Source organism: Haliotis rubra, unplaced genomic scaffold, assembly GCF_003918875.1.
Source record: "Haliotis rubra isolate DU_JTF1 unplaced genomic scaffold, ASM391887v1 Scf590, whole genome shotgun sequence".
Classification (NCBI taxonomy): domain Eukaryota; kingdom Metazoa; phylum Mollusca; class Gastropoda; order Lepetellida; family Haliotidae; genus Haliotis; species Haliotis rubra.
In genome coordinates, this window is record NW_025767291.1 from 139,101 (window position 1) to 211,189 (window position 72,089).

At 41.1% G+C, this 72,089-nt stretch overlaps 1 protein-coding gene and 1 long non-coding RNA gene across 2 annotated transcripts; both read right to left on the minus strand.

Annotated features, from left to right (window-relative positions):
• Positions 1-11,123: 11,123 nt before the first annotated feature.
• Positions 11,124-12,028, minus strand: LOC124255059. Its single transcript, XR_006892615.1, has 2 exons — positions 11,323-12,028; positions 11,124-11,285 (listed from the first exon to the last, which is right to left on the minus strand). It is a non-coding gene; the product is annotated as an uncharacterized LOC124255059 (long non-coding RNA).
• A 2,566-nt stretch (positions 12,029-14,594) lies between these two features.
• LOC124255055 lies at positions 14,595-47,964 on the minus strand. The gene is given in 13 exon segments (XM_046688893.1): positions 14,595-14,808; positions 15,761-15,917; positions 16,393-17,278; positions 17,703-17,833; positions 26,726-27,022; positions 29,481-29,521; positions 29,523-29,662; positions 30,337-30,433; positions 32,754-32,935; positions 33,448-33,674; positions 33,791-33,962; positions 41,192-41,400; positions 46,873-47,964. Coding segments are annotated over 13 exon segments (3,195 nt in total). The 5' UTR covers positions 47,381-47,964; the 3' UTR covers positions 14,595-14,660.
• Between the last annotated feature and the right edge of the window lie 24,125 nt (positions 47,965-72,089).

Below are 72,089 nucleotides of genomic sequence, written 5' to 3' on the forward strand. Positions count from 1 at the left end.
TAACCCTTTGTGGGGAAGTGCCGATGTTAACAGTAAAGGGGGAATCCTTGAAGACTTCATGTTTAATAATAATTTATGTCTTTTCAATGATGGATCAGCCACATATTTACATCCTGGTTCTGGAACTTATTCTGCACTTGATCTGTCCCTCACGGACCCAAATATTTATAATGAATTTGACTGGTCGGTACACGATGACCTGTGTGGAAGTGACCATTTTCCCACAATCCTTTCTGCTATAAACCCAACCGATGATCCACCAATAACAAGGTGGAATTTTAATAAGGCCAACTGGCCATTATTTCAGACACTGTGTGCTGCCACATTACAGTCCGACCTTTTTGTTAATGTTACAGATCCGATTCAGTTGTTCTCTGATAAACTGAAAAACATTGCCGATGAAACTATTCCTAAGGCTTCTGATAAACCACACTTTTCGAAAACCATGGTTTACTGACAATTGTAAACAAGCTAGAAAGTGTAGGAAAAAGGCAGAGAAATACTTTCGCCGCCACCCTACAATTCACAATTTAAATAATTTTAAAATAAACAATGCCAAGGCTCGACGGACATTTAAACAAAGTAAACGTCAGTCATGGAAGAACTTTGTATCAAAGATTAATTCCCGTACACCAATGACGAAGGTATGGAACATGGTACAGAGAATCAAGGGCAAAGGTAGAAATTCAAGTGTTCATCATCTCAAAGATGGCCACGATCTTTTAACTGATAAAATTGACATTGCAAACAAGTTGGGTGAAACTTTAGCTAGACATTCTTCTTCATCCAACTACAATCCACAGTTTCAGAAATATAAAGATCATCAAGAAAAAATTAAAATTAACTTTCATTCTGATAATGGTGAAGATTATAATGAAGTATTTTCCCTACATGAGTTGAATACTGCCTTAACGCAAGCTCATGATACGGCAACAGGTGCTGATAATATCCACTATCAGCTCCTGAAACATTTACCTTATGCTTGTCTTGAAACACTTCTGAACATTTTTGATAATATTTGAATGATAGGGCATTTTCCTCCTTCGTGGCGTCATGCCATTGTTGTACCAATACCTAAGCCTGGCCGGGATCATACAGATCCATCAAACTACAGACCTATTTCATTAGGCACCCATGAAGGGCCACCTCCTCGTGGTGGGTGCTGGGTCACGCTAAGCGCCCTTCAACCCCCCGTTGTGGACCCGGGGGGATATTAGGTCCACCAACCCGTTTGCCGTGGGTTGCGCCCCTGTGTCGGTGGAGGACGGTAGCCTGGTGGTTGAGGGCAGTAGGAGCCTGGAACCGTGTTCCTATTGCCCAACACACCACTTCGGCCCTTACTTCACCTAGACGGGTGGTAGAACTGGCCCGGTTCTATCAATCGGCTGGTCACGCCATGCCCTGTGCATGGACTACATTCTTATGCACTTATTGTATATTATTGTGCATTTTTGTCTTTGAATTTTTTGAATTTCAAATTATATTCTATATCATATGTTTGCCTAGAGTCCTATGCCAGAAGGCGGTGGCTCATGGGCCAATCTGGTGATATGGACCGCTGATTACTGTGTTTGTACAGGAAAGTGCCATGGGCCGAACCAGCTTGACATTTCTCCTTTTATTAACAACAGCTTGTCATGTCCTTATTTCTGGAGTATGGCATTCCTGTAACCCTGGTGTCGTAGGTTGGCTTCCACTACAACACTGTCCTTGTTGACACTCGATGGCGGGTGGGGAGCAGGGATGCTGAAACTTATTCTTACAACATGGCTTCAACTGCGCACTCTGGTTCGTCGAAAAATAACAAACGCCGACATGTGGATTCTGTTTCCTCTGATGATGATGTCTCATCACAAGTTTCAACTTTTTGGCCAAGATTCCTAGTTATTTCATCTGCTGATGGCAATGCCCTAAAACTGAATCCCTTTGCAATATCTAAGGGAATCCAAAGTATCTGTGGGGAAGTGAAAACGTCACTCGTCTTCGTTCTGGATCAATCCTCGTAGAATGTGATCGGAAACAACAATCAGTTAATCTGATGGGTCTTCAGAATTTTGTTAACATACCAGTTGTTGTTTCTGCTCACAAGTCACTTAATTCTTGTAAAGGCATTGTGAGAGATCGTGCTCGCTGTCTGTCAGACATGACAGAAGAGGACATTGCAGCTGAACTGACATCTCAAGGTGTAACCTCTGTCAAGCGTTTTACCAGAAAAACAGAAGCTGGAAATATTGTGAACACTCACACTTATCTTTTCACCTTTTCCTTATCAAAAATCCCCACATCAATAAAAGCTGGTTACTTTAACATTGGAGTGGAGGTATATGTCCCGAACCCACTCCGATGTTACAAGTGTCAACGGTTTGGTCATGGAGCGAAATTTTGCACTGGTATGACAAGATGCTTCCGTTGTAGTGGAACTCATGAGGGTTCTGAATGCACGGATCAGATTAAATGTGCCAACTGTGATGGTCAGCACTTGTCCTCGTCCAAAACCTGTCCAGTATTTGAGCGCGAAACGAAAATATTGAAACTTAAATGTACCAACAACATCTCTTATACTGAAGCAAAAAAGTTACTTTCAGCTCAGTCTCCTCCTTCTGCAAAACCTATTCATCTGCTGTGACTTCCACTCGTCCAGCCCCACAAATGTCAACGGCGTAAACGCAAACTGACATCTCCTGGGTAAGTGACAATCAGATGAACTATGGCAATACACCAGTATTAACATCCGCCACACAAACAGAATTTCCATCCACAACTCAAACTAAATCCTTAGATACAGTGAATGTACAAGATATCAATCAGGATGACCCCCATTTATCAAGAAAATCAAAAAAGCAAATGAGGAAAAAAGCCAGGGCACTCCAGCACTTGGAGGAGCTTTCTCCCACAAAATCCCCCGTAGAGGTTCAAAATGTGTTTGACCCTCTGGAGATGGAGGTGAGTCCCTCACTCCCCCTTAACAGGAATAGGACTTCCTCCCGTTCTCGATCTCCAGTTGAAGCTCCATGACCGGATGCAATATAGTTCAGTGGAATTGCAGAGGACTGAAGAATAACTTCAATGAATTACCATTACTAATACAAGACCTTCAGCCGTCAGCATTCTGTCTCCAAGAAACATATCTTAAAAGTACTGATACCTTTAACTTAAGACAATACATCGCTTATCATTCTTTTTCCCCTCCAGGGGATAAAGCTACTGGAGGAGCTTCTATTTTGGTGCGGCAGGGTATTATACATAGCCCTGTCTCACTTAATACAAATCTTCAGACTGTCGCTGTTTGTTTAACTCTGCACATAGCACTGACACTGTGCAGCTTGTATGTACCACCGTCCTGTAATATTCGACAATCTGATCTTCAAAATCTCTATGATCAGCTTCCAAAGCCATGTGTTATCATGGGCGATCTGAATGGACACAATCCGCTTTGGGGAAGTGTCAACACAAATAGTAAAGGTATAATCATCGAGGAATTCATTTCCGATAATAATTTATGTATTTTTAATGACGATTCAGCCACCTATTTACATCCAGCTACGGGAACATATTCTTCCCTGGATTTATCACTTACTGATTCAACCTTATATGATGAATTTGAATGGATGGTACATGATGACCTATGTGGGAGTGATCACTTCCCAACCATTCTCAAAACCATCAACCCTGGTGATGATCCACCTGTATTCAGAAGGAACTTTGCCAGGGCTGATTGGTCATTGTATAAGACTCTGTGTGTTGAACACATTATGCATGATCTTTTTAGGAACAGTGAAGATCCTATACAGTCTTTTTCGGATACTTTAAATGACATTGCTGACAAAACAATTCCACAGTCCTCTGCAACTCCACACATACGTAAACCATGGTTTAATAATGAATGTAAACAGGCCAGAAAGTGCAGGAAGAAAGCGGAAAAATATTTTCGCAAACATCCTACAGTCCATAATTTAGACAAAGTTAAAATATCAAATGCCAAGGCTCGACGTGCCTTTAAACAAAATAAGCGTCAGTCTTGGAGGAATTATGTTTCCAAAATAAACTCACGTACACCTATGTCCAAGGTGTGGGCAAAGGTTCTAAATCTACTGTACACCATCTGAAGGATGGTGATAATCTCTTAACTAATAAAACTGACATAGCAAATAAAATTGGCGAAACTCTTGCCAAACATTCTTCATCATCAAATTATGTCCTTGAATTTCAAAAACACCAGTAACAACAGGAGAAGAAAAGAATAAATTTTAACTCAGAAAATGGTGAAGATTATAATGAATTATGTTCACTCCATGAGCTACATACTGCTCTTGAGCAAGCTCATGATACAGCTACAGGGGCTGATGATATCCACTATCAGCTCCTAAAGCATTTGCCCGAATCGTGTTTGGAAACACTGCTAAATATATTTGATATGATATGGACTACAGGGAATTTCCCAACTTCCTGGCGTGATGCCATTGTTGTCCCAATACCAAAACCTGGCAAGGATCATACAGATCCGTCTAATTACAGACCGATATCTCTAACTAGCTGTGTCTGTAAAACCATGGAACGTATGGTGAATAATAGATTAACTTGGTATCTTGAAACCAACAACCTTATAACCAATATTCAATGTGGTTTCAGGAAAAATCGAAGTACCATTGATCATTTGGTACGATTAGAATCCTTTGTTAAAACTGCAATCGTAAATAAACAACATGCCGTATCGATATTCTTTGATCTCGAGAAAGCATACGATACCACCTGGAAGCATGGCATTTTAAAGGATTTACATGATTTTGGTTTGAGAGGCCGTTTGCCTCTTTTTATATCACAGTTTTTAAAAGACAGGCAATTTCAAGTCCGAGTGGGTTCTACCCTGTCTGACCATTATAATCAGGATCAGGGTGTGCCGCAAGGCAGTATTTTGTCTGTCACATTGTTTAGCATTAAGATCAACAGTTTATCCAAGGTTTTAAACGATTCCATTGATGGATCACTTTTTGTGGATGATTTTAATATTTCTTGTCGCGGTAAGAATATGCATACCATTGAACGACAACTACAGTTGTGTTTAAACAAAATAAATAAATGGTGTCTTGAAAACGGCTTTAAATTTTCTAAATCAAAAACTAATTGCATACATTTCTGCCGTAAATATAAACCACATAAAGACCCGGAACTGTTTTTGAATGGCACTCCCATCAAGGTTGTAAAGGAGGCCAAGTTCTTAGGTCTCATTTTCGACTCCCATTTAACTTTTCTTCCGCATATCAAATCTCTCAAAACTAAATGCCTGAAGGCACTCGATTTATTGAAAGTCGTGTCTAATTCAAGGTGGGGAGGGGATCAAGCTATGCTCCTACACCTTTACAGATCACTTGTCCGCTCAAAGCTTGATTATGGCTCCATCGTATATGGTGGAGCCTGCGAAAGCAACCTCGGACTACTTGATTCTGTCCATCACCAGGGCCTAAGACTTTGTCTTGGGTCTTTTAGAACCTCTCCTGTTGACAGTCTTTATGTCGAGGCAGACGAACCTTCTCTTAACCAACGCCGTATAAAATTATCATTACAATATATTACAAAATTATATTCAAACGAGTCTAATCCTGCATTTCACTGTGTCTTTAATCCTCTTTATGAGGATTTGTATAACAAAAAATCTTCTCTTGTTCCGCCTCTTGGGCTCAGAATTAAGCCATTTATTGCTGCTGCCGGCATTGAGCTGGAAAATATAGCTCCTTCCCGTTTGCTTTCTTCTCCTCCATGGCAATTGGTTAGGCCACAAGTTGACCTAACATTAACAGCATTTAAAAAAGCAGAAACTAATGAATTACAATATAAACAAGAGTTTAATCAATTAAAACGTAAATATAGTACATACAAATCCTTATTTACAGATGGATCCAAGGATGGTGGCGCGGTGGCCTGTGCCACTGTCATTGGATCCAGAACATTATCTTCTCGTTTACCAGATAACGGCTCTATTTTTACAGCAGAAGCAAACGCAATACTAACAGCTCTTAAATATATTAAAATACACCCTAAATATCAACAATATATCATCTTTTCTGACTCACTTTCTTGCCTTCAGGCTATTAAAAATATTTCTTGTAAGCATCCACTTTTATTAGACATTATTGAATTGTATAATAAGCTTGCAACTGGCCAATGCGACATCGTCTTTTGTTGGTTACCCAGCCACGTTGGCATTTCTGGGAATACAATGGCCGATCTTGCTGCCAAGGCAGCACTCAACAAACCTGTGACACCACTTCTGATCCCATACTCTGATTACAAAGCTGCTATTAGATCTTACATCCGCAATCTGATGCAGAAGAAGTGGGACACCCAAGTAGGTATCAATAAATTACATGCAATAAAACCCTATATCGGTTACACTTACTTGGGTTGTCAGTCCAGATTTGAAGAGGTCATCATACGACGATGTCGTATTGGCCACACAAGATATACTCATGAATACCTATTAAAAGGTGAGGATCCTCCGTTCTGTATCCCTTGTGATGAAAGAATCACGGTCAAGCATGTCTTGCTTGACTGCATTGAATATTCCATCACAAGGGATAAGTATTTTAATGTCAAAACATTGAAGGATCTTTTTAATAATGTTAGTTCTCATTTAGTTATTGCCTTTTTAAAAGAATTAGATTTGTTAAGTGATTTGTAAATGGATATATATTTTATTATTGGTAGTTTGAATTAGTAACTGAGATTGTTAGTGGCTGTACCCTCAAAGGGGGTTGACGTAGTGTAAAATAATTGTCCTCCTGAGAGGGTACGTCAGTCCTAAAACTTTCAAAGTTAACTTTTTGCTTACCCGATTTTTAATCGTAGTATATTTGTTCATTTAAATTTTGGCTAAACTTGTCATACAATCGCCAGCTGCTGAAGGGATGGTGTAAATCCAACTAGGATCCATGCAGGTAGCGAAAGTAATGTAAGTCCCCATGGTTCCTAGTATGGTGATCTATCTTCAGTTGTTGGCGATCTATAGCCCATTTTTATGTTGTGTTGTCCCCTATAGTTAATATGTTTTAGATTCAATTACTAGTTTTACATATATATCTGTGATACTCTAGTTGCTTTACTGTCCTTCGATGACAGGTTTTATAATATATACATATTCCATTACAATGTAAAATGTTCTCGTCACGATATGGCTGAAATATTGCCGATGTGACGTTAAATATTAACTCACTCACTCACTCACTCACCTATTTCATTAACTAGCTGCGTTTGCAAGACCATGGAACGCATGGTCAATAATAGATTAATAATCTAATTACTAACATTCAATGTGGTTTTCGTAAAAATAGAAGCACTATTGACCATTTGGTTCGACTAGAATCCTTTGTTAAAAATTCCATTGTAAATAACCAGTATGCTGTGTCAATCTTTTTCGACCTAGAAAAAGCTTATGATACAACATGGAAACATGGTATTTTAAGAGATATACATGACTTTGGTTTGAGAGGCCGTTTGCCTCATTTTATATCACAGTTTTTAGCTGACAGGCAATTTCAAGTGCGTGTTGGATCAACCCTGTCTGACCATTATAAGCAGAAACAGGGGGTTCCACAAAGCAGTATTTTGTCCGTTACTTTGTTTAGCATAAAAATCAATAGTCTTTCAAAAGTATTAAATGACTCAATAGATGGGTCATTGTTTGTGGATGATTTTAACGTTTCATGTCGTGGTAAAAATATGCATACCATCGAGAGACAATTACAGATGTGTTTAAATAAAATTCATAAATGGTCACTTGAGAATGGCTTTAAATTTTCACAGATAAAGACCAAATGTATACATTTCTTTCGAAAATATAAGCCTCATAAAGATCCCGAACTGTACTTGGATGGCTCTCCAATTAACGTTGTAAAGGAAGCCAAGTTTTGGGGACTGATTTTTGACAAGCATTTGACCTTTTTACCACATATTAAGTCTTTGAAGACTAAATGCCTGAAGGCATTAGATCTATTAAAAGTCGTGTCCAATTCAAAGTTGGGAGGGGATCAAACTACTCTCCTTCATTTGTACAGATCACTCATCCGGTCAAAACTTGATTATGGCTCCATTGTATATGGTGGAGCCTGTAAAAGCAATTTGAAACTACTGGATTCTGTCCATCACCAAGGTCTCCGACTTTGTCTTGGATCTTTCCGAACTTCTCCTATTGATAGTATTTATGTTGAAGCTGACGAGCCTTCTCTCAAGCAACGCCGTATCAAATTGTCTTTGCAGTATATTACTAAACTATCTTCTAATCAGTCGAACCCTGCATATAACTGTGTCTTCCATCCTCTCTATGAGGATCTGTACAACAAAAAAGTCTTCTTTTGTTCCGCCTCTTGGGCACAGAATTAAACCATTCATTGCTGCTGCCGGCATTGAGCTGGAAAATATAGCTCCTTCCCGTTTGCTTTCTTATCCTCCTTGGCAATTGGTGAGGCCAGATATTGACTTAACATTAACCACATTTAAAAAATCCCGAAACTAATGATTTACAGTATAAACAAGAATTTAGTCAATTAAGAAATAAATATAATACATATAAATCCTTATTTACGGATGGATCCAAGGATGGTGGCGCGGTGGCTTGTGCCACTGTCACTGGGTCCCAAACAATATCTTCTCGGCTACTAAATAACAGTTCTATTTTCACAGCAGAAGCTAACGCCATATTAACAGCTCTTAAATATGTAAATAAACACCGTAAATATAAACAATATATCATCTTTTCAGATTCTCTTTCTTGCCTTCAGCGATTAAAAATCTTTCTTGCAATCATCCACTTTTATTAGAAATTCTTGAATTGTTTAATGAGCTTGCTACTGGCCAATGCGACATCGTCTTTTGTTGGTTACCCAGCCACGTTGGGCATTTCTGGGAACACAATGGCTGATATTGCTGCTAAGGCACCACTCAACAAATCTGTGACACCACTTCTTATTCCATACTCTGATTACAAAGCTAGCATTAGAACTTACATCCGTGATCTGATGCAAAAGAAGTGGGACACCCAAGCAGGTATTAATAAATTACATGCAATAAAACCAACTATCGGTTACACCTACTTGGGTTGTCAGTCCAGATTTGAAGAGGTCATCATACGACGATGTCGTATTGGCCACACAAGATATACGCATGAGTACCTATTAAAAGGTGAAGATCCTCCGTTTTGTATCCCTTGTGATGAACGAATCACGGTCAAGCATGTCTTGCTTGACTGTGTTGAGTATTCCATCACAAGGGATATCTAATTCAAATCACGAACGATGAAGGATCTTTTTAATAATATCAGTTCTCATTTAGTTATTGCGTTTTTAAAAGAATTAGATTTGTTGAATGAATTTGTAAATAGATAAATATTTTATAATTGGTAGTTTAATTGAGCAGCTGAGATTGTTAGTGGCTGTATCCTCACAGGGGGTTGAAGCACTGTAAAATTATTGTCCTCCTGTGGGGGTACGTAAGTCCCAAAACATTCAAACTAAATTTAAATATACCATTAGTTTTAATCGTAGAATATGTGTTATTTTAACTTATGGCTAATTTGTCAAAACTTGCTGACGGCTGAAGGGATGGTGTAAATCCAGCTAGGGTCCATGCAGGAAGCAAATGTACTGTAAGTCCCCATGGTCCCTAGTATGGTGATCTACCTTGTGTTGTTAGCGATATATAGCCCATTTTTATATTGTGTTGTCCCCCATAGTTAAAATGTTTTAGATTCAATTACTAGTTTTACATATATATCTGTGATAATCTAGTTATTTTACTGTCCTTCGTTGGCAGAAGTTTATAATTTCACTTAAATTGTTGATATATTTATAACTTGCTTTAGTCACGATATGGCTGAAATATTGCCGATGTGACTAAAAGTCGTAACTCACTCACACACTCACTATTAACTATATCAGAACACACTCGCATGGTAGCCTATATATGTTACAGGTTGTGATTTTAATCAGGATAATAATTGGTGCCGAAAATTGAGTTACAGTCCGGATATTTAATGAATAACATTTGCATACATATCTAAGCAATTATCAGGAAAGCGTTCGAAATTTGGTTCAATGAATACTATTTCTCAGAGCTTCCCTTGATTCCTGATTTGCACATGGCTTTTGATGTTATTTTACCTAGTGGTTAGTGTGTAAATCGGGAGTTCGAAATCTGGACCCATATATTTTTTCGACAAGGAGTTATTTCTATTTATTTCACATTTAGTAATTTTTCTTGTGGCTTATCCCAATTGCGTAGATCGATGTTTATGCTGTTGATCAATGGATTGTCTGGTCCAGATTCGACTATTTACAGACCGCCGCCATATAGCTGGAATATATCTGAGTGCGGCGTAAAACTATACTCACTCACTCACCCTATTGTCTCTCCATCTTTTGAGCCTCTTATGACTCCATCATTCTTTGGAAATTTTTTCACAACTTGTTAATGTCTATTCCGGTATCTGACCACTTCTGAAATAGACGACCCGTGAAGATCCGGGGTAAACCCCATGTGCTTGCCATAAAAGGCGACTATGCTTGTCGTAAGAGGCGACTAACGGGATCGGGTGGTCAGTTTCGCTGACTTGGTTGACACATGTCATCGGTTCCCAATTGCGCAGATCAATGCTCATGCTGTTGATCACTGGATTGTCAGGTCCAGACTCGATTATTTACAGACCGCCGCCATATAGCTGGTATATTGCTGAGTGCGGCGTAAAACTAAACTCACTCACTCACTCTGAAATAGACAAGTGGCAGTCCTGTCATTTTAAACGCCACAGATCGCAGTGGAAAGACACCAGCTATGGACTTCACTCATTGTACCCATGAGGAGAATCGAACCCTGGCGGATAAACGGTTTAACCACTGGACTACCGCACGGCCTCTGTCAGTGGATGGACAGACGCTCGGGTAATCAGATAACTTCACTGAGTGAGTGAGTGAATGAGTATGGTTTAACGCCGCTTTTAGCAATAACACGGTGGCGGGGGACACCAGAAATGGGCTTCACACATCGTACCTATGTGAAGAATCGAACCCGGGTCTTCTGGTCCACTGGGCTACCCCACCGCTCCACCATCACGGAGATCAATATGACAGGACACATAATACTTCACAAAAATATACACATTTTATTCCAAGTTCATTAGTGCGAGGATTATATGCGATCAAAAATAGGCATATTGAATATAATCAATACATATATTCATATCTTATTTATATTTGTTTACACACAGCTTACCAATTGCGTGCAGGAATATAGTTATATATCTGCTCAGGCTGAAATTCTTGAAAGCCGCCAGTACACAGACACTTATTGGACATAGACGTTGACACAGAAATATGTTATTCAGTTAAAGTTTAATTTTTCGATTTAACCTTCAGTAAATTTATACTCGAATGTCATCCCACATACATTCCACTGAGTGATACTCGATTTTTATTAGCGTTCGGTTTTATAAATACATTTAGAGGTCATAAATCAACGATAAATGACCGCAACATTGAAAATAATCTCCTTATTACACCTAATTCATAATCTCCTAATTACTTGTCGCATGAAACACTGAAGGAACGAATGATAAAAACATCGCCGAACAGTAATTCGCGTTCGAAAAAACATGTCTCATGCATTACACACTTGTATATCCCTTAGTGCCAATTATTAAATCTTTAAATGGTCACGTGTGAGACATTTTGGCCACATAAAGTTGTTCAAACTGTACAATGTAACAGTTACTGCATGTATACACATGTGATCCTGACATTCACATGTAGTTTGAGTGACACATACTTCTGAGCTATTTGTTCTTTTTACTCTTCAAAGACATTATAAGATCCTTAAAGTTTGGATGAATATGCTCAAATTAAGAATAACAATATTTTGGCAGAGGACAACTGCAGGATATAACTATCTGGTTGCTACAACAAAGTTTAACATTATCAACGATCCGTGAAGATCCGGGTTAGAATTGATCTTCAGCGATCCATGCTTGTCGTAAGAGGCGACTAACGCGATCGGGTGGTCAGACTCGCTGACTTGGATGACACATGTCATCTGATTCCAACTGAGTTGATCGATGTTCATGCTGTTAATCACTGGTTTGTCTGGTCCAGACTCGATTGTTTACAGGCCGCCGTAATATAGCTGGAATATTGCTGAGTGCAGCATTTGACAACAAACAAATTACATGATATACATACATTGACAAATCGCCTCCAAAAACAATGAACCTATAATCTGACAAATCTTACTGATAATTTAACAATCCACTATTCTGTTTATGTTTTACTGGAGACGACATAAGTGTATTTTGATGTACGGCGTTTTAGATATATATACCACAAGACACAACTACCAGTCTAGGACAACACAATCAGAGTGCATAGATCAAACAGCATTATTACGACGTCTTAAATCATCAGGTAATCATATTAATGTATTCAGCAAGTCCGCTGTTGATCCACACAACCTTGGCTATAAACGTTGTGGAGTATTGATCCCTAGACGACATATACTGGACAAAAATTGTTAGGGATATATGTACATTTTGAAATTATGAATGATATATTTATTCATTGACAAACTAATAAAATATCAATCATAAAAATACCAACATCTTTAACTTATTTTGTCCAGTATATTATGTACGAACAAGTCGTAATGAGCCCCAAACAATGGTTGCTCATAAAGATACCATGTGAAGTTCATTTCTGGCATTCCCCACTGAACAAGGATTACTTAAAACACTATATGCGCGATGTCAGATAACGGTTTGTTAAATATGGAGCTGGGATCCTATGTTTTCGTCAGCTGTTGTCTTTGGACGCACTTCCAATTGTCAACACAGTGAGTGAATTTGTTTACACCTCATTTAGCGATATCCAAACAAACATATCGGAAGCCAGAAATGGGCTTCACATATTGTACCCATATGGGGAATCCTTGCACGTAATTGCAGTAATCAACAGAAGAAACATTACACATCCACAACTTGGCCAGTTGATCAAGGGAATAACATATGATGAGTTGCTTTAGTGAATGTGAATTAACCTAACTCAAAACACAAGGAGCACTGTTATATTCCACGAGTTCATAGTTCATGACGTATATATACACGCGAATTCCAGCTCAGCCGCAAGCACTTGTTCTTTGTCCATGTGGATGACTGTGAGCTACAAATCAAAGGTTATCCACAAGAGTCTAAAACCACAAGCACTGTTTATTTGTCATTGGGGATGTCTGTGTAGAGACAGCTCAAACGTTATTCACAAGGGTCTTGCAACCACAAGCACTGTTTTTTTGTCATTGGGGATGTCTGTGTAGAGACAGCTCAAAGGGTAACCACCAGGGTCTCACGAACACAAGCACTGCATCTTTATCCGTGTGAATGCCCAAGCTGTATTCACAAAGGTCTGACGATAAGCACCGTTTCTTTGTCCATGTGAACGTCTGTGGAGATACATCTCCAAATTTATTCACAAAGGTCTGACGAACACAAGCACTGCTTTTTTGTCCATGTGAACGTATTTGGACGTCTGATATATTTAATTGTGTGTTCACACGGCTCTGACTCCAGAAGCACGTTCTAACTGCCAGTGAGAATACGCCTATACATCCATGTCCTGTTTTACAGTAACGGAAACCTAGGTTGCAGCTGAACAACACAGGTGTCATGCCATGGATCATAGCAGCCGAGGCCCTCATAATGTGGACATTCTTTTAATGCCAGTGGATCAGGTAGCTCATTCACAATATACGACTGGACGTGACAACCATAGTTTCACGTTTCATGGAGAGGCATGGTTAATCATCCAAAAGAAGATGGCTAGGTTCTTCAAGGCCATAGGAGTACATCCTCCTCAGTTCCGATAACCACACTGTAGTCACACAACTGAGAAAAACATGCACTCTATCTTTTCTTTGGGAATAGTTTGAATGTTAAACAACGCAGTGTAAGTGATGCAAATTCTGTTGTACGACCGTTCGCAAAGTCTCAAGAACACCAATATTAATGATTATTAATGATATACTGTAACACTGGTTCCATGCTACTCCGACATTTTCAGACCAGTGATGATCCGGGCTAGAATTGATCTTCGGCAACCCTTGCTTGCAGTAAAAGGCGAATAACGGGATCGGGTGGTCAGGCTTGCGGACTAAGTTGACACATGTCATCGTATCACAATTACTCACTGGATTTACTGCTACAGACTCGATTATTTACAGATAGCCGATATGTAGCTAGAATATTGCTGTTTGCAGCCTTAAACAGCAACAAAACCAAAACCCATTTTTTCAAGTAAATAATGCAGATTTTTGTGTATTCATCCATCGATCGGGATCTCTCCTGATAATGCACATTAATACATTACATGGAAAACAGGTTTTCACCCATTTCTCATCATCTGGTTTTCCTTGTCAGTAATGTTCGTTAGCAGCATCCCCTGACACCGTTAGCAGCATCCCCTGACACCGTTAGCAGCATCCCCTGACACCGTTAGCAGCATCCCCTGACACCGTTAGCAGCATCCCCTGACACCGTTAGCAGCATCCCCTGACACCGTTAGCAGCATCCCCTGACACCGTATGGTAGTATTGACATGTTTTCATCCGAGATAGTTACGTGGAAATTGCACGATACATCAGTTCCCCATCCAGTGGCTATCAGCGTATCTCCCCATATAGGACGGCCACGCCTGTTGGTCGTATGGAAGCATCTGAGAGCATCTCTTGTTCTTGTTCTGGGGCTCTGACATGGTTGTATTTTGACACGTGCATTTGATACGGACCCTGAAAACCAGAATTATGGTGAAGTTAAGAAACAATGGCAGGGGAGAGAGGCAAAATGGCAGATTGATCGACCTACTCAAGAATGTGATAAACAGATGCATGTATGATTATTATTGACTTGTTTCTATAACTGGAGTATAGTGGTGAGTGAGTGAGTCTCATTGGCCTTTCCGCTCTCGGAGTATATAGTGTGTTTTTATAATTTATTATTGCATTTTTATTAGCTGTATTTCAAATTTTGTGGCTTAGTGAGAGTGACTTAAAGTTTGACGCCGCTTTTAGCAATATTCCAGCAATATCACGGCGGGGGACACTATAAATGGCCTTCACACTTTGTACCCATGTGGAGAATTGAACTCGTGTCTTCGGCGTGACGCGCGACCGCTTTAACCACGAGGCCACGCCGCCGCCCCGTAGTATACTGAGGAACCTTGGATGTAAGCAGAATTATGGCGAAGTTGAGAAACAGTTGCAGGGGAGAGCTGCAAGCCACCGATCACTTCGAGTTAGCAAATATAACACTTCTCCCGGACGTGCACCAGCTCAAAGAGCTTGACCACTCTTCCAAAATGGAAGTACCTTAATTAAATAGATGAATGTATGACTGTTTCTGGCTAGTTTGAAGAAATGGAATATACTGGAGATGCTGGAATGTGAGCTGCCTTTGCCAATTTCCTTGGAGATCGCGCTAAGAATTTCATGTAAAACTCAAATTTCCGTCGTTTTGATGCTTGTCGTAAGAGGCGACTAACGGGATCGGGTACTAAGGCTTGCTGACTTGGTTGACCTATGTCATGGTATCTCAATCACGAAGATCGATGCCTACGATTGTGATCACAGTATTGTCTGGTCCAGACTCGATTATTTACAGACCGCTGTCATATAGCTGGAGTATTGCTGAGTGCGGCTTTAAACAGCAAGACAATACTTCTTCAGAGTTATCCTACCTTACCTATACACTGTCATCTGGCCCATGTGGATGTTCAGCGGGTTGTAATCGCCCTGGCTCTCGTACACACCGTCATCAGGCAGTTCATGACCGCTGTTTTTAATGCAGTCTTGGGTGATTACACGTTCATAGTTGTCGTGGTCCAAACCGTAGTACTCACCTAAAGAAGTTGACAGACACTGAATATATTAACAATTCTAGCTATAGGTTACCTCGTGTCTTCTCATATTTCATTCGATCGGTCCCTAGTATGGGGATCTACCTTCATTGCTGGGGATCTACAGCCTGTTTATATATCATATTATTCTGATAAAAATACAATTTTAAAGATATGTGCTAGTTCCAAATTCAGTTTCTGTGATATTCCTGTTCATTCTACTGTCCTTCGTCATAATTTAACTGTATGTATCATAAACTTAGAACTTGTTTTAGTCACGATATGGCTCAAATACCGCCGATGTGACTTTAAATGTTAACTCATTAACTTAGTCAAGCGATCGCTTCTTAATAAAGGCTTTTGTGTATTCTGTATTTGTGGACTATATTAATTGTGTTATCTTCATTTGACAGAACGTTGGATGAGTAGAAATTCTGAATGTAACTGACTTCAGATATATCAACAATACATAACTTACTTTTTGGATCAAAACGAATCTTCTCGTTTGCCATGTGGTTAGATATGCATTTCTGATCCTTGGGTAAAATTGCATGTGTCTTCGCTGGGTAAAACCAATAGGTAGCAAAAATATAATCCATGGTATGATTATAATCTGGATGATCAAGTGGTAAAGTTGACGGGGCAACAGTTCCCGTTGATATCAGCCTCTGAAGGCCATCTGCATCATGTGGACCAACATGGCGTCTCTTCCGCCTCCGGTTTTCTGAATGGTCGGGCGATTTCAATTTGTTACTATTTCGTTTCTTCCTTCTCATGTACTGTCCCCGATGTCTATCGTATCCCATCTCCCTCTTCTTAATTTCATTTAGGAGCTTTACATTTAAATCTTTTAATTTTTCAACATTCATGAAATCGTTGTCATTTATCTCAGCTTCTCGCTTCTTCCTCATAAAATGAAATTTTTCCTCTGGGTGAGATCTCTTCTGAGACAACTTATATTTAGGGTAATCCTGACGGTATCTATCAGTATCATCATAATCATCATCATCTCTCTGGTAATAACCCGGATACTGAGGGTCCGTGTTTAAGTCATACGGAAGCTGGTAGTAGTCCGTGTCATATTGGTTCCGTCGTGGAGAGTTGTCTCCCGTTGACATGTAGCCATTTCTAGAATTCCCGTCATCTCTGTTCCCGTTCCGAGTTGGACTTCCCAAACCAATCCTGTCTCTGGATCCGAGCACCTGTCCATTTCTGTTCAGTTCCTGTCTTGTCGGTATTTGAGCTCCTTTCTTTCGGCTGGATGTCTGTTCATTGCGGTAGTTTGCATCTGGGGAAATGAATTCTTTAGTCTGGACAGGAAGTGATGGCATCCTGTCGTCACTGGTAATGGTGTCATCTTCTGGCTGCAAGAGAATACACAGTATTTATATAGTGCACAGAGACAATCAACAGATTCCTGTAAGATTTCCATAAGGGTAAATAGCTGCGAAAAGATCACCTATCATCAGTGATGACTCCAGATGAACTAACAGGGCAAGTTGTCTGGATATACAACTTCTTTATTACAATGTAATCGACAATAAAATAGTCTTTGAATATATCTATTTTGATAGTAACAAATAGTGGCATTTAAAATACATTGAAACGGAGCCCCAGTGAAATGTTAGATTAAGAAGCTTATGAAATCTAGACTTGTTTCATTTAACATTGTAGGAGGGTTTGGCAGTTGGAAAAATAATGAGATTCACGGACCGTGAGATAGACTAACAGTATAACTTAGGTACCAAAACGCACAACAGAATTGAGCTTTGAGGCTAAAACACGAACCTTCCAAAGGCCCTTAGCCTTCAAGATATACTTGTCATAATGGCTGTTGAGGTTTGGATGAGACGCAATGAAGTCCAGAGCCTCTTTACTTGTGTTGATCCAGGCCGAGTGTTCCACACGCTGTCTCTCGCCTGAAATAACCACAAGTTCAGTGGAAATACGTCTTCTCTTCACCATTGACTGCCATTGGACATAACAAATAAAACAAATTTTCGCAGGAGTGAGAAAGTGACTTTGGGTTTATGCCGCTTTTAGCAATATTCCTGCAATATCATGGCGGGGGACACCAGAAATGGGCTTCCCACTTTGTACCAACTTCAGGAATCGAACCGGATAATCGGCTTGACAAGCGAACGCTTTAACACCTTGGCTACCCCACCGCCCCTTTTCGTGCAGGAGACCTTATACATGAACGTGTCAACGTGTCCTCTGTAAACGCCATCTTACTCTGAAAGTAGCTCAGGGTCGCTAAACCAAGGTCAGTGCACAAATCGGCTTTGTACCATGAAAGCTATTAGCTCGACAACGTCGCCTCACTGACGGCGTAAGATGCTTGATGAAGGTGTGTACAATGTGTAGAATGGGAACTTTGGTCTGTTCAACATTCCATTAGTATATATTTAGCTGTATACGTTTAGCTAATCCATATAAATAATGAGGGAATGAATTCATCGTGACTGTAACCTGACTATAGTCCGTTTGGTTCAAAAGCGGACCAATGAATTGCAATCTAACTCAAAAACTACTAAACATATAATCCTCAATGCAACGCTGATCATAATCAAAATATCAGACCAACTCTGTGATTTGTTTGCAGAATTTATGTCCTAAAATTAAAAAAGTTGTTTAACAAACTATCATTAAAATATTGACACAGTTCACTATTTGTTACGAGGGAGGAGTGCAGAGAAAGGGACAGCCAGGTGTTAGAGAAGCACGTGCACAAGTGCCGACAAAGTTATTGATTCATTAACCTGTGCTGTGCTGTCTCCATCCTTTCTCGCACATCCGGCAGTCCCTTTCTCTGCACTCCTCCCTCGTAACAAATAGTGAACTGTGTCGATATTTTAATGATAGTTTGTTAAACAACTTTTTTATTTTTAGGACATAAATTCTGCAAACACCTCTCAGAGTTGGTCTGACGTTTTCATTATGATCAGTGTTTCATTGAGTATTTCATGTTTATAAGTTTTCGAGTTAGATTGCAATTCATCGGTCCGCTTTTGAGCCAAACGGACTATAACTGTAAGTAAAAACCACAAATCCTCGTCTTTTCATTTGTTTGTTGTTTAACACGGCACTCAGCAATATTCCAGCTATGGCTGCGGTCTGTAGATAATCGAGTCTGGACCAGACAATCCAGTGACTGGCATCATCAGTGCAGCGATCAACACAGCTGGGATACGATGACATGCACAGCGAAGCCAGGGTTGGTTGGTTGGTTGGTTGTTTCACGCCGCACTCAGCAATATTCCAGCTATATTGCCGTGGCATGTAAATTTAATCAAGTCTTGGCCAGGCAATCAACAGCATGAGCATAGATCAACTGGCACACGATGACATGAGCATGACAACTCAATCCTGTTAGTCGCCTCTTACTATCTACACAGCTGGGATACTATGACTAAGGCCAGGGAGTCCGCCCATCCCGATCCCATTCGTCCGTTATGAATTTTATCACCAGAATGCACATGCAATGTAGCAGGTGTATATATTTGTATTTTAGTCTTATTTTTTGTAAATAAATATATTTCAAGTTTTGTTTCTGTTGAACTTTATTCAACAGAGGTGTGTGTTTGTCATTCTAAGCCCAGGCCTCAGTGATCAATCACAACCCAAGCTCCACTACATTCTTTGTCCAGCCCTCTGCTGATCAATCACACCCCAAGCGATCCTGTGATTGGCCAAATTTAAACTTTACCTTCTTGCTCTGACTAACTCCATATTGCCATTTCACTATGCACTGCACTGGGAGTATTCACAGATCACCACAAAAGGTTAGTTTATAATTCATCTTTATTTCTAAATAGGATTAAATAGTAATCAAAGATTATGCATTATAAATAAGCATCTAAGAAGTAATTATATTTACATTGAATTATATATTTCTATTAATGTTTTGAATGAATGTGGTTTAGAGGCTGAACTTTAAACCTAAGCAATACTGTATTTTAATATTATCTTGTATACATGCTAAGTTACTAGTATATCTACATTAATGGAATTGCATAAGCTGTGCATTTTGTTATTCAGTGTATTTAGTCACTCTAAGTATTTATTCCTGCTCTTTCTTCTGCAGGACATATCATGAATGGTGACATTTCAAGGGTATCACGTTTTTCACCCTTGTGCCACACATGGGGTATGTGTAACCATTTTACTTAATATGTACTGTAAGCATTTTCTATCGTATCATCTAATAATACATAGTTGTAAGTAATGTAACAGAAATGATTGTATTGCTTTGATGATGATATGATATATAATATTATATTATGTTTAATATGCATATACTATATTATCTGTTGTTTCTTATTACAGGGTGACTATCGTATATAATAAACGTAAGCCTCACACCCGTAGCTGTCTTGGTGTCATCTGTATAAAATAATAGATAAAGCCAAGAAAACCCGGTTACATGTTTGGAGCCCCAGTGAGGAACTTATGTGATGCCTGGATACCCGCATGGAATGCAAGTTTGTGAAAGAACTGTAATTATGGTCGATTTGGCCATCACACGAGTGACTGTCAGGTCCATGTTGTTGGGTCTTGTGACCCTAGGACTTACTGAACTTTGACAGCGACCTTGACCCAGAGACTCCAAGGCAGGTCAAGTTGACAATTTGCTGTACTTGGTTTGGTGATTGTGAATTGTGACTCATTTTCCGGACTATTTTGTTTCTCGTCTTTAATTGGATATATTTATATTGTTCATCTTGAACTGTAAGTACTGTTTCTACATTTTTTTTTGCAATATTGCTTTGACTTTGTTTACATTTGACATGTCTGTAAACATTCATCTTCGAATTTTCTGTCCATTATGAACTTGTAAATATTTGCCTGGCATAACTCCTTGTTGTTTCTTTAAATACCTTTACGGTTTGTAGCATTGCTTTTGTTTACATATTACCTGCAGGTTATTTACCCTCAATAAGATGTAGTGTCAACTGCATTTATTTTCATTTGGTGTACACATATCCATATCAATTTGCGTTTCTTTATACTTAGCTGCAGCTTAGTTAGTTAGCATTTTGTTGTGCTTGTACAAGCTTCACTTGTGTTCTCGCTTATTTCCATACTGTAGTCTCTTTAATCATTTACATTGTTTTAGGTGTGACGTGTGAGTATGATTGTGTGAATATACTTAAATCAATAAACTTAGCCAAATAAACTTTAGTTTTAAATAAACTTAGCATTAAACTTCAGTTTTATCTTAGAATATAAATGTCATAGTTAACTGCACTGCACTACACTTAGTTCAAATATCTAACCAGCTCATTCGCTTTCTTTGTCTCCCTCTTTGCCTGTGGTCTATATTCATTCATTATGTAGGGTCCATTTGTAATTATCATCCTTTGCTTTTGTATCCGTTTGCCGTTCGTGATTATTTTGCGTTTGCGATGATTTTGCTCCGTTTGCGTTTGTCGTGAAATGTCTACATCATGATGGCGTTGCCTTGAGTCGCGACCCGTTTTGTACATATTGTCACGCGTTCCGACACACTGTGGTCTTCATAGTTATTGTAGTCCACATATTTCATTATTCTGCATCTGCCAACCATGGCATAATCTAATCTTAGGGTCAAATCTTGTTAATTACCCATGTGGGTAATACTTGCATTGCCACATAAACCCAACTGATGTCCTTTAATTTGTTTGTTTGCCGCTGAAAATACAATTATTGTACCCTCACTGTATGTGCTACTTTTGTATGGGATTAACACATCGTCTTTGTAGCTATTGACACATTCACAAACCACCATCTACTGCATCAAGTCATTGTATCCATGCCTTGGATCCATGTCTGATTTTGTTTATTCTTTACTTGGAGTCTTGTGCCTTTGAAGATGAATTTCTCTGAAGAAGAATATGCTAGTCTTGTTGATAGTTTTGCTAAGATGGGGTTGCATCCTAAGGCCGATAACCCCGATGACTTTAAGTCTTGGTTGAAGCAGTATGCCACGCAGGGTGGTCCAGTTGTGAAGAAGGAAGAAGCCTCCACTTTAGATGGTTCTCAGCCAGAACAGGTGCCACTTAGTTCTAAGGTTGCTTATCGTCACTTCCCTAAACTTCCTTTGTTTAGTGGAACGGCCGGCAAGGATGCTGACTATGATGTTTGGCGGTATGAGGTGAATTGTCTGATGGAGTCCAAGGCCCATGACAACTCTGTTATCCTTCAGGCTATTCGTCAGTCACTGAAGGGTGAGGCGGCTCTTATTGTGATGAAACTTGGTCATCATGCTTCCATTGTGGATGTTCTGTTGAAGTTGAAGAGTGCTTTTGGTACTCTCCGCCGAAGTTCTTCATTATTTTCGGAGTTCTACAGCTCCTACCAGCAAAATGACGAAGACGTAACTGCCTGGAGCTGTCGACTTGAGAGACTGTTATACCAGTTAGCGGAACAGAAGCAGATTTCTTTAGCAGAGCAGGATGAGATGTTGAGGTCCAGACTTTGGGATGGATTGAAGACTTCACTGAAGAGTCTTGCTGCTCATAAATATGAGAGTATCTCCAACTTTGATGAGCTTAGACTGTGCCTCCGTGAGATAGAATTTGAACAGAACCGAGCCAGATCAGATATCCAGAAGTCTAAGTCGAAGCCCGCATCCGTCAACATGGCCAGTAACCAGCCCGTCTCTAAGCCTGATGACATCGCTGAGCTGAAGGGGATGATCAAGGATCTGACCACGAGTGTATGCGACCTACGTGACCAACATCAGCAGCTGTCAGCCCAAGTGTACCAGCAACAATCTCCCTTTGGTTCTACCACCCACGGACAGCAGTATGGGAGAGGGCCACCGAGAACAAGAGGTCGCGGACGGGGAGGACGAGGATATCAGCCAGCTATGTATGATCCTCGATCCAGCAAGTATCCTGCTCCATCTCCCGAGGGAAGGAATGCCGCTGCCCCCTTCCTATTTCTATCAACCTGGGGCTGGAGCTAACGACAACAGATCTCTCACACCAGGACAAGCATCGGATCATGAGCCTGTGTGTTTCAGGTGTGGCTATCCCGGACATTTGTATTATGGTTGTCGTGTACGTCTTGACCATCTTAAGAGGCCTTTAAACTCGGCCACGCCTATGGCCCGGGGGCGCCCGTAGGTGCTACATCTAGCCCTCGTGTATTCGCACACACTGACTTAGTTGGGAATTCAAATGAGGTAGATATACTTATTGAGAATATTCCGGTTAGGGCGTTAGTGGACACAGGTGCCACAGTGTCTATTGTGTCTAGCTCTTTTTATGATAGGTATCTCACTCATATTCCCATACATTCAGTAGATAGCCTTCTTAATATTGAATGTGCAGGTGGAAACTCATTACCTTACTCTGGTTACATTGAGGTTAAGGTCAAGGGTATTGGTGATGGTTGTGATGACCAAGATGACATCACTTGTTTGTTACTTGTTGTGCCTGACACCAGCTATAATGCCAAAGTTCCTGCTCTTCTTGGGACTAATGTTCTTGGAGTGCTTTTGGATGCCTGCAGAAAGGTTAATGGAATCCGATTCCTTCAGACGGCCAACCTCTACACACCTTGGTACCTGGCCTTTAGATGTATGATGCTTCGAGAGAAGGAGTTAGAGAAGAATGGTGGGAAGTTGGGCTTTGTTAGATCCATTGAATATAAGCCTGTAATCATACCTGCTAATGGTTCTGCCATCATCCGTGGACAACTGTGCAAAGGGATTCCATATCCACAAGTGTGTGCCCTTATACAGCCAACTGTAGACTCTACTATTTCTAAGGACTTAGACATCATACCAGTCGTTGTGAGATACTGCCATGACAGACCAGATGAGATACAAGTTCATGTGTCTAATGTTACTACCCAGACCATGATTGTTCCAACTAAGGCTCTGCTGTGTGAACTTCAACCTGTGACAATAGAAGACCTACCAGACATGAGATGTTCAGACTCTGAGAAGTGGATTGACGACATTGAGTTGGAGGAAGATGGACTTACACATGATGAAGCTGCACAGGGACTGGAGGTTATTAGGAGATATGGTGACATCTTCTCTAAACATGATAAAGATCTTGGACATTCCAACATGGTCAAGCATCGGATAGAACTCTATGATGACGTGCCCTTCAAGCAGAGACATCGGCGTATACCACCAGCAATGTATGATCAGGTTCGGAGTCATCTTCAAGAACTGTTGTCCTCTGGTGTGATTAGACACTCTCATAGTCCATGGGCTTCCAACGTTGTGTTAGCCAAGCGCAAAGATGGCCGTTTACGTCTATGTATAGATTTTCGCCAGCTGAACAACCGGACAATTAAGGACAGTTATGCTCTCCCGAGAATTGAAGAACTTTTAGATTGTCTCGGAGGGAACAAGTTCTACTCAGTGCTGGATATGAAGAGCGGCTATTACCAAGTTGAGATAGATGATGACCACAAGGAGAGAACGGCTTTTACTGTAGGTCCACTCGGATTTTTCGAGTACAACAGGATGCCGTTCGGCTTCAAACGCCCCAGCGACCTATCAGCGCCTTATGGAGAAGTGCCTAGAGGGACTCAACTTGAAGATCTGCCTTATATACATAGATGACCTCATCATATTTTCCCGGACATACGAGGAGCATGTGGAGAGGCTGGAGCTCGTCTTTAGAAGATTACAAGAATGTGGATTGAAGCTCGCCCCACAGAAATGCAAGTTCTTTAAGAGAAAGGTGAGGTACGTTGGATATATTGTGTCTGCTGAGGGGATTGAAGCTGATCCAGAGAAGATAGACAAGATTCAGCACTGGCCAACACCATCTACTCCAGAAGACATCCGGAAATTCTTGGGATTTGCTGGATACTATCGGAAATTCGTCCAGGACTTCTCTAAGATCGCCAGACCCCTCTCAGAACTTATGCCGAAGTGTGCCACCAAGAAGTCGAGGTCTAAGACATCCCAAACTGCTTGGAACTGGGGTCCTGCTCAAGAAGAAGCTTTCCAGGAGTTGAAGAACAGACTTTCATCACCTCCAGTCCTTGGGTTTGCTGACTTCTCAAGACCTTTCGAGCTGCACACTGATGCTAGTACCCATGGCCTAGGAGCAGTCTTATACCAGGAGCATGATGGTCACCTACGAGTTATTGCCTATGCAAGTAGGGGTTTGAATCGATCTGAACGGAACTATTCAGCGCATAAACTCGAGTTTTTGTGTCTGAAATGGGCCGTTTCAGAGAAATTTCACGACTATTTGTATGGCAATGATTTCGTAGTAATGACCGACAATAATCCCCTGACGTATGTACTTACTACAGCACGTCTGGACGCCACAGGACATCGGTGGTTAGCTGCTCTAGCAAGTTACAACTTTACCATCAAGTACCGACCAGGGAAGAACAACGTTGATGCTGATGTGTTGTCTCGTTTGCCCAGCAAAGACCCAGTCCCAGATGGAAGACCTGTCTCGTGATGTGGTGAGTGCTATTTGTAACAAGATTTGTGCACCTAATCTTGTTGAGAGTTTGTGCTTGTCTACAGAAGTGGTTCCAGGAATTGAAGCAGATGTAAGTGACCATGTGTGTGCTGCCAACGCAAAGGATTGGCGCCGTGCTCAGCTGAAGGACACATCCCTTGCTGTTATCATGGAGCATCTGGAGAATGCCACAAGACCTGACAGAACTCAGTTCCAAGGAGACCCAGAGATGACTACTTTATTGAAGACATTTGCACATTTGACTTTGAGGGAAGGTGTGTTATATAGAGTCACCAGCATGGATGGATGTGATCAAGAACAGCTAGTGCTACCTTCCAGATGTAGGATTTCAGCACTCAGAAGCTTGCATGATCGTGTAGGACATCCAGGCAGAGATCGGACCTTATCCCTACTCAAGGAACGTTTCTACTGGCCTGGTATGACCAAGGATGTAGATGACTACCTGAAGATATGTGAGAGGTGTCTGAAAAGGAAGGGAAACACATCCATCAGAGCCCCTTTGGTGAGCATCCAGACGTTGCAGCCTATGGAACTGGTCTGCATGGACTTCTTGACTCTGGAGCCATCCAAGGGTGGTCAACAGTATGTGTTGGTCATTACTGACCATTTCACCCGGTACGCTCAAGCCTATCCTTGTCGGAATACATCAGCCAAGACGACAGCAGACTTGTTTTTCAACAACTTTATCATCCATTACGGTCTGCCCAAGAGGATTCATTCCGACAAAGGAGCCAATTTTGTTGGTAAGCTGATGTCAGAGCTGTGCCTGCTGCTTGGGATCAATAGGTCGTCCACAACACCCTACCATCCCATGGGTAATGGGATGTGTGAACGCTTCAACCGGACCCTATGTGATATGTTGGGGACTCTGGAACCAGACGCCAAGAGGGACTGGAAGGCTCATGTTGGACCCTTAGTCCATGCATACAATTGCATTCGGCATGAGTCTACCGGACATTCCCCCCTTCTTCCTTATGTTTGGGCGTCACCCAAGACTTCCAGTGGATCTAGCATTTGGACTTGACATCCAGCCAAGCAAGCCCAAGTCACTGCAGCAGTACACAAAGTCATTAAGAGATCGACTCCAAGAGGCATATCATCTAGCTTCACAGAACAGCAAGGAGGCACAGCAGGATCAGAAGACCTACTTTGATAAGAAGGCAAGAGCAGCAATTATAGAGACTGGTGACCGAGTTCTGGTTAAAACCGTCGCCTTTGAAGGAAGACACAAACTAGCAGACAGATGGGAAGGTGACATTTATACAGTTCTTCGTCAACCGAACCCCTCCATCCCTGTCTATGTGGTCGGAAAGGAGAATGGTGAAGGTAGGAAGAGAGTTTTACACCGGAATCTTCTACTTCCCATTGGTGCACTCCCTGTACCGGATTCACTAGCACCAGAGCCACCGAGACCTATCCCGAAACCAAGAAGATCAAAGAGACTTGCTGTTCCAGTCGAGGAACCAGAGGATGACGAGTCAGACATATATTTCCCATCGTCTGAGCCGTCAGTGTCAGCTGCGGATATAGCTGATAGGCCAACTGAGGCTAGAGCAGAAGTTGAAGACTTTGCATTGGACGAAGACGATTTAGTTGGAGACGCAGTTGGGAGCCAGCCAGACCAGCCTGAAGATATTTCAGCTGAGGCTGATCCTGCTGCAGAGAGACATCAGATGTGGAGACCACTGACGCAGATCCTGGTGCAGCCCCAGAAGAACCTGCCAATGTGGAAGATGATCCTGAGTCAGTTGAAGATGTGCCGGCACAGCAACCCAGAAGATCAGGGAGGACTCGGACACAGCCACGGTGGATGTCTAGCGGTGAGTATGTAATGTCTGCAGTTCCACATCCCGACTGGAAGATCAGAGCTGAGTATCTCAGTTCTCTTATCAACGCTGGAATGCTCGCCAACGACAGTACTGATGTACAGAATGCATTTCTCTCCCTTGTTTTAGGCAAATGATGAGGACATCATTTTCATCCCGGGGGGAAGTGTGTAGCAGGTGTATATATTTGTATTTTAGTCTTATTTTTGTAAATAAATATATTTCAAGTTTTGTTTCTGTTGAACTTTATTCAACAGAGGTGTGTGTTTGTCATTCTAAGCCCAGGCCTCAGTGATCAATCACAACCCAAGCTCCACTACATTCTTTGTCCAGCCCTCTGCTGATCAATCACACCCCAAGCGATCCTGTGATTGGCCAAATTTAAACTTTACCTTCTTGCTCTGACTAACTCCATATTGCCATTTCACTATGCACTGCACTGGGAGTATTCACAGATCACCACAAAAGGTTAGTTTATAATTCATCTTTATTTCTAAATAGGATTAAATAGTAATCAAAGATTATGCATTATAAATAAGCATCTAAGAAGTAATTATATTTACATTGAATTATATATTTCTATTAATGTTTTGAATGAATGTGGTTTAGAGGCTGAACTTTAAACCTAAGCAATACTGTATTTTAATATTATCTTGTATACATGCTAAGTTACTAGTATATCTACATTAATGGAATTGCATAAGCTGTGCATTTTTGTTATTCAGTGTATTTAGTCACTCTAAGTATTTATTCCTGCTCTTTCTTCTGCAGGACATATCATGAATGGTGACATTTCAAGGGTATCACGTTTTTCACCCTTGTGCCACACATGGGGTATGTGTAACCATTTTACTTAATATGTACTGTAAGCATTTTCTATCGTATCATCTAATAATACATAGTTGTAAGTAATGTAACAGAAATGATTGTATTGCTTTGATGATGATATGATATATAATATTATATTATGTTTAATATGCATATACTATATTATCTGTTGTTTCTTATTACAGGGTGACTATCGTATATAATAAACGTAAGCCTCACACCCGTAGCTGTCTTGGTGTCATCTGTATAAAATAATAGATAAAGCCAAGAAAACCCGGTTACAAGGTCATCATTGTCATCTCCAATCGGACATGGACTGTGTATGGATTCAGCGCGTTACAAGTGGACTGTTATTATTATTATTTACAGATTGAAAATAAAAAAGGCAGCAGAGAGGGTTCGGGTGATCCTGGCACAGTCAGGCTGGTAAGACTCATCATCAGCTCAGGGTCCTTGCCCCCTCTACACGCAGCCCAGACAGCGAATGCGACTTCTCCCAGGAAACACTGCCTAGTCGAACCCACCAAGAACTTTCCGGAGAATATGAACCGTCCCCAACACTGCAGCCTTCTGCATTACTCAGAGTGTCAGAAGGGCTGTGCTCCCGGTGGAGAACCCGGGCACTCTCCTGATCTGCGCTAAGAGATCAGGAGGTACCAAACCAAGGGCACCGAGAACAATGGGGAGCCTGGCGACAGTGTACTTGGGGTGCAAGCGAGACATTTCAAATGCGAGGTCCGCATATTTAGCATGCTTTTCCTGAATCTTGCCAATGACGTTGCTGTCAAAAGGTACAGAAAATTCAATGACATAAATAAATTCATTGGCTTTATCAAAAAGGACAAGATCAGGTTTGTTGGCTGGAATTCTTCTGAGGCTGTATATGTGCCTATTCCACAGAAGCTATTATATGTTCATGTGAATTATATGTCATTGCATGACCGTCCACCATTCCACATCCACTATGTTGGTCTGCGAGAGTGGTAGGTTTGATTGTGAACTATAGTAGGCTTTCTTCCACTGCTCTCAGATTGGTTGGTTTGTTGTTTAACGCCACACTCGGCAATATTCCAACTCTGACGGCGGTCTGTACATAATTGAATCTAGACGAGACAATCCAGTGATTGTCATCATGTGTGAGTTAAGTTTTACGCCGCACTCAGCAATATTCCAGCCATATGGCGGCGGTCTGTAAATAATCAAATCTGGACCAGACAATCCATTGATCAACATTATGAACGTCGATCTACGCAATTGGGATACGACGACATGTGGTCAACTATGTCAGCAAGCCTGACCACCATCCGGTGAGTCACCTCATACGACAAGCATGGGTTGCTGAAGACCAATTCGAAACTTCACGGGTCACAGCACCCAGAACGCAGTGTTAACAGTTTATCTTTTTGTTTCCATTAACGGGGCTGGAGCTGTCCACTAATGATTACAGATGTGTGGCTTACCTTTTAAAAAGGTGAACTGCCCTCCCCCTCCCTCGTGGTCCACAGTCGGCCACCCAGTACAGGAAGATGTCGTTGCCCCTCCCCTCAAGGCTGATGGTCAAGGAGGAGGCCTGTGCTCCGACTGTGTCCTTCACTGGCTTGTCCAGAAGTGGGGCACCTGTCTTACCGTCCACCACTGTAGTCTATGGCAAGATGATACATGCAGTCAGAGTAGGCCGGATTAGAGCAAGGGCAGGAAACTCTAATCTGCTTGGGCAGGTAGCTCTAATCTGCTTGTGCAGGTAACTCTAATCTGCTTGGGCAGGTAACTCTAATCTGCTTGGGCAGGTAACTCTCATCTGCTTTCCAGAAAGCGAAGACTCAAATTGTGTATGTTGAGTATGGGGAACGATTAGAAGGATATTGTTCATTCCACAGACATTTTCAAAAGTCGCTGTGAACGGGGAATATTATCATTTTACGTTATAATTTGAGATTATAGTATAACTCCTTGTTTTGCCTGTGTCTTTACTATGATGGTAGATTGTGCAAGTATGTCGACTACCGCACAACATACAATCAGGTATTATTTCCAATGCATCATTCATTCATGTATAAATAATGTTTATAAACGATTACTTTAATAAGTATTTTTGTGATACATATATATTTTGTACATTTAATACAATCAAACACTGCTGTGTCGAATGTTTTAAGGGACCTTATTGGATGGTTCGAGTTATCCAGGGTTGACTAAACAAGATATACAAAGTGGCTAAACTTTCACTTCGAGACAACCATATGAACGGGACATCAACGTTCGACACAACAGTGTTTGCTAGTACGCGTTTCCCTGCACCACCACAAGCACAAATACCTCTGAGTAATAGTAGACAGGAAACCCAGGTCCACGAGAAAACTTTACAAGGAAGTCGGGCACGTCGTCGTCGTTGTAGTAGCCGACAGCCGGGGTGCTGAAACGACGTGGACAGGTTCAACGCTGCCATAATGAAACGGCGTTGCGAATTACGTATGACATGACCCTGTTGTCCATTTATGCCTACGGTTTATCAATATAAGTGAGTCGAAAGTAGCCATGTGGCTGTTTACCCTTGTCGCGAACACCCGGTGTCATGTGATCATTTCACATAGTTTGATCGTTTTTTCACTCATATTCTTCTGTGACACTATTCATCTGAATTCAAGTGCAGTGTTTACCTACATAAAATATGACCGCCTCCGTGGTGTAGTGGTTAGAGCGTCCGCCCGGAGAGCGGAAGGTCGCGGGTTCGATACCCGACCGCGTTAACCCAAAAGACTACTTGTTGGTCCCTGCCTGGCGCTCGGCATTAATGGGTACATCAAGGACTGGTCGGCTCGGAGTCAGTATCATGTGTCTGAGTGGGGTATTCATGCTTCACTGCGGCATGGCATCTCAGTGGGCTAGCACTATAAACCCAGCCTAAGCCTGGGCTTGTACAAGCAGCCGCACATACACATACACACGCATGCACGTCGTCATATGAGCGAAATATTCTCAAGCACGACGTAAAACCCAATTTCACCTCACCTCACCTCACCTCACATAAAATATTACCACTGTTTTATCTACCTACATGTATTTCTATAACTTTAGTGTTAACCTACACATAGTATTGCCACTGTCGTGCTTAGTTATACTATTCACACTTTGCTAAGGATCAAATCATGTCATAGATTCAACAGAAAACTATGTGGGGTCAAATTTGGTTTAAATATTTAAGCTAATTGTGAGTATGGATCCTAGGTTTCAGTGTGTCCTTTCATCTTGTGGATCCCATACCTGCTACTGACAGGTGATGTGTACTTGTCAATGATTCGTGCCATGATTTGCAAAATGGTTGATTGGTGCTGTAGTGATGATAAGTTGTGTCACTTGTATTATCTGGGTGACCGGAAGCGGCATGGCTTGTATGGGGTAGTCATGAATAAAGTGTGGGACTGTCAAGACGTGTCTCTCATCTGTGCATGTGAGGAACCCTGCCCTGGCAAACACTACAGGTGCCATGGAAACCATTTTTGTGGTTACTCATGTATCAAGTGCATAAGGTTAGATTATTGGCTGTTTGCCTAAAGAGGCGTTTACCATATTATTATTTATCCAGTTTTAAATGAATACTTTCAAATTATAAATCTACGTTTAAGTAAAGTTGAATTTTTGTGATCCTCATCAAAGTATCCCTTCGTACTGCTGTTGGAGCCGAGTCTTTATCAGGAGGCCAGGGTTTCGTAAAGTGTAACTGTGCTGGTAGCAAGAGATGTGGAACCAAGAATTGCAAATGCTATAAGAACAATCTTCTGTGCAACAGACGGTGTCATTCAAGTCTCACTTGTCAAAACAAGTAATGCAAAGCTCTATGTTAAAACTGGATAAATAAAATGTTCACTTATTTTTTTGTGTGTTTCATTTTTTAGCATAAATGATTTAGTCATTTGGTCAAATGACTGATAATTTGAGTCTTTTGGCCAAATGCCTCATTGTTTTAGTCATTTGACCAAATGACATCGTTTCAGTCATATGACTAAATGACTGGTTTGACAGATTGACTGTAACATATATACAGTACTGCTGTCGTCTTTAAGTACTCGTGCCTAGTGAGTCAGTGAGTGAGTCAGTGAGTATGGTTTTACACCGCTTTAAGCAAAATTCCAGCAATATCGAGGGGGGGGGGGGGACACAAGAAATGGGCTCCGCACATTATATTCTTCTAAGGAATCGAACCCGGGACTTCGCCGTGACAAGCGAACGCTTCAACCACTAGGTTATCCCACCGCCCTGTTCGTGTCTACCTACATACAGTTCTGACACTGTATGGTTAATCTACGTATAGTATTGACAATGACTTATTAGCCTGCAAAAAGTATTGGCAGTGTGATGTTAACATACGTCTAGTATTGTCACTATCGTGTTAACATACGTCTAGTATTGTCCCTATCGTGTTAACATACGTCTAGTATTGTCCCTATCGTGTTAACATACATATAGTATTGTCCATGTCGTGTTAACATAGGTCTAGTATTGTCCCTATCGTGTTAACATACGTCTAGTATTGTCGATGTCGTGTTAACATACGTATAGTATTGTTCCTATCGTGTTAACATACATATAGTATTGTCCCTATCGTGTTAACATACATATAGTATTGTCCCTATCGTGGTAACATACATATAGTATTGTCCCTATCGTGTTAACATACATAGAGTATTGGCACTGTCGTGTTAACATATAAATAGTATTGGCACTGCCACGTTTACCTGTACGACTCCGACAGAGGGAGGGTGTAGTTCCACAGCTGAGTGTAGTCGTGGCCGTTGAAGGCGATGGTGCTGGAGTTGAAGGTGGAAATGACAATGTCCTGGACGCCATCCCCCGTAATGTCTATAAGCACCGGCGGCGTCATGACCCCCTTATATTCATCAGAGTATATTGGCACAGCCTGAAACATAGTAGCGAACGCATAAGACGAAAGGCGTTTAAAACAGGGAGCATGAAACAGACTTACTGATCATCTCATTGATCACTACTGCAATGACAATTTCCCAATATCTGATACATTATCAGGTGTCAAATGGATAGAATGTACATGGCTTTAAACACTTTTACCCGCTCTTCACAGATATCAACAAAATTGTTGGGCACCGTCCAACTATTCAGTTAAGCCCATTTCTGGTGTCCCCCGCCGTGATATTGCTGGAATATTGCAAAAGCGGCGTAAAACTAAACTCAGTCATTCAGTCAGCCAACTATTCGGTGTCTTTTTCAGCATACAGGCCTTCTGTTTACATAGCGCTGCTTTTCAGCATGTACGCCTTCTGTTTACCTAGTACTTCTTTTTCAGCATATAGGCATTTTGTTTACCAGCCACCTGTTCCAGCATATGGGCGTCCTATTTACCTAGCGCCTCTTTTAACAATTTACCTACCGTCTCTTGTAGCATTCTGCACCCACCTTGTGCACCTGGCCCTTGTATAGATGGTTGAGGGTGATCCTCCACAGCGACCCTGCATGTGTCTCTCCTCCAGTCCCAAACAGCACTACCTGCGTCCCATCTAGCTGTGTGTACACCTGGGGTGAGTAGTACGTCTCCCTCTCATCCGGCACCCCCACCCACCGCAAGACCTCACCGGTGCGGCCGCTGAAGAAGATGAGTCGGCCCGTCAGGCGATACTCGCTCCCTGTAAACGCAGATTGGAACCTGAGCAATCTGCACAATGGAATAATATTCTGAAATTAAATCAATATCAGGTTTTGTTCATGATGTTGTCATCAGGACATTAACGACTCCCCTTACCAGGATCCTGCAGAGGGTCGCCGCCGTGGGCAGCCAGGACATCCACTACACCATCATGGTCGAGGTCAGCGACGACCTGCGCGGTGTACAAGTTCATAATGCTGTTCCGAGATTCCTGCTCGCCGAAGTCCCACAAGAGCTGTCCGTCCTTTCCACTGATAGCCTGGAACGTCTGCAAGTATACATGCCCTGGTGTTGACACACGTCATTTGTATGTACAGTCTACCATTTGATACATGTCCTCAACCAGCAATAACGGCTGTGAACGAGCGTATTGTATGTGGGCGTGCAGGTGTGTGGATGTGGATGAGAGAGTGTGGCGTTAAACGACAAACAAACAAATAAACACTTAAAACCTAATTGCGATGTTTAATTTATGCGAGCAAAGATCATTCGCATTTTTCGCATATATGTCGCTCTACCATTATGGTCATGGTTGTATATCACACAACAATTTGTGTTCAGTTGTGTTTTGTTGCAGATTGTCACAACAAATGTATTTAATGTTTTCTAAGATATTTTTCAAAAAGGCAAATATTGTTTGTTTGTTTGCTGTTTAACGCCGCAACCTGCAATATTCCAGCTATATGACGGCGGTTTGTAAATAACCGAGTCCTGACCAGACAATCCAGTGATTGACAGTATGATCGGTTTGCGCATTTGTGATACGATGACATGACATGACATTCACCACCCGTTCCCGTCAGTCGCCTCTTAGCAAGCATGCGTTGTTGAAGACCCATTCTAACCCGGATGCTCGAGGGGCCCAAAAAGCAAAACGGCGTGCCTCAGACACAACACACACACACACACACACACACACACACACACACACACACACACACACACACACACACACACACACACACACACACACACACACACACACACACACACACACACACACACACACACTCCCCAACCTTACATCCCCACCCCTACATCACCCACGTCACATGATCCAAGACCTGCTTGGCGTGACTGCAGGGTGGTTTCGTTCTTGTGCTTGTCCCTCAAATGTTAGACTTGGGAACAGCTGCTGAAGCAGTTCCGGGAAGGGAGACAACTTTCGACGGCTTATTTCATTTATCTCAACTGCCGACACAACTCCCTGATGCGGCGGATCAGCATTACTCAATGTCAGAGTCACAATAGCAGGGAATAACAAGAGACAGAGTGTGCAGTGATCTAAATGAAGACTATCGATTCCTCCTGGTTCTCATTTCGAGGAGAGAGACGATGGCAACCCAAGTTACACATGATCTCCTTCAATTTACTGCTCCCTCCGCTGCGCGTGCTCTGACTACGGGTGCAGGAAAGTGGTCCCTGGAGACGGAACTCGACCAATTTCCCGGTTGGTGCACCACGGGCGAGTTTATGAGAGTACCTCGCCTGATGTTCCGCTGTTTGCATACCTGCCAACTCTTACGCATTTGGCTTGAGTCTCTAGCTGTTTTTTCATAATTGATCATTTTTATTTCCTGCTTCCCCTGTTACAGAAAAGGCAATAGAGCCAGGGGACTCTGAGGTCCTTTGCATGAAAACGTCATTGATAACAGGAAAAACAGAAAATAAATTAAACAAAGCACAAAACAACAACACCAGACACCATAACACATTCACTCACCAATCACACTTACAAGCTTCAAATATTTACAGTAAGTTTAAGTTCAAGTTCATTCAGCCTACATTTTTTTTCATTAGGGAACAAGAAGAAAGAATTCAGAAAGTCATTTAAAATTTGTAAAATCATGATATAACATCCACTTTTTATAAAACTTATCTTGTTCACTTTTACTGAAGAATATATTCTTTTCAATAAAATACCTGTCTTGTAAATAATGTCTAAAATGTTTAAAACTAAGAGTAGTTAATAATACTTTACATTTATATATGAAGAATTTAGCTAACAACAATATTAAATCAAACACATCATCTAGCTTTAAGTACCCATGTCACGCTCTCACACCAAACTGGGTTCATATTAAAGGTGAAATATATATCCGTTAAAAGGCACGCAAATAGGTCTGAATACATCGTTTTCAGTCGCCTTTCTGAGAAGAGGATGTCTCTGGCTTCATGGGGCATCAGAACCTGCCGGGATCCTGTCTTTCTCTCATGGAAAACTTGTAAGTTATTACTCAAAGGTGATATTACATTTTTTAGTTCGAAACTTGTTGACATTTTGAGAAGATTATTGATTTGGTAGTGAAACCCAGAAAAACATTTACCATATAACTACGTTTCCCTGGAGCATAAGCGTATGTCAGAAAAAAAACCCATACATGTTATCCCCCAGTAGCATGGGAATCCAAATTAGATAACCTGAAGTGTTGGTTTGGGGGGTTTTTTTCTCTGTGAGTGCGAGATTGTACCAGAGACTTTATCAAATGACAATGTCACGTCATTAAAGTTTCAATTCTTCTACATATTTTTTTCACATACCTAAGAACATATGTTATATTTGGGATAACGCTTTCTCAGATAAGTACAGATCTAGTACTTTTGTTTGAGTTCCATCCGGGATTCGAACCCATACCCACATAGTCAGGCACTCAATCGCCAGCACACTCATTCATGTTCAGCCGCCTTCCTTATGGAAGTCGCAGTGGCTGAGCGGGTTAGGTGCCTCACTTTGAGAGTATGGGTTTGAATACAGGATGAGTTTCAACCCATCAAAAGTACTAGAATCTGTACTTTACTGAGATAGTGTTACGCCGCTTTTAGCAATATTCCACTGAGATAGGGATTCGAACCCGGGTCTAATTGCAAATATAACATGTGTTACATTTGACCACTTTCTAGACTGCACTGCGTATTCAAATATCCAGGAACTTGTTTCTCTCCCAAATGGAGTCATAAGGCAACATGTACAACTGCGCACGATTTCGACAAGTTTATTATGTTGGTTTTGATGCATTTAGTTCCTAAGAAATAAACAGTAATGCATACTGATAAATGAAATCAATAATTCATCACCTTGTCCCATTTAATTGATATTTGCTTCGGCAACTTTCCATTAACTATGGTAAAGATGTTTTGTTTCCATTAAGTATATAAATAAATGAACCCATCAAAAACCGCTCTTGATGAATCCTCTGTGCAGACTAAAAACTATGATAATGTCAGCAGAGACAATCAGAGACCATTTTTGTAATTTTCACAAAACCATTCATGGGCACATGTCAAAAATGTCACTAAACTTCGACAATGTATTTGAAACATCAACTGTTACCATACGCCTGTGCCTTTTTCAAAATGTGCACATTTGTTTCAATACGTCTTCAGCTACCCATGCTTGTGGTAAGAGACTAGTGGGGTCGGGTGGTCAGGCTCGTATCTCAATTGCGTAGATCATTGTTCATGCTGTTGATCACTGGATTGTCTGGTCCAGACTCGATTATTTACAGACCGCGCCATATAGCTGGAATATTGCTGAGAGCGGCGTTTCGCAACAAACGAAAACAAACACATTGACTTTAGAATTGATAAAGAAGAGGCTTAGAGAATGCTGCTTGAGATAAATTAACTCAGAAATGCTAAGACAGATTATTACAGGAAACTGAGATGCCAAGTACAGCAACGCTATGTGTATAATCGTGTTGTATTACAGCGAGTGATTGATGGTGTGATCAACGACCCACGATGTCGAAGTGTCATGACACGTAATCAGACAAGCCACGGCGTCTGTGTCAGTGACAAGCCCATCCATTACGATGTCTCTTACTACCATTGACGATGGCCGGGGATAGCTCGAACACGGAATACTGAAGAGATAATAGTACTTCCAACACGCAGAGATTGATAACTTTCATGATGATGTGCAGTCATTTTCTGTCGGAAACCGTTCCTTGTGCTGATGTAGGCACAGTCGTCGTGTGTCATCCGAAGTTCCGGAAGTGTTCAAGCAGTTACAGTTCGTTTGAGTCAGAAACGGACCGATGAATTGCAAATTTTATCATTGTACAAAATTGCCACATAAATATAAATGGTACACATGTTTATCATTTACTAATACCCAACAGCTTTCTTATATTTGAAAATTTTCCGGACTCCACCAAAAAAGTTCTCTAAGAAACTATCATTAAAATTTTGACACAGTTCACTATTTGTTACGAGGGAGGAGAGCAGAGAAAGGGACAGCCAGGTGTGCGAGAAAGGATGGAGACGGCACAGCACAGGCTAATGAATCAATAACTTGGTGGGCACTTGTGCACGTGCTTCTCGCACACCTGGCTGTCCGTTTCTCTGCACTCCTCCCTCGTAACACAAAAACAAAACAAACTTTGTCGTTCTCAAAATGTTGACTACACATCCGACTAAGCAACAACGTTTCAGTTTGACACCTGGCGCTGATAACGTCTTATAAAGGGCATCAGTGCATGCAGCATCGTCGTTCACAAGCAACAAATGATTTTCCAGATCTTCTGTGCCACCTTACTCTGATGCACACGCTAGAAGTGGCATCTCCTCAGACAAGAGACAGTTTGCATATTACCTCTGTATTCCCACCAGCTAATATTCAACACATTGACTTCTGTGCTTTAGATCTTCTCTGCTTTGCCCACACTGAAGTACGTTACATGTCGTGTCTCCTGAGACAAGAGACATTTTAACTAATACCTCTGCTCGCCCACATTGACTCCTGTGTTCCCAGATCTTCTATGTTTTGCCCACACTGAAGTACGTTACATGTCGTGTCTCCTGAGACAAGAGACATTTTAACTAATACCTCTGCTCGCCAACCAGCTAGTATTCAATACATTGACTCCTGTGTTCCCAGATCTTCAAGTGACATTTCCTTTGCCCACACTGAAATTACGTTATACATGTCGAGCACATGTCTCCTGAGACAAGAGAGACATTTTAACTAATTCCTCTGCTCGCCAACCAGCTAGTATTCAATACATTGACTCCTGTGTTCCCAGATCTTCTATGTTTTGCCCACACTGAAGTACGTTACATGTCGTGTCTCCTGAGACAAGAGACATTTTAACTAATACCTCTGCTCGCCAACCAGCTAGTATTCAACACATTGACTCCTGTGTTCCCAGATCTTCTATGTTTTGCCCACACTGAAGTACGTTACATGTCGTGTCTCCTGAGACAAGAGACATTTTAACTAATACCTCTGCTCGCCCACCAGCTAGTATTCAACACATTGACTCCTGTGTTACCAAATCTTCTGTGTTTTGCCCACACTGAAGTACGTTACATGTCGTGTCTCCTGAGACAAGAGACATTTTAACTAATACCTCTGCTCGCCCACCAGCTAGTATTCAACACATTGACTCCTGTGTTACCAAATCTTCTGTGTTTTGCCCACACTGAAGTACGTTACATGTCGTGTCTCCTGAGACAAGAGACATTTTAACTAATACCTCTGCTCGCCCACCAGCTAATGTTCAACACACTGACTCTTCTGTGAGGCCCTACTCTAAAACACTTGCTACACGTACTTTCTCCTTAGATAGGTGGCATGTCAAACAATCCCTCTGTTCACCAAGCAGTTAACGGGTACCCGGGAGGATGAGATCATATAAATATTACTCTCATAGCGTCAAAGGCAGGTTGGATTGCATTCACGCCAGGAAAACCGAGAATGAACATTGATTGACTGGGGTAATAAAAGCTTAGCGCTATGAGCATTCTCTTGATCAATTGAAACTTCTTCATTGTAAATGGACTGATTATCTTAAACAACGAAACTGGGGTCTTTTACTCGTCTTCAAACACGTTTATAAACTGTCGTTGTTTTATCTGTGAGTGGGTAATTTATATGTGGCTGTCTTTCTACACGAACTGACAACTTAACATTGTATTAATCTGACAGCCATCACCCTTTGGCACGCTGCCAAGTATCCGTGATAACATTACGATAGAGATATGCTTGTTGTGGTATGCGTGTAAATCAATCGATCCCCGCAATCCATCTGCTTATCGAGTTACTGGAGAGTTTTCGCTGCGAGCACATGAGGTGATTAAATCAGCGTCTCGCCTAGATGACTTGCTTTGCATTGTTGAAGAATGCGAGGTACAACGCGCTTAATGATTAGAGTGAGTGGTGAGTGAGTGAGTGTATTGGATGGTTGCTTGGTTTGGTGGTGAGTTGTTTGGCTTGTGGGTGAATGATACAATTGGTTGGTTGTTTCGTTTGGTGGTGAGTTGTTTGGCTTGTGAGTGAGTGAGTGATAGCATTGGTTGGTTGGATGAGTTAGTGGGTGGACGGTTGGGTCAGTGAGTGAGTGAGTTTTTACGCCGTTTCTAGCAATAATATTATTCCAGCAAAATCACCGCGGGGGACACCAGAAATGGGCTTCACACATTGTACCCATGTGGGCAATCGAACCCAGGTCTTCAGCATGAGTGAGTGGGTGATTGTGTGACTGAGATTAGAAAGATAAGTCACTGCGAAAATAACCTCGTACATTATTTTATATATTTTACGTATTGTTCACTATCCATAAACAACTATGTTATAATCGATTATGGATTCTTATGGATATTACAGCAACATTCATTGGCTAAAAATATCTGAGACATTTGAACACACGGTTAGAAAAATCAGGATTGTTTCTGTGACGCGTGAGTTTAAGAATAGATATATACATTAATGCCAGTATGTACTGTAGCGTCATGGGATCGTTTCAGTCTGTAACATCCATTTACATTGTTATCAATCAGAAATTGTAATTAATTTCCTGACGTTTATCAGCGGTGAAGACCTATAGGGTGACGTTTAATGCATTAACGTGTGTAATGGAACTCTATGTAATCATTTGACTATATATACCTAAAATAGGGATAGTTAAGTTTAACACAATTCACATACAACAGCAGTAAGATAGGCTTGTGGTGTAAGTGTTGGCTCGTCTTGCGAGCACCCATGGTCGACTTTCTCCATGAATACAATATGAAGGTATCGATTTTCGTGTTCAACACCTTGATATTGCGAGAATATTGCTCAAAGCGGTGTAAAATGATATTCATTCATCCGCCAATGATTTGACTATAAAGCAATGTTTTAGTTACCTGACCTTCATCAGCACGTTTGCTGGTGGGGTAGCCTAGAGGTTATAGATTTCGCTCGTCACGGCAAATACCGAAGGTTCGATTCTCCACATGGGTAAAAAGTGTGAAGCTCAGTTCACGTCAAACTTACCCGTGAAGATCCGGTTTAGAATTGATCTTCAGTAACCCGTGTTTGTAGAAAGAGGCGACTAACGGGATCGGGTGGTCATGGTCGCTGACTTAGTTCACACAAGTCATCGTATCCCAGTTGCGTAGATCGATGCTCATTCTAATGAAAACTGTCTCTTCTGATTCACAGACCACCGCCATATAGCTGGAATATTGCTGAGATCGGCGTAAATCTAAACTCACTCACTCACTCAAACTTACCCCCGCTCTCCCTCCACCCAGGCAGTCAAGGACACCGTCGCCATTCAGGTCTACGTTGCAGTTGACTCCATACATCTCGTGCTGAGCGTAATGCCGCCATAGCTCCTTCCCCGTCCTTCCGTCAAGGGCGAGTAATCCGCCGAAACATGGTTTCGTACCGTTAAAATAAATATCACACACGATGTCCGGTATCCCATAGCCGTCAGCTCCTGTTTAAAGAACGGAAACATAGAGTAAATGACGTCGTCTTCAACCTATGTACTCGTCCAAATATGGTGGAAATATGAAAGGTTTCATTTATCAGATATGAACAGGGAGTTAATTTTCAACGTGATTTATCTAATGGTGGCCAAAGAGACCACTGACCGACGTTGACCTTGACCTTCACATTCATCGGCGTTTCTCATGCTCTGACCCAGCCAGTCGCCTCTCAGGTACCAAACATTTGATGCATGTTCCTGTGACTTTTTTCGAATAAAAAAGAATATTGGGCTGCAAATGCTTGAAAAATAACTACGCCTCAGAAAATTTAAATAATAGCAAGAATTAACAGACACACAAAAACAGTGTAACGGTACGTTGTTGTTTTTAATTTTTATAGAAAATACTTAGGCCTTTAGTTTGGTTAAAAATAATATGATTTTATACATGTACCCTGAAAATTAAGCCAAGGACATATATGGGAAGTACTTCTGTTTGCTCGGCAGTGTAATGTCAGGCACGCCCCAACACATTATTTTATGACACCTGCACTGACCACGTGAGTTTCTGATTGTTTCTTGACCTGACGGTGATAATATTTCACTAAGCCACAAAGGGTCGGTGGGGTGGTAACCCCCCATTACCCCTACATGCCACTACCCCTACAGCTTATAACAACATAGTTTACGGTCTGTTGCACTGTTAATCCACTGCCTGTTACCTATTCCACACAATGGACTAATCCACTTAAGAGACATAACAACACACAACTAATCCCAAATTTCCTTGACACAAAACACTAAAGAACAGTTTAATCCCTCCCTTGATCTCATCTGTATACTCTATGCACTAATCTCTCTTTGGGTCAGTTCATTATGCCAGACAGGTAAATGCCGTGTGTTGTTTTAACTAATTGTAGGGGTACTGGGCTGTAGGGGTAGTGGCATGTAGGGGTAGTGGCATGTAAGGGGTTATGGGATACAACCGGTGGGGTAGCCTAGTGGTTAAAGCGTTCGCTCGTCACGCCGAAGACCTGGGTTTGATTCCCCACATGGGTACAATGTGTGAAGCCCAGTCCTGGTGTCCCCGCCGTGATACTGCTGGAATATTGCTAAAAGCGGCGTAAAACTTAAGTCATTCTCACTAAGCCACAAAATGTAAAATACAGCTGATAAAGATGCAATAATCAATTATAAACACACACTATATACTCCGAGAGCAGAAAGGCCAATGAAGCAAAGAGGAAAATGATGTTACTATGGTAACGCGAGAAGACGCGCGTGTGGGAACAATGTCCGCCGCCACATCGAGATAGAGCTGACAATGTCCTTTTCCGTTGTATCGATTGACACTGTCAATTAGTGGACGACAGCTCAACGTCGTGAGTGACGAGCTACGTGAACAAATGGCCATGTGTTGACATTATCTTAGGCTAAATGACAGTGCATCGTCTTCAAACTGAGAGTCAACCACCGCTTCAAACAATGACGTTAAACACAGATGGAAGGTAAGTAATGTTTCGAATATCTTGTCAGTTTTCTTTGTTTGGTTGTTTGCTTTTTGTTTATTGCCACACTCAGCAATATTCCGGATATATTGCGTCGATCTGTAAATTATCGAGTCTGGGCTAGAAATCCAGTGATCAACATCATGAGCATCGATCTACGCAATCGGGTTACGATGACATGTGTCAACCAAGTGAGAAAGCCTGACAAATCCATCCCGTTATTCGCCTCTTACGACAAGCATTGCTTACCGAAGACCAATTCAAACCGGGATCTTCACGCGTGGAGACAAGCATTGCTTACTGAAGATCAATTCTAATCCGGATCTTGAAGCGTGGAGAGAAGCATGGGCTGCTGAAGATCAATTCTAACCCGGATCGTCACGGATAGAGACAAGCATGGGTTGCTGAAGATCAATTTTAACCCGGATCTTCACGGGAAACAAGCATGGGTTGCTGAAGATCAATTCTAACCCGGATCCTCACGGGGAAGACAAGCATGGGTTGCTGAAGATCAATTTTAACCCGGATCTTCACGGGAAACAAGCATGGGTTGCTGAAGATCAATTTTAACCCGGATCTTCACGGGAAACAAGCATGGGTTGCTGAAGATCAATTTTAACCCGGATCGTCACGGGGAGGCAAGCATGGGTTGCTGAAGATCAATTTTAACCCGGATCCTCACGGGGAAGACAAGCATGGGTTGCTGAAGATCAATTTTAACCCGGATCGTCACGGGGAGGCAAGCATGGGTTGCTGAAGATCAATTTTAACCCGGATCTTCACGGGGAAGACAAGCATGGGTTGCTGAAGATCAATTTTAACCCGGTTCCTCACGGGGAAGACAAGCATGGGTTGCTGAAGATCAATTTTAACCCGGATCTTCACGGGAAACAAGCATGGGTTGCTGAAGATCAATTTTAACCCGGATCTTCACGGGAAACAAGCATGGGTTGCTGAAGATCAATTTTAACCCGGATCTTCACGGGAAACAAGCATGGGTTGCTGAAGATCAATTTTAACCCGGATCGTCACGGGGAGGCAAGCATGGGTTGCTGAAGATCAATTCTAACCCGGATCGTCACGGATAGAGACAAGCATGGGTTGCTGAAGATCAATTCTAACCCGGATCTTCACGGATACAAAACACACCACTGAGATAATCTGCACTCTCCAACATCAGAAACAACCCCGGAGGGACATCCACGAACATACACCCATCAACGAGACAATGAGCAACCGAAGTTAAAACAAATGTGTTTGATTTCAATTTCAAATCCAATTCCAATAATAATGTAATCAATATGATTATACCTTCAAGTATTGTCTAACGTGATAGCTTTACGAGGCAGTGTTCAGTCATATAGCATCCAGCGTCAGCTACATCAACGCCGTATCTAGCCCAGCTTCATCTGACATTTGTGATTCTGACATTTCCCTTGAGCAATAGACAATTAGTGCTTCCTCAATCGTTCGTGGCGCTGAAGTACATGACTCGTATTTCGTTTCCGCAGGTGATGATATAAAAACGGATTACAAAATTACAAATGTCAAGCTGCATTAGCGGATCACTTAGATTTGCTTTAAAGGTTTCAAATTTTTTATAGTTTTTAGAAGATCCATTTCTTATTCTAACCTCTTTGACGAAAACGCCAAAAATAGTTTTTGCTCTTCTGCAAGTTTTTGTGAAATAATGGAACGTAAAAGATAATTTCAGAAATCACAATCTGTAAGACATATGTTATTAATCTCTTTTGAGAATTGACGTGTCAAAACACAGACGTAGAATAATGAAATATGTTTTAATATCAATATTGCAATACACTCCGTTTAAAACGAACATTCTTTTTAAAGAACTGTGGTCACGGTTTCTTGCTTCCTGATTACTCGAAACGCATAACTAACTTCGGTTATAACGAACTTAAATTAGTAGTCCCTATACTCGTTCGTTATAACCCTTGTGTACAATTGCCATAAATGTGCTTCAAGTAAAAATAGGGGCGATGGGGTAGCCTAGTGGTTAAAGCGTCCTCTCGTCACGCCGAAGACCCGGGTTTGATTCTCCACATTGGTGCAATGTGTGAAGGACATTTTTGGTGTTCCCCGCCGTGATATTACTGGAATATTGCTAAAAGCGGCATAAAAGCCAACTCACTCACTCAAAATGCTTTATTTCTCTCACGAAACGTAATATGTGAAGGTTACGTCGATAGACCATTAACTTTACCAATTTCCCCCAGTACATGTATATCCCAGTGTAACACCGAAACAAACAGCACGATACCAATAAGGAATTTCAAGGCGAAAAGCATTTGTTTCACTCAACTGACCCCAAATACCTTGAGCTGTTAAAACAGCCCTAAATCTGAAACACGTCTAAATTATGGAGCAAGGAACGTGTAGAGGTTTGTGTTTAGGGTCTAGGTTTTACAGACTATAAATATTTATAACATACAGGACACTCATCACCTTTAGATCACAGAGAAGATCCGGGTTAGACTACGTCTTCAGCAACCCATGCTTGTCTTGAGATGCGACTCACGGTACGAGATAATCAGGCTCGCTGACTTGGTCGACACATGTCATCGTAACCCAGTAGCATAGATCGATGCTCATGCTGTTGATCACTGGATTGTCTGGTCCAGACTCGATTATGTACAACCGCCGCCATACAGCTGGAATATTGCTGAGTGCGGGGCACCACCATTCTCTTTATCACCACCCCTAAACACAATGCGTAGGATGCACGTGCACAAAGCAGTGGCACAATACACGTGCATGGGGTGTCATTATTGATTTTGACGGATTTCAAGAAGGTCGATACATCACAGTAGACCTTTAAGTTGGACAATCATCTTTCATCACACAGTTGTTAGTGTTTGTTTCTGGCCGATTTTGTTTTGTTTGAAAATGAAAATAGTGCACATGCAAATTTCACGTCATGCACAATAATCTTTCAAGATTACTGTACAAACAACTATGGTCATAAGGAAGTGCAGGTGGTGATGCACTCTCAAAACATTCATTATTATCATTTCAAAGATGCCTAGCGGTTAGAACAATCGAAAAAAAATATATTATCAGACAAAAAAGGTATAGTTTTTTGATGACGTAACAATTCTAGTGTGCCCCCTCGTAATCGAACCATTTTACATTACGTCACAATGTAAGCGACGTCACGATGCATGTCAGTTGTCATCGCCTCGTACGGCCTCCTACAGTAAACTACACCGTTGCATCCCGTTTTTTGGCTTGCAGTTGCTTCACGCAGCTAACATCACTGGTGGAAACATTACGTTTATGTTTTACGACGGTTAAAATGTGTCAATTCGACTCACAAGTTTTCAGAGACACGGTAATGTTCGCAATGTTTACATTCCCACAATGCAATCGTGGAATGTCGCTTGACTACTCAGCTTCATCTGGATGTACTGATCTAAAGTTACGGTGGTAGTAGAAATGCGACGTTCATATTGCCCCATATGGTTTACGTTAATGACAGATGTAATTAAAATAATTCAGAGAAGATATTTAATCCGAACGTAAACCGTCATCAAACTGTTATCATTTGTTTTTTTCTGGTAACGTTCGTCTTAACGTAGGGGGGCAGACACATCAATAGAACAGCTCGCGAGTAAGCCCTGTGCGAGGATTCTTAATTTAGGTCACCGGCACCGTCGTTTGTTTTCTGCCTTAAATTAATCGTAATTATCCTTAGAAAGTATTAAATTTGACATCTTAGAAAAGAAATAGAGTTCGCTCTACCATAATGTATAGTGTAATAAAGCACACTTTTGCCCTGAACTATTATAACGTTAAAGCACTCGGACGCAAGGGTTTTATTACACTATACATGGTGGTAGAGCGAACTGTATTTCTTAAATCAACATTGACTGACTCATTATATCTGCCAATTATTGCAGTGGTAAATTCAAAATGAAGTTCCCCTACTTTTTGTTAAGAGTATATGTTTTACCTGTGGCAAATCCCATGATGACATCCAGTACTCCATCCTGGTTCACCTCCACCATCCTGAAGGCAGTTTCAGTCAACATCTTGGGCATCCCAACCACCCAAACATCCTCCACCTCTATGTTATCACAGCCAATCACAGCCATCCTCTCAGCACCCTTTCCACCAATCAGCTTCTGTGTTACAAAATCGAAGCGGTGTTGATACCGGTTCACCAGGAACAATATGAGAACCATGAGTCCTCCAAGGGAGGCAACTAGCAACAGGAAATAGAGAATTGGCCGGATGAGGAGTCTACATTTGCAGTCTGGTCGCCGACTTTTCACCCTTGCTCTTTGTCTGGGGTGCATGAGGGGTTTCGTGGCAGAGGACCCGTCAAGGATGGGGTCCTCGACGAACACATCATCGTCGTCGGAGTACTCGCCGTCGTACACTTTGTCGCTGCCGTAGTCCTCCTGGTACCCGTTGTGTTCACGTGGGGGTTTCCGACTGAATATCACCTTGGTGTCCATGTTTCCGGTATCCAAACTGAGGGAATTTTGACGCAAGGGTGATAACTAGAGCAGATCAGCGAGGCACGCCATTTTGTGGTGATGTATGTTGATGTATTGTGATGTATTGTTGACTATTACGATGTATTTTGATGCATTGTAATGTAGTGTCAATTATTATCTTGTACTGTGATGTATTGCATTGTATCGTCAACTATTACAATGCAATGTAACTCATTGCAATCTCCTATCAATTATTAGGATACATTAGGATGTACTGTGATGTATTGCAATGTGTTGTCAGATATCACGATGTACTTTGATGCATTGTAATATGGTGTCAATTATTAGTATGTACTGTGATTTAGTGCAATTGTATTGTCAACTATTACGATGTATTGTGATGTATTACAATGTATTATCAACTATAACCATGTATTGTGATGTATTACAATGTATTATTAACTATTGCAATGTACTGTGATGTATTATCAACTATTACAATGTATTGTGATGTATTGTAATGTATTACAATGTATTGCAACTATTACAATATATATCGTGATGTATTACAATGTATTATCAACTGTTACAATGTACCGTGATGTATTGTGACGGCTCAGGTCAGCACAGTCCGTAGAGCTCGTAGAGAATTCATTGATTGAAGTGCAATGCCACGGCCAGTACGCTGTTGGTCCTATCTTCTCGTATATATGTCCATATCATCTTCTGTGTGTTTAGTCAGTACAACACATGATGTTAGAGCAGCCCGGGCGATGATTGATGAAGATGTTTCTTGAATGGCGTATCAAAGACCCTCACCTGCTGGAAAATACAACAATTGTTCACATCCAGGTGTAAAGGAAAATACAACAATTGTTCATATCCAGGTGTAAAGGAAAATACAACAATTGTTCACATCCAGGTGTAAAGGAAAATACAACAATTGTTCACATCCAGGTGTAAAGGAAAATACAACAATTGTTCACATCCAGGTGTAAAGGAAAATACAACAATTGTTCACATCCAGGTGTAAAGGAAAATACAACAATTGTTCATATCCAGGTGTAAAGGAAAATACAACAATTGTTCACATCCAGGTGTAAAGGAAAATACAACAATTGTTCATATCCAGGTGTAAAGGAAAATACAACAATTGTTCATATCCAGGTGTAAAGGAAAATACAACAATTGTTCATATCCAGGTGTAAAGGAAAATACAACAATTGTTCACATCCAGGTGTAAAGGAAAATACAACAATTGTTCACATCCAGGTGTAAAGGAAAATACAACAATTGTTCACATCCAGGTGTAAAGGAAAATACAACAATTGTTCATATCCAGGTGTAAAGGAAAATACAACAATTGTTCATATCCAGGTGTAAAGGAAAACCAGTATGAGAATCTCAACCACAGATATACATGGATACGAACAGCTGGTAGAAATCCCAGACAACATGAACAGTCTGTAGTACAGGCGATACAGCAATGTAGGCTAATTGCTGACGGTATTTCATATATACTTTTAAATGTGGGACAATTGGTGATACGTTTGTATGTCAAAGTACATGATGTACTCCATTTTGAGAATACCGTGATATAGGCGTGAGTGAGTAAGGTTTTACGCCGCCTTTAGCAATGTTCCAGCAATATAACGTCGAGGGACACTAGAAATGGGCTTCACACATTGTGCCCATGTATGGAATCGAACCCGGGTCTTCGGTGTGACGAGCGAATGCTTTAACCACTACACTACACTTGACACTACACTACACTCCGCTACACTACACTACACTACGCTAAACTACACTACACTACTCTACGCTACGCTAAACTACACTACACTACACTACACTACACTACACTACACTACACTACACTACGCTACGCTAAACTACACTGCACTACACTACACTACACTACACTAAAGTACGCTACACTACACTATGCTACGCTAAACTACACTGCTCTACACTACACCACACTACGCTACACTACACTACACTACACTACGCTACACTACACTACACTACACTACGCTACACTACACTACACTACACTACTACACTACACTACGCTAAACTACACTGCATTACACTACACTACACTACGCTACGCTAAACTACACTACACTACACTACACTACGCTACGCTAAACTACACTGCTCTACACCACACTACACTACACTACGCTACACTACACTACACTACACTACACTACACTGCACTACACTACACTACACTACACTACACTACGCTACACTACACTACACTACACTACGCTACACTACACTACACTACACTACTACACTACACTACACTACACTACACTACACTACACTACACTACACTACACTACACTACACTACACTACACTACACTACACTACACTACACTAAACAACGCTACACTACACTACACTACACTACACTAGGCTACACTACACTACACAACGCTACACTACACTACACTACACGACACATAGGCTACACTACACTACACTACATTACATCAAAAAGTGAGAGAGTTAATATTTAACGTCACATCGGCAATATTTCAGCCACATCGTGACGAGATCAAATTTGACATTGATTATCTTTACAATACAAACCTGTCGACGATGGACAGTAAACCGACTAGAATATCACAGAATTACAACTAGCATGTTATGTTAAAATAACAGCACTATTCGTGACAATACAATATACAAACGGACTATAGATCTCCAGCAACAGGTTGTAGTTCAGCATACTAGGGACCATGGGTTATATCAAATAACATTATGTAGGCGGCATCAACTGTATGACATTCGCAGCATCAACCTACGTGGCGTTGCCATAAATGAACGCTGTTAGCAGTATAGTCACACATTTGTCACATATTTATGAGACATCACATCAAGCAATGTTGATATTGTCCTGGCTATTAGACTTTGAGTGTGTGGTTCGAATCCCGGAGGAGACTCAACCCAACAATAGTACTAAAAGCTGTACTTAACTGAGAAAATGTAACCCCAAATATAACATACAATTGCATATATTATCCATATTGAACAAGACATGCATTTATATCAATGTCAACATCGCATAATGATATAAATTTTCCATATTAAACATAGAAGGATATGCATTGATATCAAGATGATATAATGATATAGGCATATACATGCATTGATATCAATGTCAATAGCATATATTGACATATATTATTTATATATTGAACAAAGAAGGACACACATTGATATCAAGATCACATAATGATACATATTAACCTTATTGAACATAAGATATACATTGATATCAAGATCATATATGTATATACATGTATTGATATCAATATCAATATGATATAATGATATATATTCTCCATATTGAACAGAAGGACACACATTGACATCAAGATCATATAATGATATATGTATACATGCATTGATATCAATATCAAAATCATATAATGATATATATTCTCAATATTGAACAGAAGGACACACATTGACATCAAGATCATATAATGATATATGTATACATGCATTGATATCAATATCAAAATCATATAATGATATATATTATCCATATTGAACAGAAGGACATGCATTGTCCATATAATATCCTGAGTAACATACAACATGGCCAACCATTTACACATACTTGTGGTATCATGGTAAGCTGCATATCTGCACAGGAGGATTCAACGATGCAAATGTCAAGCTGATGCAGATTGCAGTGTGCACGTGCTGTAAGTGCAGTAAACTGCATCATATACAAACCTCCAGTCGCAGGATGAATACGACAACGTTGTAGGCTGAAAACGTCTATATTCATATGACCCGCAAACTGCATTTACTGTACATAATGATGGAGAATTATTGTTACAATATAGAAACCAACTTCAAAAGGCTATCCATTTTTTCAGCTACACTATGTTAATAAGAATGTGGTCATATAAGAGTCCAAGCCGCGCGACGATAATGGGTCATATGTGAGCGAGTGAGTTTAGTTTTAGGTCGCCTTTAGCAATATCCCAGCAATATCACTACAGGGGACACCAGAAATGGGCTTCACACATTGCATCTAGGATCATAAACTCTGTCAAAAAAGAAACGCAACCCCTGTATTTTAGAGATTTTGATCTGAAGTTTTAGGACGACACGGCATTTTTATTATTTAAGACAGAAGTCTGAAATTTGGCAGAATAATAACCAAGATGGTCATGTTTAAAATTGTCATTTCAAAAGTCATCTCACAGACACCAGTTTGTCACCAGGGGGGGCGTCTTTCTCAGTATCTCGTATGAGCACCACGCGCTGCAATCACTGCACGGCATCTCCTTGGACAAGAACGGATAAGACACCGGATTCTTTCCTGGGGAATGGCTCTCCACTCCTCCTGCAGTGCAACGGCGAGCTGTTGCAGCGTCTGTGGCGGCGGCTGACGTTGACGTACGCGTCGATCCAGAGTATCCCACAGGTGTTCAATAGGGTTGAGGTCTGGTGATTTAGAGGGTCATGGCAAGACATTGACGTTGGAATTCTGCAGAAAGTTCATTGTTGCACGTGCAGTATGAGGCCGGGCGTTGTCCCGTTGAAAAATCTGTGTCTGTTGGTCAATAATCGGGAGAAGGTGAAGCTCTAACACGGTTGATGTAACGTTGGGCTGTCAGGTTCCCTGGAACGATCACCAAGTCTGATTTCTGGTTGTATGAGATGGTTCCCCAAACCATGACGCTTTCTCCGCCAAATCTGTCCACCTGTCGGACGCAGATGGGCGCAAAACGTTTATGACGTCTCCTATACAGACGCTGTCTTCCGTCGTGACGTTGCAAAAGAAAACGTGATTCATCAGAAAACCAGATTCGCCTCCAGTTTTGTAAAGTCCGTATCCTTACGTTGTTGCACCACCTGAGTCGTCGGCGTCGATGTAGGGGCGTAGTACAGGTCCAACAACTGGTCTACAGGCACGCAAACCCGCTTCTTCAGACGGTTCCTAATCGTTTGAGCTGACACTCTCCTCAAACCTGGTATTTGTGTGGCAGTCACGGTTGGTAGGGCATGCCGATTACGCAGGTGATGGACCCGGATGTACCGATCTTGAAGGGGGTCGTGATTCTGGCCTTCCACTTCTCGGGCGATCGTTGGTCAAATTGAAGTTGTTGTAGCGGCTCCAAAGTCGGGATATCGTTGTTTTGTGAACATTTAGGTGCCGTGCAACAGTTCCAAAACTTTCTCCGGCTTGAACACGACCAATGGCGATATTTCGGTCGGCAGCACTCAATCGTGGCATTTTAACACAGCTTTCGGCGACAAATGAATGAATATAATACGGAAGCACATGGGCTTTTATACACCCCTACATTAACTGCCATTTTCATGATTTGCATGTGTTTTTTTTGTGCGAAGTCACCATGAGGGTCATTTCATGCGTTGTGACGGAATAAGCAATAAAATACACTTATGCGTACAAATGCAGTTGTTTGGATGGTAATCTTCATTAATTACGTGTATAATTTCAATACATTCGAATAAAATTTAGTTTGGAAGCAATAACTTCATTCAAACGAATTTTTCATATCTGAGGACAGGGGTTGCGTTTCTTTTTTGACAGAGTTTATATTATCATTTTATACGTTATGGGATTAACGACGAGATTTGAAAGTCGGAAAGTATAGAATAGGGACAATGAATTGATATGTGTTTTTGTGTATGTGTGTGCATTCGTGTGTGCATTCGTGTGTGTGTGTGTGTGTGTGTGTGTGCGCGCGTGCGGGCGTGTGTGTTTGTCTGTGTGGTTGGTGTGGGTATGGTGCCAGCTCACTCAGATACCCTGCCGCTGTTTAACATGGATACTCTACTCAGACACTCTTCATATCACCAGGCAGCGACAGGCAATGAAACAAGTACCATGTTTTAGAGCGATCAGGGATCAAACCGGTCAGGGATTCCGATCTGATGTTCAATCGCTTGACTGTGTGAGTATTCAGTCATGGAGAAAGATTAAAGCGAAAACATATATATTTTATTGAACTGTGTATTCAGCTCTTTGTTTTACGTGATCACTTGAATGTGATTCGACGATATTTACAAATTATGTGTGTGCATACATGAATGAATGTTTGACTTAAAGTCTTTGACACTCACACTCACGCATAGATAAAAGCATCGATGTGTTATACAGTCACTTAGGTTTATATAGATATAACCCTTGGTGTAGATGTGATAAATAGGTTTTGAGGTGAGGTGAAATTGGGTTTTACGTCGTGCTTGAGAATATTTCGCTCATATGACGACGTGCATGTGTGTGTATGTGTATGTGCGGCTGCTTGTACTAGCTCAGACTTAAGCTGGTTTTATAGTGCTAGCCCACTGAGATACCATGCCGCAGTGAAGCATGAATACCCCACTCAGACACATTATACTGACTCCGAGACCACCAGTCCTTGTTGTACCCATTAATGCCGAGCGCCAGGCAGGGACCAACAAGTACCATATTTAACGTCTTTCGGTATGACGCGGTCGGGGATCAAACCAACGACCCTCCGCTCTCCGGGCGGACGCTCTAACCACTACGCCAAGGAGGCGGTCAAATAATAGGTTTTGAAGAAAATAGTGTTAAGTATTATATGCCTAGCTTTCTACGTAGGTGGGGGTGTTTTCTTTACAATCAACAATCTTCCAGCTATATGGCGGCGGTCTGTAAATAATTGAGTACAGGTCAGATAATCCAGTGATATACAGCATGAAAATCGATCTACCAAATACGTATACGATTACATGTATATGTGTCAACCAAGTCAGCAAGCCTGGCCATGCTTGTCGTAAGAGGCGACTAACGGGATCGGGTGGGCAGGCTCGCTGGTTTGGTTGACACATGTCATATGTAATATTGCTGAGTGCGGCGTAAAACTCAACTCACTCACTCACTGATCCGATGTGTGATGTTACGTGTCTGTTGGTACTAGGTGATAACAACTCTTATGCAAACTAAATCATATTAACGTGACGTTGGAATCACTTATTGTGATGACGTGTTCCACCTTGATGCAGGATCCGCTGACAAATGAGTCACTATCCATAAAGACGATTGTGATAAAGTCGGAATTGCACCATGGTCTCTTTTGTAGTAAATATAACACCTACCATTCCCCAATATGTGATATAAGAGATTCTGTTGCTTTCCGTGTTGTCTAGTCTCGTAACACAAGGATTTCTACAACTCCTGTCGCTCTACATTTTCTATGGAATTATGCCTCTTGTTCATCCGAAATTGTTCCACAGGATATATTGCTTGTGTGAAATCAAACGATATCTCCTAGGAGATATCGTTTTGACAGTGGATTTTGTACAATGCCTTGACAATGCTATGACATCATGAACACAATGACGTCACAATGCTGTGACATCTCTGCCCTGTAAGTCTACTTACGTATTCAGAGATGTCCAACTTTTATTGAAAACTAAAGCAGAGTGATTTTTATGATAAATAGAATCCCCGCCCCCCTCGTGTCTTCTGATATCAAATATATCAACACTCGTTGATAAAAGTAAAAATCAGCCTCCATAATTTGAAACTTCATCAACTCGTGGTGATATATTGGATATCAAAAGACACTCGGGTGAAAATGCCTCTAAAGAATTCAAGATATCATTCCTTTATCGAAGCCTCGAGTTAAATATTGTCAATATGTCATGCCATCACAAGCCTCATCAAAACATTCTGTGTAAATACGACGTGAAGTGTTTATTTAAGTGGGCGATAAGTCGACTTGTTTACACTTTATAGTTGTCAATATCCCTTCAGCAAACAAGTTGCAAGCGCAATATACGAGGGACGCTCTCATTTGGTTTGTAAAGGATTTTACCTTGAGTTAGCGAGTTTAGTTTTTCGCCGCTTTTAACAATATTCCAGTAATATCACAACGGGGGACACAAGAAATGGGCTTCACACATTGTACCCTTTTTGGGAATCGAACCCCGGTCTTTGGCGTTACGAACGAACGCTTTAACTTGAAAACGGAGAAGATGCTTCTCCCTCTGGCTTTTAATCTTCAATTGCCATCATCCGGTACGGTTCGATGTTACAAACAAACTCATTTGTCCCCTGTTATCAATCTCAATCTCTTATCATCTATCTACTTTCTTACTGTCCAACCTTTTTTCTCTCACTCTCCGTAAAACATTTAAGTCTACATACAAATGCCCGCTCTACTGCATTAATAAATCATTGTGTGATCACTCCATTCACCAAATGGGATGGTAAACCGGGCACCTGACTCGTCCAGTTTTTGTATAAACGTCTGTCTGGACAACACCTATATCAGTTTATACACACACTTTCAGACACATTCCCTCGTCACGAAGTAGTTCTAACAATCCGTAGTCCCCGAGGGAGAGCAATGCCGTCCAATTTTCATTGTGATTCGATCAGTTGTGTTTACTCTTAACTATACAAGCAGACTGTATTGATTTAACAAACCCCTGGAAGCCCAGTAAGTTTGGAGAATGCCTTTACTGCGGGAATACGGATGTTGCTTTTTATCACTTCCGGTTTATTCCTTGTAGAAGGGAGTGTATTAGTGTTGAAATATGTCTCCACAGACACACTAAGACACCATGCGCTGTTGGCCAATGTCAATAATAGTTCCCCAAACGGTTTCTAAAACCTATCGATTTTCATGAAAACGCATGGTGATATATAGCTGAAAGTGAAAGACTTTTCGGCCTTTTACCATTGCACTACTGATTAATGTTAAAAAGGGAATACTTGAATGTGATCATGTCGTGACAAAAGTCCTTGGGAAGCCAAAGATGACCAATGTTTGGCAATGTTTGGAGTGCTTGGCAATGATTGAGATGATTTGGTGATGTTTGGGACAGTAAATCAATGGCACAGTTTGATGATGTTTGTCATGTTTGCAATTTTTAGAATAGTTCGGCAATGTTTATGAAGTATGATGTAACTGACTGATGTTAAAGGGGGAATGCTTGAATCTGATCATGTGTTGACAAAATTCCTTGCGTACGTAACGATGACCAATGTTTGGCAATGTTTGGGGTGCTTGGCAATTGTTGAGATGATTTGGTGATGTTTGGGAAGGTTTATCAATGGCACAGTTGATTGATGTTTGTAATGTTTTGCAATGTTTGGAATAGTTTGGCATTGATTGAATAGTTTGGCACTGATGGAATAGTTTGGCACCGTTTGGATTAGCTTTGGCAATGTCTTGGATGTTTCGCAATGTTTAGAATAGTTTGGAATGTTTTATGAAGTATGGTTGATGTTAACAGAGGAATGGTTGAATGTGATCATGGAATGTTTTATGAAGTATGGTTGATGTTAACAGAGGAATGGTTGAATGTGATCATGGAATGTTTTATGAAGTATGGTTGATGTTAACAGAGGAATGGTTGAATGTGATCATGGAATGTTTTATGAAGTATGGTTGATGTTAACAGAGGAATGGTTGAATGTGATCATGGAATGTTTTATGAAGTATGGTTGATGTTAACAGAGGAATGGTTGAATGTGATCATGGAATGTTTTATGAAGTATGGTTGATGTTAACAGAGGAATGGTTGAATGTGATCATGGAATGTTTTATGAAGTATGGTTGATGTTAACAGAGGAATGGTTGAATGTGATCATGGAATGTTTTATGAAGTATGGTTGATGTTAACAGAGGAATGGTTGAATGTGATCATGGAATGTTTTTATGAAGTATGGCTGATGTTAACAGAGGAATGGTTGAATGTGATCATGGAATGTTTTATGAAGTATGGTTGATGTTAACAGAGGAATGGTTGAATGTGATCATGGAATGTTTTATGAAGTATGGTTGATGTTAACAGAGGAATGGTTGAATGTGATCATGGAATGTTTTTATGAAGTATGGTTGATGTTAACAGAGGAATGGTTGAATGTGATCATGGAATGTTTTATGAAGTATGGTTGATGTTAACAGAGGAATGGTTGAATGTGATCACGCACTGACAAAATTACTCGAATGTTCTGGATAGCTTGGCAATGTCAGGAATATTTGGCAAGGGTTCTGATGATTTGGTGATGTTTGGTACTATCAATCGATGTTTGGCAATGTTTGGGATGCTTTGCAATGGTTGAAAACGTTTGGCAGTGTTTAAGATGTATGACGAGTTTGGAACATTTGGCAATAGTTTGGAAATTTGTCACAATTTTAGAATAGTATGCTGCCTTTTGAGAGACTTTGTTCTGACACTTTATCCACAGATTTAAATCTTGGTCTACAGCAATTTTTGGAAAGCACATTATTGAAGGATGACACAATTTCTTTGATTTTATCCTTTGGCCGAAAATCTACTATAACTCCTTTTAAGGCCTAGTATTTCATCCTAAATTAAGCAGTGATGTTATATACGGAAAATAGACATATTAGTTTCATACACTTTGAATGAAAAAACTTTCAAATTCAGAACTACAATAAACACTAAAACACTTGATCACAAATCATGAGGAGATCAATATGTTTTATGAATATGACGCCTTTCACAACAGTCCGAGAAGCCAGATTAACCTGAAATATCAAGTGTTTTGAAACACAAGCTAACGTCACTCGAAACTGGTTCCAAGTCCAAAGTCTTAAACACGAAATCAGATCTCGTTTCTAAGCCAGAAAAGCCCAAAACACCCCTATGCCTGAGTTCACGAACTGCCACCAGGAAGAGAATCAAGTTTATGCAAGAACAGCGTATGTCACTTGGAAGTCTAAATGATTGAAACACAAAATAAAAGAAGATATGTTTGGGGTCCTAGGATCTCAGCTGTGGCAGTTAGGGGTTCGACCTGCCAGCCAGTGACCACTCCTTCAGCTGAGACACAGCTGTGGTGTAGTTTGCCTAAGACCACATCGGCTTTTCCACACCCTAGACTGGATAAGGACAGATAGAATACAGAAAGTGGGAATGTTAGAAGATGAAACTACATGTAAATCAGACTGTCTGAACCCTGACTCAGAACATTTCAACATAATCTACCTTATCACAGTTGACATTTCCGGGAAATATTATTTTAACTCAAATCCAACCTTGAAGGGAGTCACATGAGACGTTCATATTCTGTCTAGACGAAGTTATTGTTGTTTCATGTGACGCCGGGATATTCTCATCTATTATTGCAATATATCCTTCATAAAACCTGCATGTAACGGTAGACAGGAATGGATTAATGAACGTCAATAGCCATGATTCCAAAGAATAAAGGACTCTATAACTTGATGATGATACAAGCAGCAAATAAAAAGGAAAAAAATTGATTTCTTTAATCACATTTTCTCGGAATATATTGATTAAATTTAATTAAGCAAAAAAATGGAAGTATGTAAGAAATATAATACTTTATGTGTTTTGTGAAATATTATCGAGTGATATTTTACGACGGACGAGAAATTTGAGCCACATTAAGTAAATTCGATTACAGAAATCCACATTCTCCGAAATGTAACTGAAGAACGGTTTAATTCTTTGTTCAGGCACTCAGAGATGACATTGTTCTGAAACACTGCAAACGAGACAATTCATATATGTATCGATTGGTATGTCTTCCTTGTCATTGTATGAATGAGATCATATAATTACTTGTATCAATATCCATCAAACGATCATCATGGTCATATTTTCTAACGCTGCCCGCTCAAATTTCGAACGTTGTGATTCAAGTGTTTTGAGCAGAGGTGAACGTCAAAAACATTATTTTCTAACGCTGCCATTTTCGAGCGTTCTAGCAGAGGTGAACGTTAGAAACGTTATTTTCTAACGCTGCCAGCTGAAATTTCGAACGTTGTGATTCAAGTGTTCTGAGCAGAGGTGAACGTCAAAAACATTATTTTCTAACGCTGCCAGCTCAGTAGCTTAAGTGTTCTGAGCTGAGGTAAACACTCATGAAGCGTGGCGCGGACAAGACACAACACAGCGAGGGACATTCATTCACATTCAGGAATGGATTAATGAACGGCAATAGCCATGCTCGTGCTAGTTCCCTGAACGACTCGGTCATCAGCTGATCGGTGCGGGGTTTTTGTCGCTGGAATTTGGACATCTCACGCTTGCTGACCAATGCATATTTTTGCATAACCACTTATTGTGATTGTCCTGGTTCACAAGATACCGGACAGAAAAGGTAGTTGAGACAGGACGTACCTCTGGCAACGTCACTGCAGTAAACATTTAAAATATCTCTTACTACTGTGACAATATCACTATTCTCGAACTCAAATTATCAAATTTCAGTCTTGTACATTTAAGCATATGATATAGCGGTGTAACCTTCACCTATACATTTTAACACTTGTTGTCTTGTTCTTCTTAAACCCCTTCACAGTAAAACAGAAACGTTAAAGGTTAATTAATGTTACTCTGTCTGGAGATCGAAATTAAGGGATATAAAAGGAATGATTGGAACAGGTTCCCGGTTAGAATTGATCTTCACCAACCCATGCTTGTCGTGAGAGGCGTCAAACGGGATCGGGTGGTCAGGCTCGCTGACTTGGTTGACACATGTCATCGTATCCCAATTGCGTAGATCGATGTTTAAGACGTCAATCACAGGATTGGCTGGTCCACACTCGATTATTCACAGACCGCCCTTATATAACAGAAAGCTGAGGAGCGAGGCCCTAAATAGTAACAACATCTCTATTCAACTGTGGCATAAAATCTCAGAGGCCAGCATTAGTTATTCGTAAAGAGCCTTAGCCGGGATTAATACAAGACACAAACGCACTCGCACACACACACGCGCGCTTTCACGCACACTGTTTTAAGTGCAACACCACATTAAACCCCTTCACCTTAAGTCATCTCATATAACATTTCCATACCATTGCCTCAATGACAAAGTGCGCAACCGTTTTTTATTCCAAACTTAAACACTAAATCATTGAATATTCTATTGCTCAGCCACCGAGGGTAACCCTTTGACTTCTGGTAATAACAGAACAGTTAAACATTGATTTCGAATAAACCAAGAAGCAATATCTATTCAGTTGCCTTGCCAACATTAGCCGATTTACAAATTTGTGGTCCCCGAGCGTATGGCGACCTAGACACTGGGTCGATGGTTCTCATCGCTCCTCTCATACAGTCCTTGTCAGAAATGACAAATATACATGTACGCGTTCAAATATTTTATAATAAATTTTCAGTAAACGTTTGACAACGCATATAGCAGGGGAACTGGGGTAGCCTAGTGGTTAAAGCGTTCGCTCGTCAAGCCAAATACCCGGGTTCGATTCCTCGCATGGGCATAATGTGTGAAGCCGATTTCGAGTATCCCCTGCCGTGATATTGCTGGAATATTGATAAAAGTGGCTTAAAACCATACTCACTCACTCCCTCACTCACATAGCAAACATGTTTTGTTGTCTACCTGCTGAAGCAGTAATTGTACAATGTTTTAACTTTGTGACAATTACAACATTTTCCTACACAATTCCCTGTTTTCATTTATATTGTATACAGTACTTTTCTTTTCTGATACTTTGTACATCTACGTGGTTTATTTAAAAATATAATTTGATTAATTTGATTAAAAATGTTAAGACTCTTTAATAATTGCCTAACGGATGATGAGTATGTAAGACATCTTATCTTTGGAATTTGGACATTTCATTGGTTTGCGTAACGGTTTCAGAGAGATTGATGTAATAAGGTAACAATGGTTAGATTTCTTTATCTATTTTAGAATGGTGTTTGTTGTTGTTTAACGTCATATTCCAGCTATATGACGGTGATCTGTAAATAACAGAGTCTGCACCTGACAATCCAGTGATCAACAGCATGAGCATCAATATAAGCAGCAGGCATATGATGACATGTGTCAACCAAGTCAGCGAGCCTGACCACCTGATCCCGTTAGTCGCCTCTTACGACAAGCATGGGTTGCTGAAGACCAATCTTAACCCGGATATTCAGGGGTCTATTTTTGGAATGAAATATCTTTAACCTTAACACTTAACAACAAACCCAACATTCCAGAATGTTCTCTATTTGTCTTCATTATCTTCAGATGTGTGCTGTGCCTATTCACCCTCTGAAAGGCACTATTCTAGCTTGGTATTACGTCGTAACGGGAAATTGGGGCAGCAGGACTCAATCCAGCTAGGTCAGTTATATCTCCTGGCCGTGAGGCAATGTAACGGAAATGGTTTTGTGAACAGGCAACCCAATCATTATTGACTTCGATTTCTTGTCTCGATCGACGGAGTAACGGCATGAAAACGTACGGCTGGCATGTATCGATCGTGTTGAAGAAAAGTGAAGGCTGAAGTAGAAATGTTCATCTGGATGTTTTCTTCCCAACGTCTTTTGATCTGGGAAACAATTTATGAATATCTCTGTGTTTACTGGATCATTGTCTTTCTTGAATCAGTACATTGGCATTGTCACTCAAGAATCTGTTGATTCAGTCAACTGATATTGTCAGTCAAGATCAACCCATTGGTTGTTTATAGGACCATTGTCCATGAATGAGCCCATTCGCATTGTGACTCCAGATATTGTTCATTCAGTGTCCTGATATTGTCAGTCAAGATCGGCTGATTAGTTGTTTACGGGACCGTTGTCTTTCTTGAATCAGCTCATTCGCATTGTCACTCCTGAATCTGTTCATTAAGTCGACTTATATGGTAATTACAGATCAACTTTTTGGTTCTTTATGGGTCCATTGCCTTTCTTGAATCAACCAATTGGCACTGTCACTCCAGAATCTGTTTATTCAGTCAACTCATATTGTCAGTTAAGATCGGCTCATTTTTGTTTTGTTTACAGTACCATTGAACCAGCTCATTGGCAATTTCATTCCAGAATCTGTTCATGCAGTCTCCTGATGTTGTACATGTCACTCCAGATCGACTCATCAGAATGTTCACTCTCGAATAAACGTTTTTATGTTATCACTCACGAATCAATTCATTCATAATGTTACTCTCGAATCATCTCTCTGGTGTTGTCACTGGACTCAGTTTATTCACGGTTTCACTCTTGAATCAAAGGGATGCTGTATGTATACATGTCCTCAGATAGTCCTGTATAGCTAATAGGGCTGCGCAATATAACCGGTTTACCGGTATTTACCGGTTCAGACATGAAAACGATACGTATTGCGATACACTGATCGGAACATGACATGCATTCGGAAAACTTCGTAACACTCGGAAATCTTCGGATATTTCCGTTTTTTGAATTGTTCTTTTCCCTGTTTCATTAGAGCCAAATGTTACTTACATTTTTATTTTGTCATCATTAAAAGTTTTTGTAAATGGTTAATCAATCATAGTGATTTTGTTGTGTTTTTGCTTTATAATCAAGCATTAACTCGATTATAAGTTGTTTTTGTTGAAAAAATAATCCTTGCAATATATTGCAATACATATCGCAATATACGCTTCCGCATCGCAATATATCGCAATATGAAAATTCTCTGCAATACCCACCCCTAATAGCTAACTACGTGTATCGCGAACACTCATATGAATATCTGACAGTTTATTGAGTCTTTGAAGGGCATTTAGAAGTGATACACATAAAGACAAGAAGTTTATGGATGTCAACTTCTTTATTGTGAAGGGTCACGACATTTCAAAGTATGTTCTTACTCCTTCATCAGGTGAATGAAACAGTTAGGAACAAACAGCTATATATGTACATGTTAAAAGTATGACCCTTCACAATAAAGAAGTTAACATGCATAAAATTCTTGCCATTGACAGTTTATTGTTAGTTCTGGCCACTTGCTGTCAGTTTTAGTCGAGATGTCCATAGCGAACTAACGAACTAAACAACACTTATGTATCTCGTCTCCAGTTCAAGATGACTGACTGAGTTTGGCTTTACGCCGCTTTTAGCAATATTCCAGCAACATCACGGCGGGGACACCAGAAATGCGCTTCACACGTTGTACCCATGTGGGGATTCAAACCCGGGTCTTCGGCGTGACGAGCCAAGGCTTTAACCACTAGACTACCCCACCGCCCCGTTCAAGATGAACAGAATAGTAGTTGCTAAATTATCTGAGTTAGACCCGGAGTCAGATTACATTTTCATTGTTCTTGGAGGCGAATTGTTCATGTATGTTTATCATGTAATTTGCTTGTTATTTACAAACAATATTCTCACTCATTATTTCACTCAGCAATATTCAAGCTGTATTGCAGGGGTCTGTAAATAATCGAGTCTGGACTAGACAATCCAGTGATCAATAGCATGAGAATCGATCTACGCAATTGGACCGTTGTAAGGAACTAAAAATAGTGGCCCCCGTGGTTTCTTTACAACCATCATTAACTCCACATATCCATAACATACTGAGACAAACAAATAAGATGGAAAACAGGGAAATTCAAATGTTCCTTTAAAGCCCAGACTGAAGCTTTTTCAGTTTCACTGATCACCAGCTTTTGAATAACGCCGTGGGAGGAAATATGAGAATATATAACGGAACATTGCTATGAAGTGACGTCCCCTTATTTGTTTCCCTCAGTATATATATCACATGTTCATGAAATATCACACACGGAAAATATACAACGAACGACGTAACTACATAACTATACTACTCACACTTTGATAAGGATCACAAAAGTTCACAACTTTACTTAAACGAAGATTTATTATTTGAAATTGTATCAATTTAAAACTGAATAAATAATGATATGGTAACCCCTCTTTAGGCAAACAGCCACTTTAATCTAACCTTATGCACTTGATACATGAGTAACCATAAAAATGGTTTTCATGGCACCAGTCAACCATTTTGCAAATCATGGAACGAGTCATTGACAAATAAACAACACCTGTCAATAGCAGGTATGGGATCCACAAGATGCAGGGACATACTGAAACCTATGATCCATGCTTACAATAAGCTTAGATATTTAAACCAAATTTGACCCACATAATGGTTTTCTGTTGAATCCGTGACTCGATCCTTAGCAAAGTGTGAATAGTATATATTACACCAAGTCAGTTGATGTTAGTATTCATATAATAAACTGTTGAAGTGGATGACTCATCAGGTCCCTGACAGTAATCTGAACCATCTGTGAGTCGTGTCTACAGGAATTGTTGCTACTGATATCCTGGCGAGAGGTGACACGCTGTTGTTATTGATTGTTGGACATGGCAACTGTATAAAGCAATGCAATACATCCTCACATCGTGACATGAAGCAGCAACACGAGCCACAAGTTGGACAGATTGAGATCAATGGCTGCTGAATTACAAGAGAAAACTATCATTTATCCAACACATACATATCCTTTGCCTGGCACTTTAGATGTTGAGAAGTACAATAATGACAGCTTTGACGGACAAGAACTTTGCTATTTCAACAGCGCGACATAGATCATTCCTGCCTGACAACGGTACAAGAATCTGTATCGAGACGACATAAGAAGTTATTAGGGCTGCGCAATATAACCGGTTTGCTGGTATTTACCGGTTCAGACATGAACAAGATACGTATCGCGATACGCTGATCGAAAACCGGTATTTTGACATGCATTCGGAAAACTTCGTAACGCTCGGAAATCTTCGGATGTTTCCGTTTTTTAAATCGTTCCTTTCCTTGTTTCATTTGTGCCAAACATTATTTACATTTTTGTTTTGTCATCATTAAAAGTTTTTATCAAAGCCTAATCAAACATAGTGAATTTGTTGTGTTATTGCTTTATAAATCAAGCATTAACTCGATTATAAGTACTTTTTGTTAAAAGATTAACTTCTTGCAATATATTGCAATACATATCGCAATATATGCTTTTGCATCGCAATATATCGAAATATGAAAATTATCTGCAATACCCACCCGTAGAAGGTATTATCCTTCGATTTGTCATTATTGTAACATACACAATTACTTGGGGGTTTTCAAATCGTTTCAGGAATTATTTTTCAAAACAAATCATTTTAGTTGCTGAAAATCATTTTCGTCGAAACTGCTGTTTTCTATATGTCTGGTAGTCGAGCTAATTGTACTTTTTTGTTTTATGTATTTTCTATTAATGTGGATCATCTTCAGTTCCCAGTATCGCATGGTCCTATCCAGTGGGATTGCCGAGCAAACAAAGTTAGTCCCTTGTGCCAATGTTTGTACCCCTTGAGGACTCGGATGCAAAGTGTTTCACCGACGTTGCATTTCCTGTCCCTCCCTGGGGAAATTTGAACAGAAAATACAGTAAGTAACGGTACTTATCGCTAGACCGTGGAGGACCTGGGGAAGTTTGAACAGAAAATACAGTGAGTAACGGTACTTATCGCTAGACCGCGGAGGACCCGTGGTCGCTAGACCGCGGAGGACCTGTTGTCGCTAGACCGTGGAGGACCTGTGGTCGCTGAGCGATCACTGAAAATGCATCATTGTAAGTACGGCAAACATTTCAACGCTGGATGACCCAAACTTTACCTCGCTGAGCCAAGACTAGAATTCAGCAAACCACGTAAATACAGCTCAGGTATTGCTGGGATATACATGGGGTATATCTGTGATCGACTGGTATGTTGCTAGGAGCGTGCACATTGCAATGACACTGCTGTGATATATTGCTTATATTGCCACAGCTGTGTTGTTTGGAAACTGTTTAAATATGTTAGTGGCTTGGTTATGTTCGGTATATACCTGGAATATAACTGTGATCATGGTCGGATATGTCAAGGGTATAACTCGGGTATGTTAGGGACATCAGTCGGATATGGCTGAGGTATAACTCGGATATGTTAGGGACATCAATCGGATATGTTGTTAGGGACATCAGTCGGATATGGCTGAGGTATAACTCGGATATGTTAGGGACATCAGTCGGATATGGCTGGGGTATAACTCGGATATATTAGGGACATCAGTCGGATATGGCTGGGGTATAACTCGGATATGTTAGGGACAACAGTCGGATATGTCGGATATATCTGAAGTCTAACTGGAATGTGCCCAGGGCGCAAGTTGGATATTTTGTCGGGCATCGGTAGGATGCCAACGCGACCACCATCAGTAGCTGGCTTAACCTAACATATTTACGCATCTGTTTATTGATCTGTCCATCAAGCATGCATTATCCTGCATGTAAGCCACAACATCCATCAAACCTTATTAAGATAAATAATTGTCAATATATTCATAATAAAAGTTCCCCACTGGATTAAAACACCCAATTATCAACTGATAAATAATGACATATTGCTTGTTTATACCTTCAACCTAGTGACCTCTTATGATCCATCAAACACAGACACTTGTCCTAGCTTCACTTAATGGCTGGAATGTATATATCAGTGTCTTCTCTCAGGATCAATATTCACGAAGCTGCAGGCGACCGTTGGCTGGTAATTGACATCTGTCTCAGTGACATGTATACAGCAGGGTGAAGCAGGCAATACACTGCCCTGTCTCTCACATGTATACAGCAGGGTGAAGCAGGCAATACACTGCCCTGTCTCTCACATGTATACAGCAGGGTGAAGCAGGCAATACACTGCCCTGTCTCTCACATGTATACAGCAGGGTGAAGCAGGCAATACACTGCCTTGTCTCTCACATGTATACAGCAGGGTGAAGCAGGCAATACACTGCCCTGTCTCTCACATGTATACAGCAGGGTGAAGCAGGCATGCCCTGTCTCTCACATGTATACAGCAGGGTGAAGCAGGCAATACACTGCCCTGTCTCTCACATGTATACAGCAGGGTGAAGCAGGCAATACACTGCCCTGTCTCTCACATGTATACAGCAGGGTGAAGCAGGCAATACACTGCCCTGTCTCTCACATGTATACAGCAGGGTGAAGCAGGCAATACACTGCCCTGTTTCTCACTGCTACAGCAGGGTGAAGCAGGCAATACACTGCCTTGTCTCTCACATGTATACAGCAGGGTGAAGCAGGCAATACACTGCTCTCTGTCTCTCACATGTATACAGCAGGGTGAAGCAGGCAATACACTGCCCTGTCTCTCACATGTATACAGCAGGGTGAAGCAGGCAAATACACTCCCTGTCTCACATGTATACAGCAGGGTGAAGCAGCAGGGTGAAGCAGGCAATACACTGCCCTGTCTCTCACATGTATGTATACAGCAGGGGTGAAGCAGGCAATACACTGCCCTGTCTCTCACATGTATACAGCAGGGGTGAAGCAGGCAATACACTGCCCTGTCTCTCACATGTATACAGCAGGGTGAAGCAGGGCAATACACTGCCCTGTCTCTCACATGTATACAGCAGGGTGAAGCAGGCAATACACTGCCCTGTCTCTCACTGTCTCTCCCTGTCTCTCACATGTATACAGCAGGGTGAAGCAGGCAATACACTGCCCTGTCTCACATGTATACAGCAGGGTGAAGCAGGCAATACACTGCCCTGTGAAGCAGGCAATACACTGCCCTGTCTCACATGTATACAGCAGGGTGAAGCAGGCAATACACTGCCCTGTCTCTGTATACAGCAGGGTGAAGCAGGCAATACACTGCCCTGTCTCTCACATGTATACAGCAGGGTGAAGCAGCAATGCACTGCCCTGTCTCTCATGTATACAGCAGGGTGAAGCAGGCAATACACTGCCCTGTCTCTCATGTATACATGTATACAGCATACAGCAGGGTGAAGCAGGCAATACACTGCCCTGTCTCTCACATGTATACAGCAGGGCCCTGTGAACAGCAGGGGTGAAGCAAATACACTGCCCTGTCTCCTCACATCTATACAGCAGGGTGATACAGCAGGCAAATACACTGCCCTGTCCTCACATGTATACAGCAGGGTGAAGCAGGCAATACACATGTATACAGCAGGGTGAAGCAGGCAATACACTGCCCTGTCTCTCACATGTATACAGCAGGGTGAAGCAGGCAATACACTGCAGGCAATACACTGCCCTGTCTCACATGTATACAGCAGGGTGAAGCAGGCAATACACTGCCCTGTCTCTCACATGTATACAGCAGGGTGAAGCAGGCAATACACTACCCTGTCTCTCACATGTATACAGCAGGGTGAAGCAGGCAATACACTGCCCTGTCTCTCACATGTATACAGCAGGGTGAAGCAGGCAATACACTGCCCTGTCTCTCACATGTATACAGCAGGGTGAAGCAGGCAATACACTGCCCTGTCTCTCACATGTATACAGCAGGGTGAAGCAGGCAATACACTGCCTGTCTCTCACATGTATACAGCAGGGTGAAGCAGGCAATACACTGCCCTGTCTCTCACATGTATACAGCAGGGTGAAGCAGGCAATACACTGCCCTGTCTCTCACATGTATACAGCAGAGTGAAGCAGGCAATACGCTGCCCTGTCTCTCACATGTATCAATCGTGATCGAGTATCATTGGAGTGTGCCAGCCTCATCAACATACTTAATACATGTCTTTATTGATTCGTGGGTTTGTTGTCTAACGCCACACTCATCAATATTCAAAATGTGCAAAATAGAATTTCGAGTCAATACCAATTAATGATTGTTTACTAAATTGATGTATTTATATCCTGATTATTTTATACAAATAATTTTTATGATTATCATTTGCAGTGTTATATATACTTACTTTACTGGAGAGGTGAGGTGAGGTGAGGTGAGGTGAGGTGAAATTGGGTTTAAGGTCGTGCTTGAGAATATTTTGCTCATATGACGACGTGCATGCGTGTGTATGTGTATGTGCGGCTGCTTGTACTAGCCCAGACTTAAGCTAGTTTTACAGTGCTAACCCACTGAGATACCATGACGCAGTGAAGCATGAATACCCCACTCAGACACATTATACTGACTCCGAGCTGACCAGTCCTTATTGTACCCATTAATGCCGAGCGCCAGGCAGGGACCAACAAGTACCATATTTTAACGTCTTTCGGTATGACGCGGCCGGGTATCGAACCGGCGACCTTCCGCTCTCCGGGCGGACGCTCTAACCACTACACCACGGAGGCGGTACTTTACTGGAGAACTGTACATGATGCATACCAAAGTTCAATTGGAATCATAAGGACATTATCTTATCTTACTCCAGCTGTATGGCAGCGGTCTGTAAATAATCAAGTCTGGACCAGACAACCCAGTGATCAATCAGAATGAGCACGGTCTACGCAATCGGGATACATGTGTAAAAACATCAGCGAGCCTGACCACCCGATCCCATTGGTCGCCTCTTACAACAAGCATGGGTTACTAAAGACCAATTCTAATCCTGATCTTTACATGTCGCATTCTTTAGCTGTAAACCACATCAATATACACAGTACACGATGGATATACATAACATATGTTTGATTGATCAGAGGTTCACATGGGAAAACATTACATGAAAACATTAACATATTCTGTTTGGCAACTGAATTCCCTTTCACAAAGACCTGGACAGCTATAAAGTGGTGGTCCGATTAATTGAAATAATCGAAGGTTGGTCGTAATGACTAAACGACCAAGCAATCGATCATGTTTTCTCATAATCGAACACAAACAATTTTGGAACACTTATTTTGCTTTAACAATATTTTTCACAAGGTTGGTTTTTTCTGTTACATTTCAAAAGCACAACAAGCTCGTTCCAAGTCAGGATTGAATTTATCTTAAAGACTCCAAGAGCTTTAGGTTCCTAACATATTAGTCATCCTTTAAAGATGTAAAATTTGCAAATGCATTGTAGGCAATTTGCAAAAGAACCCGAAAGAACGACATGTTTTTTTCTATTTTTTGTGCATTAAGAAACATAATCAGGAAAATTTGATAAATGACGCTAACCAATTATTGTCGATGATTGATCGGTTGTGATGAACCAATCATCAATTATGAGATTTTAACCAATTGCCAACACTACTGCTATGACGTCATCGTAAGAGTCGAAGTGACCGGAGCTCCATTCAGATGGAAATCTGATGCAGCCGGATCAGGAGAATGGGGTAAAAGCACAACCTGTTGAAAGCCTGGATTGTTACCATGGAAATGATAAACTTGTGGACTATAGCCTTGTCCTTGTTCGTTGGTTGGTTGGCTGGTTGGTTGGTTGGTTGCATTATTGTTTAACGCCGCACTCAGCAATGTTCCAGCTATATGGCGGCTGTCTGTAAATAATCGAATCTGGACCAGAAAATCCAGTGATCAACAGCATAAGCAGGTGTCTACGCAATCGAGATACGATAACATGTTTCAGCGAGCCTGACCACCCGATCACTTCAGCCGCCTCTTGCTGAAGACCAATTCTATCCTGGATCATCATGGGTCAGCCCTAAGTGAAAAACTTTACTCAGCTACCCACGTATCCCAGCCTTACCTATATTCCAGATTTATCTTAAAGTGCAACACACTATGTCTTGTTTAATTAGTAGCAGGACAATTTCTGGTTCCGTCTCAAATTGGTGTTGGTGTATGGTCCTGTGCATAGAGCTCAGGTCACAAATCAGTTGAAGTTAAGCAACGTTGAGCGCGGAGAGTCGTTGGATGGGTTATCGTGTTTGGCAACTTGACTCCTGAGTTTCTAGGACTTCAGTCCTGCCCCACAACGAAGCGCATGTGATACATATGGTCTCACCCTAGGGAAGTGAGTTCATAAATTGCCTCTCTTCACTCAGCAGTGGATGGGTACCCGGTGGGATAAGTCATATGGCTGTTAACCTTCTAGAGCCTCACAGGCAGCTTGGGTTAGTCAGGGTAATAATAGGGCTTTGAACAAGATATTCATCCTGGAATGGCGATAAAATGTGGAATATTATTACTGTTATTATTAAATCGAATAAGAAAATATAAAACGTACGCCTGGTGCATTTCTCATCAGATACAGAAGCTTTTTAACCAGACAAGCTGAAACCTGCTGCATTTCCAAATCTTCTGTGGTAATGGAGTACACTCTCTCCTGGGAAATGCCAACTGAAACAGCAATAGGAAGCTCAGTCATTCTCCAGTCGGTCATCTCAGCATCATGCGGTGTCTGGATAGTTCCTGGCATTGCTGAAGAAGCGGGCCGTCTTCGGCGGAAATCGTCTTCAAGGGTCTTCCTGGCTTTATCATCTCCGCTGCTCGCGTGTTACACAGGACCTCTTCCCTTGTGTTGAACTCATATCTTCATGGAGGGTTTGATCATTTAATGTTCCCCGGGTCTGTCCTCTTTGGGGGCGGTGGGGTAGCCTAGTGGATAATGCGTTCGCTCGTCACGCCGAAGACCCGGGTTCCATTCCCCACAAGTGTGAAGCCCATTCCCGGTGTCCCCCGCCGTAATATTGGTAGAATATTGCTAAAAGCGGCGTAAAACTAAACTCACTCACTGCCCACTTTGGGAACGGTCACAATCATCTGCTGACTTTATTTGTAATAGTCAAACAATTTTCTGAATTGACTCATTTGGGATACACCTCAATAACCTGTGTATTGTCCACAACAAATTAAAATATTTCACTGTTACACAATTCCGTCAATGTGGTTCTCAGAACTTATCAATCATCTCCCGCTTCATGTCGGTATAAACCTGTTATATATCCTGTTATCTCCAGGTATCAACCTCTAGATTATATATCCTGTTATCTCCAGGTATCAACCTCTTAGAATATATTTCATGTTGACGAGGGAGCGAGCAAGCGTATGCGGTTTCTTTGTAACTGAGTTCATTTGCGTGCCACAGTTTAGCATGGATAACGAATTCATACTCATTAAATCGACAACAAGCCGATCATTTGTTGTTTTAACCCCTTATTACGGAAGTCTCTGGTTAGACCAGGTCTCCGTTTGTTGGA